Source organism: Rosa chinensis, chromosome 3, assembly GCF_002994745.2.
Source record: "Rosa chinensis cultivar Old Blush chromosome 3, RchiOBHm-V2, whole genome shotgun sequence".
NCBI classification, from domain to species: Eukaryota; Viridiplantae; Streptophyta; class Magnoliopsida; order Rosales; family Rosaceae; genus Rosa; species Rosa chinensis.
Window position 1 is genome coordinate 49336056 of NC_037090.1, and position 72089 is coordinate 49408144.

General features: G+C 37.0%; 4 protein-coding genes and 2 long non-coding RNA genes across 8 annotated transcripts; 2 read left to right on the forward strand and 4 right to left on the reverse strand.

The window, feature by feature from the left end:
* Positions 1–11326: 11326 nt before the first annotated feature.
* Positions 11327–12437, reverse strand: LOC112192166. The gene is made up of 4 exons (XM_040517075.1): positions 12255–12437; positions 12078–12125; positions 11700–11846; positions 11327–11358 (listed from the first exon to the last, which is right to left on the reverse strand). Exons 1-4 carry the CDS (start codon positions 12424–12426, stop codon positions 11327–11329), a joined length of 399 nt encoding a protein of 132 aa, XP_040373009.1. The 5' UTR covers positions 12427–12437.
* A 3818-nt stretch (positions 12438–16255) lies between these two features.
* Positions 16256–17918, reverse strand: LOC112194918. Of its 2 annotated transcripts, none has more exons than XR_005808757.1 (4): positions 17556–17918; positions 17441–17468; positions 16549–16590; positions 16256–16437 (listed from the first exon to the last, which is right to left on the reverse strand). It is a non-coding gene; the product is annotated as an uncharacterized LOC112194918 (long non-coding RNA). The 2 variants fall into 2 exon arrangements; XR_002934195.2 differs by having other exon boundaries at positions 17383–17468.
* A 9911-nt stretch (positions 17919–27829) lies between these two features.
* Positions 27830–31127, forward strand: LOC112193778. The gene is made up of 6 exons (XR_002934022.2): positions 27830–28116; positions 28649–28712; positions 29766–29919; positions 30131–30250; positions 30550–30639; positions 30971–31127. It is a non-coding gene; the product is annotated as an uncharacterized LOC112193778 (long non-coding RNA).
* A 2572-nt stretch (positions 31128–33699) lies between these two features.
* Positions 33700–36914, forward strand: LOC112193776 (glucan endo-1,3-beta-glucosidase 8). The gene is made up of 3 exons (XM_024334001.2): positions 33700–34249; positions 34359–34718; positions 35667–36914. The coding sequence occupies exons 2-3, from the start codon at positions 34372–34374 to the stop codon at positions 36778–36780; spliced, it is 1461 nt and encodes a 486-aa protein (XP_024189769.1). The 5' UTR covers positions 33700–34249; positions 34359–34371; the 3' UTR covers positions 36781–36914.
* A 1839-nt stretch (positions 36915–38753) lies between these two features.
* Positions 38754–43720, reverse strand: LOC112193777 (TATA-box-binding protein 2). 2 transcript variants are annotated; one of them, XM_024334002.2, is made up of 9 exons: positions 43397–43720; positions 42762–42849; positions 42280–42351; positions 41046–41096; positions 40742–40786; positions 40575–40667; positions 39296–39397; positions 39122–39195; positions 38754–38983 (listed from the first exon to the last, which is right to left on the reverse strand). In XM_024334002.2, coding segments are annotated over exons 1-9 (606 nt in total). In that variant the 5' UTR covers positions 43477–43720; the 3' UTR covers positions 38754–38982. The 2 variants fall into 2 exon arrangements, with proteins under 2 accessions (XP_024189770.1, XP_024189771.1); XM_024334003.2 differs by lacking the exon at positions 40742–40786.
* Positions 43721–49578: 5858 nt separating this feature from the next.
* LOC112193424 (NADPH-dependent aldehyde reductase-like protein, chloroplastic) lies at positions 49579–50677 on the reverse strand. The gene has a single exon (XM_024333572.2). It carries the CDS (start codon positions 50539–50541, stop codon positions 49759–49761), a length of 783 nt encoding a protein of 260 aa, XP_024189340.1. The 5' UTR covers positions 50542–50677; the 3' UTR covers positions 49579–49758.
* Positions 50678–72089: the final 21412 nt, after the last annotated feature.

The window sequence follows — 72089 nt, forward strand, 5'->3', positions numbered from 1 at the left end:
TGGTGAAGCTGCCACCCAACCTTATTCTACGTTACAGCTAATGACTGGGTACAAGCCTGATATCTTGCACTTATGCATCTTTGGGTGTGCCATTTATGTGCCTATTACGCAGCCACAGAATACTAAGATGGTCCCCAGAGACGACTAGGCATATATGTTGGATATGAGGCTCCAACCATCGTCCGCTACTTGGAACCCTTGACAGGCAATCTCTTTACCACTAGATTTACATATTGTCACTTTGATAAGATAGTCTTCCAGGCATTAGGGGGAGACAAGAACACAAATGTTCAGCAGGAACAACAGGAATTGTCGTGGTCTGTCCTTACTATGTCTCATCTCGATCCCCGTACCGCACAGTCCAAACTTGAAGTGCGAAGAATTATCGAGCTTCAGAGCATAGCAAATACTCTGCCTGATACGTTTTCTGATACTACTAAAGTGACAATATCACATATACCTACTGCAAATGTGCCCGCAAGAATTGACATCCCAAATATTGGACATAACGCCGCTCCTGAGGTACCAGGAGATGGCGTCACTGCCAAAATTGATAGTGATGTGGCGTCTACGGTCACAGGTCCCACGAGAAAGAGCAGTAGACCAGTTGGTTTGAAGGATACTCCCCCTAGAAAGAGAGCGAATGAGGCTTAAACAAATCCTTTAATCATCGACACTCAAAATCCATCCCATGAGAATGTTTCAGATTGTGGTTATGTCCAAGAGACATCATTGGGGGACACCTCAATGTTAGAACATATCCCTGAGAACGGCGAGATATCTACGAATTACACTAGTGTATATGGGACGTGAGAAAGAAACTCCATCATCATTGATGATGTATTCGCGTATTCAATAGATAGTGAGATTATTGAGACCGATGACATCGAACCACGTTCAATTGATGAATGTCAACATAGAGCTGATTGGCCAAAGTGGAAAGAAGTGATCCAGGCAGTACTTGATTCTCTAGTAAAAAGAAAGGTATTTAGGCCAGTTGGCCATAAATGGGTATTCGTTAGAAAGCGTAATGAGATAAATGAGATTGTAAGATACAAAACTCACCTTGTGGTGCAAGACTTCTCACAATGCCCTGGAATCAACTACGAAGAGACCTATTTTCCTGTAATGGACGTCATTACATTCAGCTACCTTGTCAGTTTGGTAGTTTCTGAAAAACTAAACATGCTGCTCATGGATGTTATTACTGCATATCTATATGGGGATCTAGATACAGAGATATACATGAAGGTCTCAGATGGACTTCTGTTACCCAAGTCAAGTGGCTCTAAACCACGGAGCTTGTTTGTAATAAAGTTGAAACGCTCACTATATGGATTGAAGCAATTCGGACGGATGTGGTATAACCGTCTAAGTGAATACTTGACTGGGAAGGGATATATTAACAATGAACTATGCCTATGTGTTTTCATAAAGAGAACAACTTTCGGATTTGCTATAGTAGCGGTTTATGTTGATGACATAAATATAACTGGCACCCTTAAAGAGTTAAGAGAAACCACTGAGTACTTGATATCCGAGTTTGATATGAAGGACCTTGAGAAAACACGATTTCGTCTCGGTTTGGAACTTTAGCACCGTGAAGTTGGTATCCTGATTCATCAATCAACTTATACCCAAAAGATGCTTAGGCGTTTCAATACTAACAAAGTTAAGGCTTCAACCACCCCAATGGTCGTTCGTAGTCTTGATCTAAAGAATGATCCATTCCGTCCAAATGATGACTACGAAAATGTGCTAGAGGCATATGTGCCCTACTTAAGTGCAAGAGGCGCATTATTGTACTTAGCTTAATGCACAAAACCAGACATCTCATTTGTCGTGAACTTGTTAGCTAGATATAGCTCTGCACCAACACGACGCCATTGGACCAATGTTAAAGATATCTTTCGATCAAGGTTCTAAAAATAGGGCTAAGCGGCTCCTAGGCTCTAGGCGTGGAGGAGACATTCCGATTTCGGCCAAATCGTTTGCCTTAGGCGCCGGGCTATAGGGAGTCTTCCTAGGCAGTTCCCGACTGGGGTTGGGCGCTAAGCACTGAAGCCCTCCTTTTTTCTTTTTTTTAATCGTCGTTGAATATCAAGACAACCTTCTCGGCTCCTCCTTGACGCCAGCGGGCCAGTGGCACAATGGCACTCCTCCTCAGCATTGATGGGCGACGGCAGCGGCATGGTCTCTCTATCTCCCTCACTCAGAGTCTCACTCTCTTGTTCCCTCGGTCCTTTCCAATCTCTGCTCAACATCTCTGCTTGTAATTTCAAACTTGTAAGTCTCCCAATCTAAAATTTGATCTGTTTCAAAATTAAGTAACTCAAAACTTTGATTAGTTTCACACTTTCACTGTTCAAGATCTGAATTTGGGTGTTTTTTTTTTTTTGTAGCAAAGGCTCGAACTTGAAATTGCTATGTTTGGAGTTCCTCTGAGCCTCTTTCTGCTTCAATTTGCTGGGTTGCAGCAAAGTCTCAGCTTCAATTGGTTTTGACACGAATTGCATCTGTTAATTTAATAATTGTTGAATTGTATTTAACTATTTGTCTATTTGACTTTGCTTGCTTAGTTAATTGGTTCTCAGTAATTTAGTTCTTTAACTTCTTAATGATTGTTAATTACTTAATTATTAAAATGTACGATTGTTAACTAGAAAAATTGCCCGCACGTTGCTGCGGGACTTACTATTATTACAAATAAATCCGCTTGTATAGACAAATAACTGCATTTAAGAGCGTATAACAATCATCAATTTCTGTCATTTTAAGTGATCTAACAACTAAAAATAATCAAATGAAGTTTTCAGTTTCAAACAAATCTTTCACGTTCATTTAACCTTCGTGTTTTGTATAATGGAAGTTCCGTCCCTCTAGCCATGGAGTATGCAAGATTTGAAGAATGTTTGAAGCTTATATATCAAGTTTCCCTTCCCAATTTCCTCAGTTGTCCAAGAACTCAGCACTTCTGCTAGCAGCAGGAAAAAAAAAGGACTCTTTTAGTAACAACCTTGTATTCATCAATGATGCAGCATATCTTGAAAATAATTTCATATTTAATCATGTGTGTTTTTACCTTATAGTGTGAGAAGTCATCAGTGCAACCAAGTTTCATGAACTTCATGACTGATTCCTTTGTTTAGAAGTTATCAGCAAACCAAGACCTGGAATCACAGATGATTCATTTATGCATCCTTCCCCATCCAGATTTGAAGTTGATGTGCACTTCCTCAGTTGTTATGCACTGTAAAAGAAAGATTTGCTCACATATGTATACAATGACACAATTGCAGTCATTGGTATTGTGAAGCAGATGATTTCCAGCATATATAACTGGCCAGTCTATGAAGCATATATCAGCTGACACGTGTTCCATGGATCAACCAAGGAAAGAGAGTTGATTGGGCATACCTAAACAAACTCTGATAGAAGCAAATCTTCCCATTGCTTGTTAATATGGAGGATGAAGCAATATGAGAATCTAGATGAAGTGCAAGCCGATCAAGTTTGACACACTGGAAAACATATGGGGAAATATATCATGAATTTCTACATAGTATGGATGCAGGGATCAATATATTGAAGAAGATAAGGTATTCATAAAGACGCTGCAGAAATCATGCAATTGCCAATAGCGAATGCAATTCGATAACAGTATCAAGTCCCCTGCTTGTGATCAGATTACCATCAATTACTACTTTGGTGTTGTTCACCAACTCATTTCTTTTGATAGATGAGTAACAACATAAGAAACTAAAGTTAGTAACAACGGAAACTATACCAGCGTAGTATTCAGATAAGCTTTTGGATAAAGTTCACTTTACTGTGGACATGATATCAACATTTTCACGTAGCGAGTTGGTCTCTATTTTTTCTGAAATATTTTCATGATTAACTGAATGTATTTTACCCTCTCTGATTTATAATGTGTTGCATTATTTGGTACCTTTCCCAAAAAAAACTGAAGTGCTGCCACTTACATACAGGATTGCAGATAAATGAGCTCAATTTGAGAAAATATATTACCTTAACAACAGAAGCTCCTGTAACAAACTTCTTCCTAACTTCTCTGAAGCATTATTAAGCTTGACACCTGAAATGTAATCTACAAAAAGTCTGAGTAAGATCAATCTTTCTGTTTGGTGCCTAACAATTAAATATATATATATAGTAAGATCTATAAAAAGTCTGATAGTTGTATCATTCATTTCTGCTAAAAAGAAGTTTTATTTCTATTACAAACAAACTTCAGAATTGTCGGAAATTAGTAAATTGGAGTATTTCATAAGTATTTCAGGTTTGGCATAGAGGAGGTACCAGATTACCTTCCTTACTTTTACTCTGGTATGAAAGGAGGTCCAAGTTCAATTGCTTGAGATTCCCAAACGTTGGCAAAGTTAGGAATGTTTTCTGCACATAAAGATTTAATTATGAAAGTTAAAAGGCATCAAAACATCAATTTTGCGCATTGGTATCTTAAGTCGAAATATCAATAACCAAAAGATCAATTACTCTGAAACCATTAAGTCCAAAGTTCATTAGAAAACAGAGAATATAACGTATTGGGATAGAAATGATATGATTAGTATAATCGATAGTTTGTTGAGCAAGATTATCAGAAATTCTGCAGCATAAATAATTTCTATTTGCTAATCCTCATTTTCCAAGTATTTGATGATGAAGTGTTTTGATGTGGGAATTTCTTTCTTGGTTCATTTGCGCAGCACATCTCTACTTGAAATCCATAGAGTTAAGTTATTTCCTCATGCATATTAAAAAACCAAAAAAGCTAATCCTGTATAAAAAATTTATTGTACCTTTTACACTGCGTGGCTTATTTTCATGTCTACATGCAATGAAGACGGAAGCAGCTGCAACTCAGTCTGGGGTCCTAAATTTGAGAGGTTTCTGATCAGTCATCTTCTTATATATGTCATTCGTTGGATCATAGTGAAATAAATCCGTGAGTGAGATAACATATTCCTTATATACAAACATGATGATAAGTTTGTAATCTGCGGAACTGATTACAGACATGCAAAATCAGAACCAATTAAATTCCAATCGAACGAACACACCTACATTTTCTCAATCCTGAATATCTACTTTTTCTCTCTTTTCTCTGCCTCTCTCTGTTTCTCTCTTTGCAGAGAATATGGTAATCCAAATCATCACTTTCACTTGCAACGTCAAATGGCTAGAAATACACTAACCTTGGAACAAAGTGCTTCAAGTCTAAAATTTCTATGTTTACTATATACAACTTTTCAGTCTGAACTATATTAAAAAAAAACAATAATCTCCATTTTCATTAGCAGAGTCTAACCTTTGAGGATTAAAACGCAGCATACCAAAAATATGAGATTAAACTTTCAATGATAAACCAAATACAATCAATAAGCTATATACTTGTTTATAACTATCTTATTTCTCAAAACTCAGGATACCAAAAATATAAAACTATACTTCCAATGATAAATCACATACAATAAGAACGAAAGCTCATACCTGATCACCTTCACGGTAGAGACAACAGTACCGAATCAACAAAGCAACAACAGCTAAATATTCCAGTCAACAATATTGAGAATTGGGGAAGACTCAAAACTGATAGTTTTGGAGCTGTTTAACAATGAAAATATCAAAGGTTAGGCTCGAATGCAATAATATAGTATCAGTTAAGATCGATGATTTGATAGAAGAAATTGGTTTAGATGAAACCCGAATCTTACCAAGCCTTTTCCGATCTTGATTGTGACGGAGGAGGTTGATGTCGGCTGAAGATAGGTCTCGATATTGACAGAGGCTTCTCGAATGATAATGGCGGTGGAGATATCTCTTATATATTGAATAGTTCAGGGCAAAAATCTAATCCTAGATTCCATTCCCTTAGAGTACTGTTTGTCTGATTGTAAACTCTAGAATCCTTCCCAACCTTCAAGCTCTTTCAACTGTATGGGCTTATTGCCAGATTTTCTTCTAGGCTCAACTATTTGTTTAGCAGACATTCTGGTAGGTTTCAAATAATGCTTTCTCTCACTTGTGAATCATGATTTCATGCTGGGCTGTTTATTTTGCTTGTTTTTATTTCACGTATGAATGGTGAATAATGAGCCAAAAGATGATTTGAAGGTGACAGTATTTATTTTAGTACAGAAACATTAATATGTACGCAAATGTATAATGTGACATATTATTGCATTTACAAATGTTGTAATACGTCTTTATAAACTATATTCTTAGTGTATTTATTTGGTATCTCATTATTGTTATTTATTACAATTTTTAATCCATTTTTTGATGTAACTCGTGAAAGCGCTACATATAATTGTCCATGTGTAAAAATAGGTTCTGGTAAATATATCCCAACTTGATTTAGTGATTGACCTTGACTTTTATTGATAGTCATAGCATAACATGGTCTTATTGGAAATTGTTGCCTTTTAAAAATAAACGGCCATTTGTTTTCAGATGTAGTAAGAACAATTCTAGGTATAAAAAAATTTTGGCCTACGTTGTTTCCTGTTAATATTTTTGCTTCTATTAATCGATCAAATAATTTTGTAATTATCAATCTTGTACCATTGCATAAACCACTTGTTTGATTTAAATTTCTTAATAGCATAATAGGCATTCCAATTTTTAAAATTAATTCATGTCATGGTAATCCATTAAATTCTAGTTTATTTAAAAATTCTATTGGATATAAAAGATTTATGTTTTCATTATTTCCAGAATTTAATAAGATGTTATCAGCGCTTAAATAAGTTGTTTTATCGCCTGGTAATAAATTAATAGCATAGTTATTTATATCATGAACTGTAACATTTCGAGGTGTAATAATTGCACGCTCTTTTAGGTAGTTAAAATTGTTGTAATTACTACAAAAATTTGGATAAGTTGCAAGAAAAATTGCTTCTATTGGATTTCTATACGTATGAATAAGTATATCATTTGGAATTTCAACCCAGGATGCATCTTGATCATATGGATCTTTTATCGAAGATATACAACCATCTCCTATCTGTAATAGTCAGTTTGCAAAACTTGAAATATTCATTTTTTCTTCATCACTTAAATTCTTTTTTGATAATCTCATATTTTCTGTTAAATGAAATATTTTAAATGACGACCAAAGGTATGAACTATTTAATGAAGCTTCAATTATTTGCTCTTTAGTTCCTCCTATAACAACAGGTAAAATTTGTCTAAAATCCCCGCCTAATAATATTTTTACCACCAAATGGTTTGTTAGCTTGTATATCATTTGGATCACATAGAATATCACGTAAAGATTTGTCTAATGCTTCAAAACAATATTTATTAGACATTGGAGCTTCATCCCAAATAATTAAATCTGTTTTACTAATTAATTTTGCAAGATGAGTGCCCTTATTTATTGGACATATTGATAGATTATTGATTGTCAAAGGTATTTTAAATCGAGAATGAGCAGTTCGACCATTTGGAAGTAATAATGAGGCAATTCCTGATGAAGCAACAGCTAAAACAATTTTTCCTTCAGATCTTAATTTACTTATTATTGTATGCCATAAAAATGTTTTACCAGTTCCTCCATGACCATGAACAAAAAATGCATTACATGTTTTTTCTTCAATTCCTTTAATAACTTCATCATAAACAATTTTTTGACATGTATTTAATTGAGTTACTAAATTTGTATGTTCACGTTTTAATTGAAGACAATCATAATTTAATTCTTCTGTTAACAATCTATTATTCAAATCTAACATTTTATTTATATCAGGCATTGGTAGCCGATGATCTTTTAATGAACTTGATAATTTGTTAAATATTTGTTCTAGTTCATATAATAATCTGTTTTTCAACTCTGATTCAGATAAAATCAAGTTTGGATTTTGAAGTTCGATTCTAGCATTATGTAAAATATCATCAGACATATTTAACCAATATGAATCTAATAATTGTTTGGGATTTGCAACATCACAAAATAGAATTATTGTAGTAAAAAGTTGTCGAATTTCAGAAGCCGTTCCAGTGTATAATGAATCGCTTAATGCTTCAATCCATTCTTTGCCATCACCTAATAAACCTAAAACTTGGCAAGCTTCTTGATAAGTATCATATGTAATACCATTAACGGTTTTTATTGAATCATAATCACGACAACCTTTTTGAATATTTAGTAACATTCTCATATAATATAATTCACCTAATACAGGTTGTACATTTGCTATTCGACCAACAGTTTGATATTGTTTTCGTGGTGTCCAACATTTGTTTCGATTATCCCAAACAAATTTAGTTAGAAATTCTGAGTAAGTTAATTCAGCTGCTTCTGGAAAAGTTGAATTTGCTTTGAACCAACTAGTAAGCGTAGTATCTTCTGCACTTTTTTCTTTGATTATTGATTCAGTGGATTGAAATTCATTAAAAATGACATTTTGTTCTAAAGGCATATGAATATGTAAATGTTGAACAGCAGGATGTCAAGAGTGAATTGAATATTCAAATAGTCTCCAAACAGACTCATGAGGAGTTAAATATCGGCAATTAAGATAAGTTGTAATTTCATCATTCATATCTTCATACAATAAAACTAGAGCTCGATCTGGACCTTTATTAATATATTTAAATAAATCTTTAATTAACATTGATTGAGAACATGATTCAACATTAATATAAGCATTATATCGTAATAATAAGTTTGGATTATAAGGAACAACAAAATTATTTCCAATATGTACATTATTTTTTATTACGAATTTTGTATCATCATTACGACGTTTATATATTGAAGGTGTATTTGTTTCAAATATAGTATTTAGGCAGTATGCTTTTGGAAAAAATTTGGAACATTTTCCATTCCGCATGCAAGGAGATTTTGAATTTAATTGTCCGCAAGGTCCATGAATCATAAACTCACTAACAATTTTAAAAACTCTGAATCAATATTTTTATTTGGTAATTCTACTGAAATGATAGAATCTATATCAGCTGCTGTATAACATTTGTAATTTTTTTTTAACCAAAATAGCATATGAGCGTGAGGAAGGCCTCTTTTTTGAAATTCTATTGTATGAACATATGCATCAATTTCTCCGAATGGTTCTCCAGATTTAATATAATTAATCATATCTTGTAATTTTATTTTAAACATTCTTGAGATTATGTCAGGTCTATCTTCAGCTCTATATTTAGGTTTTTGGTTTAGATATCTCTCTATTTCTGGCCATTTGACGTTGCAAGTGAAAGTGATGAATAAATCTGGATTACCATATTGTCTGCAAATTGCCATCGCATCTTGATAATTATTAATCATATCTCTAGGACTTCCTGTATGAGAACTGGGTAATATAATTTTTTTTCCTAAATCATGACTATTATTAATTCCAGCTGAAGCTGCAGTATAAAGCTCTTTTAAAATTTCACTTCGAATATTTTTTTGATTCCTTCTAATCCAATCTAATCGACTTTCTTCAACAGTTGCATAAGCATCAACTAAAAATTGTTGAAATAGTCGTCCACCTTTCAATAAAGTATTTCTTTCATTATTTCTATCTTGAATTTGATATGTAATGTAAGCTCGCATCGATATGTTTTGACTTCTTTCTGTAGAATTTCCTTTGATTCGCTGCATTGGTAAATTTATTTTATATCCATCTTTACCATAAGGAAAAAGTATTGGGTATTGTAATGCCATATATTTTGGATGTATTTTAGAAACACGTTGTAAATTTCCACTATTTGATTCAATAATTATATCTCTATTGGAATTATGTTCTCCAATATCACCACCTATTAAACCACCAATTTCTTCACTTATTGGTGCTTCATATTGTTTACTATCAGTAGGTTCACGATTAAGTATTGTCATATTTAACGAAGGTAAAGAACGATTTTCAAATTTATCTCTAATTGTTCGAAATTCTTTTAGCAATTCATTAATTTCGTCAAACATTTTTATAAGTCCTTCAACAATATCTAATTTGATATTTGTATTCGTATGAGTAGGATCAATAGCATTAAGACGACTTAAAACTTCATTTTTTGTATCATATATGTATAATTGAGCGTACTTAGGACTTTCCCCATCAGAAGGTAATAAAGAACCCATTAAATGATGTACTTGACCGTTAATTTTAAAAACATAAGGACCTGATCCAGTATTTATTTTTTGATCAATTGTTGCTCCCATTGATGTAAAAGAAAACATCGAGTTGTAAATCCTGATATTCTCTCTAAAAAGTCTTGTTTCAGAACTACAATTCGGATCCAATAATCTTTCAAGAAATTCTGGTGTTGATTTTGAGGGTTCAAGCTTGATTTGACCTTTTTTGCAACAATTTGTATAGATTAGAGGCGCACTTGAGGACGATTGTTTATTCGCTTCTCCAAACCAGAAACATGTGTTGCAATAATTACATGTGTGGATATCATCTCCTGAATCCTCATATTTGATTGTAGATCCTGCAATCACAGTTGCACAATTTTGTCAATAATTTATTCAACTGTTGTTCGGAGAAAAGAACAAATGAAATCACACAAAAACAACCTGCTCTACTTCTTTGGTATGAAGCTTGACCAAATAGATGTAAACCTTCACCTGAATATAAAGTTTTGTAAACATCAGTGACATTGTAAACAAAAATGTGTTGCATTATCTAACTTTTGATCAATGAATAAATGCAAAAATCAAACCTCTAATTTCATCAGTTTCTACAAATTCAGAATTGCTGGAGCTTTGTAAAACTTGTGATGTTCCTGCACATAAAAATCAAAATAAATGTATCAAAACCGTTTACATATTATCTGCCATCTTTGATACTAAACTAATTCTCAAAATTGCATACGGTACCTAAATTCTCCAGATTTGAGATTCTATTAGCTGACAAACTTGAATTAGCAATTGCACCTGAGCTTTGTTCCCTAGTTCTGAATCGCTTGGGAGTATGGTTAAATTTGGTAGTGCTATAACTTTTGGAATTCTGCTGATGTTTTAAACATTGATTCTCTTTTGACATCACCAACTGAATGCCTACGAATGGAATTTGACTGATATCAATAACATTGCACTCACACAAAAAACATAAAGTTTCTGCTAAAACCATGCACTCAAATGAACATTTGAAACTTGCTAATGCATACTTACCACGGCTTGATCTGCTAAAATGAACTTTATGTTCTTCACTGCTATCACAAACAGGAATTCCTTGCATTTCTATTTCATCATTATCGTTTTGACAATGACTGTCTTCTAACAATGTTTTTGTTCTTGTCCATTTTGTCTTCGAATATGTGCTTGCATGCAAACAATCAGATTTTGTCTCTAAGTTTCTCAGATTTTATCAAAAAGGCTTCCTTCATTTTCTGTTTTTTGAGAATCAGAGAGAGAATTACAAATACAAAAACCAAAAGTACAACAACAAATAGGGATGTCTACATATTATATTTTTATGCAAAGATAAGAATGATAAAATATAATATACAACACACAGGAAAACCATTTATTTAATGATTACAAAAACATAGTTATCACCTGTTAGCTTATTCCAAGTCTAAACTGGTATCCACATTTATAATAAGCAAAGTGAAGAAACCATATAAAACTGTACAAAAATCTAAATCAAATATAACTGAACTTGAGCAAATAGATAAAAATGATCAAAATGGTTGAGAAAAATATCCGAAACTTGCTAATGCTCACTCACCACGGCTTGATCCGGTAAAAGGACTTTCCTGCTCTTCAGCAGTATCAGAAATAGGAATTGCTTGCATTTCCCTTTCATTATTACGATTTTGACAATAACTGTCTTCTAACAGTCTTTTTGTTCTTGTCCATTTCTTCGGACCCATACCTGTATACAAACAATTATACTTTATAATTCTCCAACGTATGTGTAAACTCAAAGCATTTTATTTCTTAACATTTACTAAAACAGGGTTGTACGTCTCACAGCACTGAAGAACATGAAACAAATCAAAACACATGCATACTTCATTTCCAAATCCAAGCACAAAATCTTGATTACCAAATAGGATCCGCAAAATGTGACAAAAATAATAAACATAAAATTACAGACTCATACCTGAATTCAAACCAGTTAAAAGACTTGACAGGCTATTGTTCCTAAGATCTGTAGAGCAAAGGAAAACCACTTGAACAGGTTGATAATCACATAGATATACAAATCTCTGTATATGATAGCCAAACTGCAAAAACAATTAAAATCAAATTCTTACTGTAAATAATAAAAAGAACAAACCTGATGAGGAACACGACACCAAAATATTAACAAATGATATCCACAGGAACAGTGCCAGCAAACTTGTATGGAAATTTTTTTGCATAAAATCTAAAAAACACAAACAAAACAACACCAAAATTGTAAAGTCAATCAATAGACAATAAAAAATGACTTTAACATAAGCTCTCATAAACAGAATCAGAACGGAAATTGTTCTTACTTTAATAAATTAGTAGATGCCTATTCAGCAAATGAAAAGTATAAAGCAGCAAACAATACAAACATTAAGTTGTTTTTTTTCTTATTGAAAACAGAAAGTAATTACAACCATGAGCGCAAGTATTAAACTGCACCAAATTTACTTGTCTCTATACATATGCATGAAGGAAAACAAAAAACAAAAAAGCTACCGTAAGCAATTCATTTCAATAAATTTGTTCGCATGACATAGTATTCACCTGAGAAATAGAAAAGACCTTTACCAACTAAAATTCCAGAGCTGGTTTCTCTTTAGTATACATACACAATGCTAACCTTGGAACAAACTGCTTCAAGTCTAAAACTTCGATGTTTAGAAGTTTAAAAAAACTGGTGTTGCCAACTTCCTGACTATATACAACTTTTCAGTCTGAACTACATAAAAACAACCCCAAAAAAAAAAACAGTAAAAAACAATAATCTCTACTTTCATTAGCAGAGTCTAACCTTTGAGGATTAAAACGCAGCATACCAAAAACATAAGTTTATACTTTCAATGATAAACCAAATACTTGTTTGTAACTATCTTAATTCTCAAAATCCAAGATACCAAAAATATAAAACCATACTTCCACATACAATAAGAACGAAAGCTCATACCTGATCACCTTCACGGTAGAGACAACAGTACCGAATCAACAAAGCAACAACAGCCAAATATTCCAATCAACAATATTGAGAATTGCAGAAAACAATGAAACAATAGATGAAACCGAAAACCCATAATAACACATTGTGTTTGACCTATCAATTATCATAACAACTTCTCAAAGATATGAACAATCAAACAAACTGCCTCTAGAAGCAGAGAGGGGGAAAAAGAGGGAGAGAAAAAAAAAACACACACACACACACACATTCTATATTTTCTAGATAATATAATAATCGTTATGGAAACCGAGCAAAAACAACTTCCTACATCCTATATTTGAAACAAAAACAACTTCCTACATCCTATATTTGAAATAAGAAGCATTCTGATCCATTCTTCAGTCGTATTCATACATCAGTTGCTAACTATATAGCATATACAACTTATGATGAATCTTTCGCGTCAACACAAACTCACAATGCTATAAACGATAACAAAGATGAGAAAGATTAAAAACAAAACCTGTTCTATTTCTTTTTAACCCAATCCTTTTCCCTTAGAATCTTAAAAAAAGATTGGATCTTGGAACCGATTAAATGTTAAAACCCAGACTACCAAACAAAGCCAAATCGCATACACTAATCTGATCAAAAATCATAAAACAAATCCATGAAATCAAGGAAGCCACCGTTTAATATCAGATAAAATTCAGACACAAATAACACAACGAAAACCACAATATGATATAACCGAAGAACATCCAAATCCTGCCAAGAAAAGAAACCCAACTCTTCTGTTGCTTTTGCTGAAAAGAAAACCACAAAATCCAAACCCAGGTTAATTGAAAACTATTTAGATTGGTTCTTGAACAGGAAAAACCCAAAACGGTGATGTATGATGATGGAAAAGCTAAGAGACCAACAAAAAAGTAAATCAAACAAATTCGAACCCATCGTAGAATACCTGGGATGATCAGTTCACTCAATTTCTGTTCGAATGGAGTATCAACTTCTTCCCGTCTCCCTCTTCTTCAATCTCAAACTCTCTCTCTATCCCTAGGTAGATAGAACGCAGCCTGAAGCTCTCTGTCTCCCTCTCTCTCTCTCTCTCTCTCTCTCTCTCTCTCTCTCTCTCTCTCTCTCTCTCTCTCTCTCTCTCTCTCTCTCTCTCTCTCTCTCTCTCTCACGCTATTTCTCTCTCAAACTGAAGCTCTCTCTTTTTCTCTCTCGCTATCTCTCGATCATTCTAAAGTAATCCCACACACACCACAAAAAAAAAAATGATAAATAAAAAATTCATAGTCGGTGACTCGGTATATTTGGCAGCAATTGTTGTTTCAATAAGCCCAATTGAAGTCCAAATACCAAATAAAAAAACCACCTAGTCCCCGCCTAGCTCTGGACTTCTGGCCGCCTAGCGCCCAACGTTTTTTAGAACCTTGCTTTCGATACCTAAGTGGTACGATTGATATGGGCTTCTTCTATCCCTACAGAGCGATGATAGATTCGGATCCATCATGTATGAGGGACACCAACAATAGTGGTTTGCGTTCCCTCTCCCCATCCCAAAAAGACATTAGTGTTTTGGAAGGTTTTGCTGATGCTGGGTACCTCTCTAACCCACACAAAGATCGTTCCCAAACTGGTTATGTATTCACCATGGGTAAGACCGCGATATCTTGGAGGTCTACAAAACAAACCCTTGTCACTACCTCTTCGAACCATGCATAGATTATTGCTCTTCACGAAGCGGTTCGGGAATGTATATGGCTTGGATCCATAATCAAGCATGTTCGAAGCAATTGTGATTTGAAATCTACCACGGATGAGCCTACCAACATTTATGAGGATAATGCTGCTTGTATCGAACAAATGAAGTAAGGCTATATCAAAGGCGACAACACCAAGCATATATTGCCCAAGTCCTTCTATAATCAGCAACAATAGAAGCTCCTCGAGATCAAAGTGAACCTGGTTCGATCTGAGGACAATGTAGCAGACTTGTTTATTAAGTCACTACCGAAATCCAAGTTCGAGAAACATGTTGTAAGCATTGGTTTGCTAAAGTTATCCGAACTCCTATTATCGTAGTCATTAGGGGGAGACGCAGACATCAAGGAGAGATGCATACATGTTTGATCTCAAAATGTGAAGGGTGTGTTATACTTTTTTTCTCCTTCGATCAAGGTTATTTTTATCCCACAGAGTTTTTGTTACTCAATAAGGTTTTTGACGAGGCAACGAGAGGAGCACCGTGTTTGGGTGACACAAGGGAGAGTGTTCAAGTATATCTGAATTGTGTGTCTGGCCCAAATTCTAGTTACTTGTCTAAGTTGTAATAGGTTAGTCTTACAGATATTCTCGGAGATATCCAATTAATTGTATGATTACGTTTCCTTGTAAGACTCTGATTCTATGCTTGTAATCATCTATATAAAGAGACCCCTATTATCAACGAAAGATAGCAATTTCTCTCCCAATTTCTTAAACAAGACGGTGTTGAAACAAAAAAAAAAAGGAATAAAAAATAAAAGAAGTAAGCAAAAAAAAGAAGACAGAAAGTCTATGAAAGCCAAAGGCCCACGTCATATTTGCTCACAAGCTTATCAAATACTAGAGTTTGAGTGCAACCCGTACACGGGGAACTTCCATGATAAAGATTACAGCCATCTTTTGGTGTTTCAATGCATATCAAATACAAGAGTCTCTCTAAAACTCAATCATACCATCAGTGCATTATATAAAAAGCCAAGAGGGCTGTGCCGAAAAAAAAGAAAACAGAAGCAGAAGGAGAAGGAAAGCAAAGGAGACAGAAGAAGCTGCAGCGTGTTCCATAGGAATCAAAGGTGGAGGATCCGTCTGCATCTCTTTATGGTTTTACCACTTTCAAAGCTCCAGTGGCGGTTCCTTTCGGTGCCAATACTGTTTCAGAGCTTCATTCGGCGTGCCTTAGGGTGCCGAAACTGCTTTCAAAGCTCCGGTGGCGGTGCCTTATGGTGCCAATACTGTTTCAGAACTTTGATACGGCGTACCTTAGGGTGCCGATATTATCCTCAAGTTTTGGCTGTTTAATACACCGAACTGTCAGAGGGCCCTTTTTGAATCACCATAGGGTTGTGGTTCAATATAAAAATGATAACAGGAACTCTGTCAATTCCACTTAAACACCACATATAATTCCTCCCTGCATCTTTTCAAAACTCCATAGCCAAAAAGAGCCAGTCCCAACCTCCGTTCCGAAGTACCTATTCTAAACAAATCAATGGGTAAACAAAAAGAAAGCCTCACCCTTGAGTTTGAATCCCGGAGTTCTGATACTTGGCTGCACTATAGTTGCTCTTCTCGCATCCACCTGCAAAAACATGGAGATAGGCTATCAAAATAAATACAATTCTGCAGCAGACTTTAAATTTAATGTCTGCAAATAAGTTGAAACAGCTGATACTCTAAAGAAGAAACTCACCTTTAGAATGCTGTGACTACTATCACCTGGTCCGACTTGAGCCTGCACAGGAAACAAACTTGTTAAAGTTAAATACAAGCTTTGAAGCATTTAATTCCAAGAACAAAGCTAAAATAGCCAAAGAGACAGTCCGAGGCTTTTAACATTGAAAGATGACAAACAAGAAAGAAAGCTGGGTAGTGGGATTGCAAGGCAGGTCACAAGTTGTCAAAACTAATCACACTCTTTGTGGCAGCCAATTCCAAGACAAGTCTGATGGACAGGTTCTTATATTTGCAAATGGTCAAGACAACCAAATGAGACAGACCAAGACTTGATCTCAAGGGTTGACAAGTATGTGTTCGTGGGTGCAGTGTGTCAAGAGAAGAAAGAAAGATAAGAATTTGCAAACTTCAAAGCCATTTATGTGCACAAGTTTGGAAGCATTCGTCGTCCCAAAAGTTTCGAAGCGGTGTCAACAAAAAAAAGTAATGAAAGTCTCTAGGTGGACTGACAAGAACCAACTTGAAGGTTTAATTGGAGACAATTTGGCTCATTGTTCATCAAAATGTGTTGAAAGTGCACTATCATTCAGGGCATATTCCAAAGCCAAATTAAATCTATTCAAGGAGAGGGCAATAAGTCCTGAACCAACATTATTGCAAGAAATATCCAAGAGGTGCCGACATGAGAAAGTAGAAGAAGAAATATCTTGGTTTGTGATCTTACAACCAAGTATGAATGTTTAATTAATCATGCATTCTCTCTGTGCAAAGTGTGCTGTGTGCAGTACCACCACAAAGAAGAAAAGACAAAAAGAAGCAAAATTAATAATAAAAAGGAGCTAGTCTCTACTTCCAAACCAGACGCACCAAAACGAAAGCAATATTGGGAGTCCAAAGGCTTTGATTACCTGACCACGATGAGATGTAAAGTTTCCCCTGTAACGCCAAGAAAAAAAGGTTAATCGCAGGGACTTATCAGTGGGAGCAAGGATTCCCTCTTCAAAATTATGCTCATAAACGCACCTGAAAAGTCAAAGGCAGGAGTATTGCTTTCACAGCCCAAAGTGTACCTTTGCCTTGTTGGACCTCACAACACCAGAAAACAATATTCAATTCCCCGAGTCGCCGATGAGAAGGACCGAGAAGAAAATTTCAGTTTGTTGTACACAAATCAAACAAAGGAGTGAAATGAAGGATGAAATCCTCACCCAGTTTGTGTGCAGAAATCTCAATTGCAGGCTCTGAAATCCTCCTTGGGCAAGAATGTAGTTGCGACTCTATCCTCAATCCCATCTTCAAGTTGATTTCGGTCTTCAAATCCATCTTTGATTCGACTCAGCAAGAATGGCATTCCAAGCTCGTATTCTCTGGGTTTGGGGACGGTGGAAATTGAAACGGAGCAGTTGTGAGGAAAGAAAAAAATTAAAAAAATAAGTGAAGGAAAAATAGCAGTTGGGCCTCTGAGAGCCTTTGGGCCTTTTGGAAGTGTTTCTGATGCCCACAATAAAAGTACAATATACATCTCCGAATTCTACACAAGAAAAATTGAGACTCGGAGTCTGCTCGGTAGACTGAAGGTGCCGGTATGAAATTTGGGGCCGAGAAAGCTTCATGGATCGAGAAACATGACTCACGAGGATACAAAAGAAGCCAATGTCCAAACTTGGGCCCATTTGAAGAATTCGGCAAAGAATGACGCTATGGGTTTCCATTTCCAAATACCCGGGCTTTGGTTTCGTTAAAAATACCTCGGAACCTAAAAATATCCTTTTGGTACAAAACCAAGAAAAATCACAAATTCCCAAAATTTTCAGAACTACAATGGTTTGATCCCTTCACAGGGTATGTAGGCAATCTAGCGACCCACTAGATGCAACCACAAATTCAAATCGAATCCCTGACTCCACCAGTCAAATTCACCCAAACGCCAGAAAAATAAAATCATTCCCAAATTATCCAAAAGCAAATGCAAGGGCTCTAAACCCTCACAAATATCTCAAACACAAATCAAAAAATAAATGGGTCATCTACCCATTTAAATCCCAAATGCTGGAACTACATGTGGTTTGATCCCGCAAGGGTATGTAGGCAATCTGGAATCAAATAATCTAGATGCAACCGCATCCTAAACACTTTTCCTATTCCAAAATCCAAGCCTTCCAATGGGTCGTTCACCTATTGGAACTCTTGAACTACGAGTGGATTGATCCCTTCCCAGGTACGTAGGCAACCCATTCCAAAATTTGGGTGCAGCCGCAAAAACAAACAAACACACATTGGTTTCTTTATAAATGGAATCAAAGGGTGTTCTCTTATAACAAGAGATTGTAATTAAGAGACACATTCTGTCTTGAATGGGTCGAATCCGAAATAATTAAAACTCTGTTCTGTTAATGAATACGAGTGAAATTACGTTGGGTGACATTTTACACTTTGTGCAATTTTTGCTCAACAGACGGTTAATTTTTCTTGAGGTATTTTAATCAAGGTCCAATTTGCTACACCAATTTTCATCGTCGTCCGGCCAATTTTTTATTTTTAATTGCGGTCCAACCACTTTTTTTGTTGTCCATTTTGCCCCTCAAGGTAAATAAAGGAAACAAATCAAGATCTCATAATTTAGGGACTTTGTTTTCAGTTTAAATATTAAAATTTTGAATTTCAAATTCCTAAAATATACTCAAGGAAATTATAATAAATAATATGGCAGCTAAATTTATGTAAACATATCATGTATACCTACATGAAACATCAATAAATTCTCAAACAATGTAGTGTATCTATATCCTAGAGTCAAAAAGAAAAAAATAAGACAAACTAAGTAACATCGTTGACACAACAATACTTAGAGATATAATAGACTAGTCCATGGTCGAGTTTTAATATTGTTCCTACTTAATAGGTAGGGAAAAAGAAACCAACACTACTTCTACCTTTGTAATAGGTAATGAAAAAGGAAAAACATGGTTCCTAATAAAAATGTAGAAAAAAACAAAAAAATATTTTCAGCTTGCCTTTCCCCTTAAGAAATTACCTTTGTACTAGGTATCAAAATTGCAAACATATCTATGCACAAGGTGATGAAAAAAGAGCAACTTAGTTTTAACATTGTTCCTAATCAAAAGGTATGAAAAAAAAAAGAGCAAGGTAGTTTAAACATGGTTCCTAATAAAAAGGTAGAACAAAAAAAAATCATTTCAGCTTGTCTTTCCTCTTAAGGAATTACTTTTGTACTAGATATCAAAATTGGAAATATATCTATGCACAAGGTAATGAAAAAAAAACAACTTAGTTTTAACATTGTTCCTAATCAAAAGGTACGGGGAAAAAAAAAAGGAACCATAGCAACTTCCCTTTCCCTTAAGATATGAAAATGCATCTTCCTTTCCAGAATATCTCTCCTTTGTACGATTTATCTTAAGGTGCAAAAGTAGATATGCACAATGTAGAGTATTACCTCTTTAGATGGATCAAAACATTCTTACAAATACCCATCTGAAATATCTATTTGATTGTATAATGAAGTTGAACAACATGATAATTCTATAATGAAGGTGTAAAAAGAAGAAGAAAGTGTTGAGAATAAAGAAGAAGAAAAGAGACAAGATATATACAGGGTGTAGAAAAATGATGGTAAGGTACAATCATTTTATTTAAGTTATAATTTTTTTTTAATGACGATGCATCAATTAAGGGGTTTTGTTGTGCTGATGACATATTATAATTGGTATGGTTTTTATGAATGCCAAATTAAATGAAAAACAACATTAACTCTCAATTAATTGATCCATCTAAAGAGCAACTTAGTTACTCTACATTAACTTCTACTTAGAAAAGTAAGCTAATGTGGATGCCTAGTCACTAGGTCGCAATTAACAAAAAATTTCTTCTGAATTACATTCAAAATAGGTCATGGTTTTTTGACTTAAAACTAATTTAACTATGTTTTTTCTTTGGTAATTAATGGGCTCAGATGACCGTCAAATTTACTATATACCAAAGGTCAGTTACTGTTCATAAGCACTGTTCCTAAGGCCCCCGATTTAAAGTGACGCTTTTGCCCTCTATGTTTTCTTAAATTACCTGTTTGACACAGTAAATTCTTCTCTCTCAACTTGACAGTAGTGCTGAACTGCTGATGTTTAGCGCATCGAAGAAGAAAGGGAACTCGGGACTTCCGAGAGAGAGAGAGAGAGAGAGGAGAACAGAACGAAAAGCAAAAAAAGTTTGGGCTTGCTGAGACAACAACGAAGAAGAAGAACCAGAGTTTGTTCTCATAATCTCATCATCATCAAGTTCGATCCCCTCTGATTCAGTAGAAGAAGTAGTCGAAGCAGTTTCTTCCTGTTTTTTTTTTTTTGTCTGTTGAGCTGGGAGAAGTCAAAAGATTCAGAATTTTGATTCTGTTTGATATTAGCATACGGAACTGGAGTCTGTGAGATTCAGATCGGTAGAGAGAAGAGCGTTTCGTATCGATTGGATTTTTTATGTCTGGGTTCAGCTCAGTTCGTTTCTTTGGGAGAATAAAGAAGATTTGGGGGAGAAATTAGAGATGTCATGGATTCGATAAACTAGAATCGACTCAAAGGTTCGATATTTTTCAATTTCTCAAAATTTCTTCCTATGTTTAATACTGAAATCTTTGGAAAACAGAAAAGAATTGGTAAGAAGAAAATGGGTCAGATAAGCCTCCAAGAGTTATCTGAACATTTGGTTCTTTGGTTTTTCCTTTTTTTGGGAAATTTTTGCAGGTAGATAGAGTTATTTTAACTTACTGTCTCCCTAATTTGTGCAAGTTTTTTTTTTGTAATTCAAAGAGGAAATAATTGAGCATGCAATTTCTGAAAAATTCCCAGGATTGACAAAACAGAAAATTGATATTGAAAGACTCCCGAGACTTCCAAATGGACAGGAAGAGACTCCAAGGAGGTAAAAGATGCAATGGGACCAAAGGGTGTCAAGGTTGGCCTCTTTATCCGTCTCTCCGACCCATTTCTATAATGTTCTATTTCTTGGAGTTTTGTGCAGAGATGATCATGGAGATATGGTATAGGTTGTAACTAGGCCACATGCAACCTCCATTGCATATGAAACTTAATCATCTCAATGAGTGAATCCTTAACTTTTTGTTTCTGGGTATTGCATTAGTATGAAGCTTAAGGAAATAAATTTGAAATAAATAGTAGAGTTTTCTTTCATGAATGTCTTGCATTTTTAGACTATGAAATAAATTTGGTGATTATTCAATATTTGGAGGGCTAACGTATCCATGTTTTATTACTGATTTAGAGATCAATGTGTATCTAATCTAGATATCAATTTGCTGTCTTTGTTTTCTATTTGATAGTTAATCTTAATTCATAACCGATTGAGATGTGTACTGGTTTTCAAGAGGAAACGTTAGATAAATGCTTTTCAGATTCATTATCAGCTTTTCCTATAATTCTTTTTGTTTGTTTGTTTTTTACTATATTTTTTTATTTTATTTTTTATTTTTTTATGTTAGTAGGGTATTGTTTGGAACAGCACACCAGATGATCACAGGATGATTGTTACAGATGTTTGAATTATCTCCTGAACAGAAAATGAAGTATGATGGTAGAGTTTGTATGAGTTCAGATACGATAAGTAAAATACAGACAGAACTTGAAGCTGAACTTGAGAGGTTGGGACTAAACAGGAATACTTTTACTTTGGAGGGAAGATTAACTGATCTTGATGAGGTACAAAGTCTATGCTTATCATTGCAATTTTAAGTTTAAGCAGCACAAGTTTATCTTTTAGTAATTACACATCTAGCTCTTTTCCTACTACTGAGGTAATTTTGTGTACTGAAATTTTGTGGGTGAATCCAATTCACTTGAAACATGGATACTGAAGAAACCCTCATTTTCGTTCCGTTTTACTTGGTATGTTTATCTTCTGTTTTTTCCTCAATTCCAATAGCTATCTTCTGTAACATTTCATATGATTATAAGCTTTCATAATTTTCTTCAAGCGTAGTGGGTTTTGCTTCAAGTAATTGTGTTCATCATGAACTGATTGAATTTGTTACAGGTTGATTGTCAAAAGAGCTAGGGTAAAAGCGTTGGTGAAGGATAAGCAAGCTGCACTTGAAACATTTGGAACTTATGTTGAGGTAGATGGGAATTAAGTTGATATAAATTTACCCCTTTTGAGAGGGAAAGGATGTTCTGTTAGTCTTTTTGGTTGTTTTATTCATATTTCTTTGTCATTGTTTTTCAAACATTCATTACATGGTTGTGGTTTTTGTTTACGAAGTCATTGACTAGAGATTCAAGGGACAAGCCATTCCTAAGGAAAGCTCTGAGAGGAGTTTCCACAGTAATATGCCAAAATGTATGCAATATCTACACCTGGAACTTACTGACTTAATTTTGTCCTCCTATATTATCACGTCAAGCATGCTCTATATATTATAGATAGATCCCAATTTGCCAACTTTATATCACTCTTATCTTTCATATTCTTAGATTGTAATTTTGCTATGAGCGTGATGTTGTAATCTATATCTGTAAGATTTTGTGAACTATCAATCTCGATTAGGTATGCAATAACTTGCTCCTCTACTTGCAGAAAAAGTAATCGGACAGAGTTGTGCTATTCATAGCAGATAGTGTCTGTGGGGAGACCTTGCACGTGGGTTTGAAACAGACAGTATAAGAGAACTTTCTCCTCCAGTTTTAGTCATCTTCACAAGTCTCAGGGTGAAAACATTTCAAGGTATACTGACATCTCCTATCTCCTTCTTGCATGCCAACACTATTAATTCGGTTTGCGTTAAATTTCTATCCTGATTTAACACTAAGAAAATATTTGTACTGATGAAAACCTGCTGATCTGAGTCTGTATTTGAGACTAAGATGTGGAATTGAATGAATCTGTACAAACTTTAAATCAGAAATCTACTGAAAAACACTAAAAAACATTGCTTTTCTTTTCTTTTTTTTTAGTTTCTTATCAAATTCAAAGGACATAAATATTTGTTTCATGTAAAGTTAAAAAGCATTGAAGTAACCAGCCAGCAAAATTTATCTTCTGTATATTTCTCTTCTGTATTGTATATATTTGTGTCTATCTTTTCTATGCTCATAACTGAGGAATAAATGAAATAAGTATTGTGTTTGTTTGTAAATTAACTATTTGAAATTTGAAATAAAAAATCATGATGAAACAACAATGAGCATGCAAGCTAGGGCTCTTATGTTCTGAGGCAAATATTATGAACTCTGTTCTCAGGCAAAGGTTACTGTTGTTAATGGTGAGGTACCAATGGCTGAGCAGGTTTCTGTGTTTTTCCCGGTGAATTTGTCTTAATTGAACATAAATTATTTATTTTAGACATATAATCATCAACACCTAATATATATTCTCAAGCTTTTGTTGTTCTTCCAAAATATGTAGAGAACTATATGCAAAAGACTCAACAGAGGATTGAGCACAGTGTTAGCTCACTCTCGGATAAAGGTGAATATCTCTTTTCCCAATCTTACAATCTGAAAACAAATTCATATCAAATTGCACATAAACTGTACTTCTCTTAAGATATGATCGTGTCTCAAGTAGATTAACTTCACACTAAACTTTTACACACCGAATCAAACTGCTTTAATCTCTTGCTGTACTACCTCACCATCTTAACATTTCAGCTAAGAATCATACATGAACTATTTTATAACATTTTTCCTGCTTATAACATTTCATACTGTATAACATCTTTGATAAAACTTCTATATCATCACAGCCAAAACAACCACTTTGGAGTGACTGGAAGCTAATATCAAGACCAGAGGCTAACTTATATCCAGCAAAAAGATGTGCAACACGAAGCCACTAAAGTCTTACACAAAAGAAGTCTCAATGTGCTTTTTCATTGGCTCAATCTGTTCAGGCCAACTTCCATCAAAGAGTTCTGACACACCAAGTTTCATTTCAACTTATTGATTGGGGTCAAGAAATTTGGGTAATGTGTACTTGACCTCAAACGGTAGTTGGTAAGTTGTACATGACCTCAAAGTGTGTGTGAAGACAGCTTACTCCAATTTCTCCCCCGTAATCAATAATTTTAAATTAGTTTGCACAAAGTTTCTACAAATTAATGTTATGAGATCAACAATATTATTGTCTATACAAGCAATTACTCAGCCAAACAATTTTCACCACTGACATTAGCTGAATATAATTTGATTATCCGAATGATACATAATAATGTAATTGTAATAATAATAAGTCCCGCAGCAAAGCGCGGGCACATTTTCTAGTTTACTATATACTAGCCTTCCTGCACGCGCGATGCGCATGCGGAAGGGCCGCGCTCGCGCGTGCGTATTGTTCTCCCTCTCTTGCTATGCATGTTTGAAATATTACTCATGAGTGCAATATAATCTCTGTGTTGCATATTACCTGACTCATATCCCATACAGATATTATAAAATATTGTATATGTGTTTATCAATCCATTAGTAAAATCCTTAAAACTTTGTACAAAAATTCGCACTGGTATATACAAATATATCTAACTTGAATGGTTGGAACCCAGTAGCAATATAGGTCATCCCGCCTTTAAGTCTACTTATTATTGGAATTGGTTAACTACCACAAAATAAAAACATATTTAAAAGAAAAGAAACAGAGCTTAAGAGTACATACTGTGCATGCTTAATTTTGTTCCACTCTTTAAAAATAAGCTCACTGAGATAAACAGTGTTCATTTTTACTGATTTTCTCATGCACTAACCACATGATATGATTCATTGATTTATATTACCTTGCAATACTGATGAAACTAATCATATCTAAATAGGTTGCAATAAAAATGTCTTTCTCAAATTCATGCTTTCTTGCGGCGAATGAAATAATAAATCATTCTGAACAACATAACCCTGTCCCTATTTAGATATATGATTACTTTACCTATGCCCAAAGACAGAGTACTGGTCCATTGTCATCAACACCTTATTTGCTTTCAAACAATTAAATGATCATGTAGTAACAGTGTGTTACGGTAACAGCGTAGCAGAACTTATTGGAAGTAGTGCATGCTTTAACCTGGCTATAGTTCCTCTTATATTTTTATGGTAGTTTCAGTATTAGCCCAGTACGTACTTGAAGCATCCATAGTCTGGGTTGCCCCTGATTCGTCTCTGTGGACCTGAATCGGTCTAGTATGTGAATCTGACTCAGACATAGTGGTATGTGAACCCAACCGGACTTGAGTTGACCGTCGAGTTGCCCAGTCTTTTGGTGTACTATCAAAGTATCAATATAATCCGGTCGATGCAGAAGGATTTTCTGCTGCACGAAAAGGCATACACTATAAATCAACACACGACAAAAAAATCAATGTCGAGCATGCATCAATAGGCTCAGCCAAATACTATAGTCCACACTTTCCACAACCTCTAACTACCGCAGCTGAAAAAATCAAGAAATGTATAAACCTCAAACCAAAAGAAATGGGCACACACCCTTCAAGCACTTAACTCAGTTATAGCATCATCGAAGAATTTATCCATCTACAGAAACTAAAGTATGGAAAGCAACTCATGATTCATAGTCAATGTAAAAAGACACACAATTTCCTACACTAAAGCTTTCGAGGCAATTTGCAGCAGTAAAATTGGACAGGATTTATATGTATATACACACAATCAATACTGAAATGCGACACAGAACCTTCTTAAACCCCCAATGCAGTAATCCACTAACCCAAAAGAGTGGATCCAAGCTTTGGGGATAACATAACTAAAGCACAATTCAGAATTCAAACATAAATATTCCGTAAAAGAGTGCAAAAGTGGCTTCGCCTAATACTTCTGCAAAACAAAACCCAAAGATAAAAGAATTAGTTCATTTAAATTGACTATAAACAAAAGAACCAAAATTGTAAATATACCTAAGGATCACAAAAAACTTCTCCATTACCCAAGGATGACAGCAAACTTCTTAGCATAGTCTTTAAAAAAAACGGAAAGAAAAAAAACCAAGTGATCGACAATGATTACCATTGAATAAAGATGAACTAAACTAACCCTTCAAGTATTAAACGTCCAATGTCAGGCTTCACCCATGCCAACATACATACTTTGATATACAGACTTTGATATTATAACTGAACCCCATGGATTGGATTAGAAAACCCGGGTGTGTTTATATATATTTCTGTATAATATCTCTATTGCTTGGCAGGCCCACCTCCTCTTGAAGCAATTTACTCAGTAAATCTTTATTAATTAAGCCAAAACACCAATATCTCTTGATATAATCAGTCAATGAGTTCCTAAACCACATATAACCATCGTACATTAGTATGACAGGAAAGAAACAATAAAGACCATTTTGTTGGAGTAAAACTGACGAATTTCTTTTGCCTGATTACATAACACATACTGACATGTATAGCACTGGACATTAGATAACAGAAACTGAAGCACTACTTGAGCAAAACAAAACCGAAAGATTAACAACACGGAGTGCTAATGTTCCATAAAACAATTAATTCATTTGAAAAAGCGAATGAAACCGAAATAACTAAAATTCTGAACAATTCAACACTTTTGATATAAAATCAATCACCCAAGGATAAAATCAATGCACTTAACGGTTTGATATAAAATAAAAGACCGAAGGATCACACCGGACTTCTTAGCATATCACTGAAAAATTCAAACACCAAAGAAAAGCTTAAACCAACTGAATCTGAAATTCAATGGAAAACAAAATTTGAAACTTACCCAATGATAATTATCAAGTCTGACCTAAGCCGATTTGATAAGAATTTTCTCCTCCTTTTTGGTTTGATTCTGCGCTGCTCTTCTTTCTTTATTTGTTTCCTATTTTCGTGTGAACTGGGAATTGGAAGACGATGAGTGTTGATGTATACATTTGAATTCCCACGTCGTCCTGAGTCTCTGCCTCCATGAGATCGTGGGCGACGGCGACCGTTTTTCTTCTTCTTTTCTTGTATTTTTTCTTTTCTTTTCATCTCTGCCGCGGACTTGTTTTTGTTTTGCCTTTTATTTTGAAAATTACCATCATATTCCTCGTATAGCATTTTTTTATATGTAGAGTTTTAATAAACCGTGGGCATTATAGACACTTCAAAAATTTAACCATTCTATCAGGAATTGGCTTAATTAATAAAGATAAAACGTCCGTTTGACTGTTCATAAGCCGTTTACTGTTTGTGAGCTGTTTTGGTGTGTCGGCTGGAGCCGAGCCGATTTATATATACACCGAGTCACCGACCTATCTACAAATCTGGAAGCCTCTAGAAATCTCCTTCACTCAGACGACTACATCTTCAACTGCGGCTCTTCCTCCAACGCCACCTTCTTCATCGGAGACTTCAATTCGGGGTCGGGTTTTGTCTCCACAGGCCGCAGAGCTAATAGTTATTGACTGTCTTTGTAGGACTGCACGTCATGTGCTCAAAAGGGATTAACCTTAGTTTAGGATCAAAGTCTCTCCTGCCTTTTGATTTCCAGAAGCCTCCATCAACATCACTCTTTCCTCTTGGCCGACATCGAAATCGCCCATCAACATCAACATCGCTAAAAGCTTGGTAAGATTTTACATTTACTAGATTCAAATTCTTTGATTCAAGTCTTTTAACTCTTTTTTTGCTGGATTGTTACAGTATTCAATTAGTTTTACCACATCATTAATCTGTGCTTTTAGTTTGTTTCGTATGGGTGAAGATTCGAGGTTTCAAACTCTTTCTCTTCTATCGTTTTTGTTACTTTTTGATTGGGTTTTTTTGTTGTTGTTGATTTCGAATTGATATGGGGTTTTATCTTTCACAAATTTTGTTTCTTTTCCACTTTGAAATCTGACTGATTAATTGGAAAGATTTGAACCTATAAAACTGCAAGTAGTTTCACAGTTGTTGACAATCATTATCCACTCTTCGGATTCTGGCTCTTTCCAATCATTGTTTGCTTCTTATATCAAATTTCTATTTGTATTACATTTGTAACATCTGTTCTCAATCACGTTTGAATCTTTGCTTTGTTTTTCTGAGATACACTAAAGCTACACATATTTTGTTATTGTCGATTTGTGGTTTAATTGATAAGTTCTTTTCACATGTTCAGAATTGTCGTGTATCAATTTGCCAACCACAGTTTCAAATTGGATTGAAGCTTGAGCTTCAACCAGGTAATTAAAACATTCAATATTACTTCATTTGGTTTGTACTTAAATTTATATGCCATTGAATAATAACTCAAATCAGTTTGATGACATTACATATATATTACTAGAGTCTGCATCCTTATATCACGAAACAGAATTCCTGAAATACTACTTTGTAACTTTGTTTACTATTTGTTTTCTCTTCAATCAGTTGCGATAAAGAAATTGGGAAACTCAGCTGTAAGGTTTGGAAATTGATTTATCAGTATTATTCCAATACTTCCACTGATATAATAGAACAGCTTATAGTCACATTATGATTCTTTGTATACCTGTTAACAATAAAGAGGATAATGTCTGTATTTCGCAGTGCAAAAGCAAACACAAGTTCTGTTTCTCTTGGAATGAGTTAACAAATCCAACTAGGCTATACCATATCTCTTGCTTTAGAATTGATCTGCTGGCAGTTTTATTCCGCAGGAGAACAAAAAAATAACAAAAGCAGGTGCTTAAACCTCTTGAAGGGTTTTCTTTATGGTCTGAATGATAAGGGAATAATACCTATTTATGTGCCATGGTTGGGTTTTTTAAGTCTAAATTTTGGAACATTATGTCAAACCTATGGGTTTGCACGGACCCAACATTAATTTATGCAGTTAATAATAGATGAACTCATTAGATGAACCATTAATGTCAGCACATAGAAGATGATTTGAGTAAGCCACCTATCACCATCCAACATTAAGTTCATGTAGTTCTAAGTTAATTGGTTTCTGAGTTCTTAATTAGAATAAAAATTTCCTAAAATATATAAACCAGATTCTGGAGTCAAAACCTAACCATCAGTATTATCTTTGGTTGAGTCCTTGACTGGGACAACAAAGTGTAATCCGGTGCAAATAGATAATCAGGATATTAACCAAACAGCAAAAAATCTTAACTTCCAAACTTTCCATCATTCATTCCATTTATGTCTCCCTTAGTGAGTTTCCTCAAACTATTATGTTTCTATGATTAATAAAAGTTAACCTCTAATGTAATAATGCAATTCTTTCTAATTCTTTAAATGTTTTGCAGGACTGCACACATGACTCCATGCACTCCAAATAAAGAAAGTCGGTTAACTGCTCTTCGTCTTTGTTTACACTCTATCCTCATTCCCTCACGGTCTAAGCTTACCAGTTTTATACACAGGCCCACCCGCATCCATTCACCTCTCTTTGCTTGCTTGGTATGCATTTCAAACGCACAATCAGTATGCATTTCTTCTGGTCCGATGTTTCCTTGCCTTGCTTACTTCAACTTGAACATTTGTTAGAGTTTAGTTCTATATAGTTACACAATTTTCCTATTCTTTTCTATACATATTGAAAAGTGTTTATGATATTTTCTGTTCTGAAGCTGACTAATTAATGTATTTGTTATAATTATCATATGCGCAGGAAAAATGACAGTCAGCCCAATGGAAACGCTGGATCGAAGTCCCCCTTTGAAACAACAACACATTGTTTCCCTCTCAGGTCATAATAATTCACCCAGGACTGGCTTGACAGTATGAAAAGGTATGTTATATGGATAGACTTAATTCCCCTACTGATTCCATTCAACACATTCATTACTAGACATTGACATCTTAATGCATCGTTCGTTAGTTTGATACATTTATTTCTATTACGTAGTTTGATTGTATAAATATTATAATCTACAGATGGAGAAGTACAAAGCAAACAAGAATTAATATATATCATTCAGGTCAAAGAATTTCAGAAGAGACATAAAGAAAATCTTGCTATAATGACTAAATCTGTTTTAGTTTAGTTACTCTTGATCTCTTATTCCTTCCTTTGATCTTGATCTGCAGGTGTGGTCCTTGGAACATCATATATAGCTCCAAAATATGTAGAATTGTCAAGCTTGGAACACCATAGCATCATAGCTCCAAAATCTGCAGGTGTGCTATTTGTCTGCTACATTCTACTAAACAATCTCATATTCTTGAATTAGTTAATTTAGTTTATTCCTTTCAATTCCTTTCAAGCTTCATTCTTTTCTCACTGTATATACTCGATTCACTACACTTTTTTTTTTTTTTTTGCCTTTGAATTCAAGCACTGAACTTGAAAAATGAACCATCTTTCGCGTATCAAAATTCATTATTGTATTTGCTATCTATAATCATATTATGTTCAACTTTATTCTCATTTTACATGAACCTCTAATGATAACAGTACTAATGCCTTCTCCAGTTTCATTGATTCAGTTAATTTTCTGTCAAATTACAGTGAAATTGTTTTTCTGGACAAACAGTTGAACTGTGTTCAAGCCACATCTAGCAATCGAGTTAAAGTTGTTTCTGAAGGAACAATTACTTTTTCATCAGCTACCTGTATTCAAGCCAACATCCATCAAAAACTTCTCACACACCAAGCCAAATTTCTCCCCCAGAGTCAAAAAGTTCAAATCAAACCACATATGTACATTTTGACGAAAACAATTAGTCTTCAACGATATTCTTATGTATAAAAACAATTACTAGATGAATAAACTTCAGTTATTCCAATCATATGTAATAATTTTTATTTCCCATTACATACTTCTAATTCATTACTCATTGATAACGTTATAAAAACAATTACTAGATGAATAAACTTCAGTTATTCCAATCATATGTAATAATATCTATTTCCCATTACATACTTCTAATTCATTACTCATTGGTAACGGTGAATCCCGCAGCAAAGCGCGGACAAAATTTCTAGTTTACTATATATAAAACGTCAGTTAACTGTTTTTAAGCTATTTTACTGTTCATAAGCCGTTTACTGTTTTAAGCTGTTTTTGGTGTGTCAGTTGGAGCCGAGCTGATTCTTATATACACCGACCTATCTAGAAATCTCAGAGCCTCTAATTACACCGACCTACTTACACCGATAAAAGCGTCTATCTACAAATCTGGAAGCCTCTATATATACCGAAATTCGCTGTCCCTGGTTATCGGGTTTGGTTGTCGATCAAAGCTTTCATAGAGTTTGATAACGTTGACTCTTCCAGATTATCAGGTTTGGTGATTGATCAAAGCTTGATACATTTTGGGTTCTTGATACCGTTACCTCTTCAAGATTATCAGGTATGGTTATCGATCAAAACTTGATAGAGTTTGGGTCTCTTTTGATGAAGTTTGGGTTTCTATTTCCCATTAGACCTGATAAAATCGTTCTCCTTTTGGGATTTTGTTGTTCGTTGAGCACACAGATAAAGAGAGGGAGAAGAGAACGAGGGAAGAAGAAGAAGAGAGATTAGAAACTCTTGCTTGCTTGAAGAGAAAACAAGTAGACGGTATTTTTTTGATCTCAAATTTTCTGATTGAAGCTATTTATGGGTTTTGTATTTAATGAGTCAAGAATTGGATGCTTCAAAATGGAATATATGCTGTTTTTGATATTGGGTTGTGATTGATTTTGCTTGCAGGTTTTGTTTCTTATTACTGTTTCTAATTCAAGTGATTACTGTTCAGAAGATTTGTGTTTCAGGTGTGGGTTATGTGCTTTCTTGCATGTTTATGGGTTTTGTATTTAATGTCTGAAAGAAGTAAATTGAGGAAACCTACTTAAATGTTGAGAAAGAGAGGGAGAAAAAAAGGGGGAAAGAAGGAAAAGAAGAAGGAGAGAGAGATCAGAAGTACCAGTCTCAAATGGGGAAGTTTTGGTTACTTTTGGAATGTGTCAATCCAAGCCATTAATTGGAAATTACAATAGGTTACTTTACCTGTTTGGATAGAAGACACATAAGTATAATTAGTTCACCCAGGAAAAGAAGTTTGTCAGAAGCAGATGGGTTTTGACTGAGATGATTCTTTAGATTTTTTTATTTTATTTTATCTGGTGAGATGATTCTTTAGATGATTTTGTATTATGAGTATTCTAATAGAAAGCACAAACTTATTTGCAGTGTTTGTTTTTCAGGAAAGCCTTGAAGGAGCTTAATCATATGATTCAGCACCAAATTACTCCATTTTACTGGAGCTCAGGGAGTCAGGGCTGAGAAGAGAAGGGTCTGTTTTTGACCACAGAACTATTAAATATGTTCTTGCAATTTTAGAGAACAGAGTATGAAATGGGAGGAAAACATCAGTCAATTATCTTTCTCATGCAATGTGCTCAATGAGAAGATGAGAAAACACTAAAATAAGATGTAGTTTAATTCCTTCAGCACAAAACTGTCGGTGTGTATATATTTTGGATATAGGCATGCATGATCAAAACTTTCCTTGATATCTTATTACAAATTCATTCTCTGTCATCTTCTCTGTCTTATAGCAAAGTGAGTGTTCATCTACCTTCATTCACACTACACAGAAATTTTGTTTCAAAATAGTTCAAGTGCAGGATATGTTTAACATTAAGTTCTCCAGTTCTCCAAATACCATGTACAAGATAAGAATGTGGTATGCATACCAAGGAAGTGACAAAATTAACAATCTCTTTTAGCGTCAAAACCAAACTGGTGACTTAATTTATTGCTGTGGATAAAGATATCATTAAACTAATAGCTAATTAAAGAAGATTAACAATTACGCATTAACAAGTTTCAATGTTCCTAGATGGAGTAGTCGGGCAACCCATGGTGTGTCTTGCTAGATTTGTTGTTCATGATGGTAGTATCTCTAAAGCAATATAGGTCTGCTCTTCTTGAATGTTTTCGTTTCTTAGCATGAAGCTGCAACTTATAAATGAGATGTTTTATAGTTGTTAATATAATGATCAGGTTAACTATATTTTATAGGCTTTTGAATTTAGTCCTTAAGAAATATCGTTGTAGTTCCAAAACCCGCAGCAAAGCGCGGATACAATTTCTAGTTTTAGATGAAAAGATGAGTTTAAAAGTGAGGGAAAACCAATTCGGGTCCAATTAGGGCAGCCCAATGGGTGAAAGAGTAAGAGAAGAAGAGGCCCGAAGCGAGAACGTGTGATGTCGGTAAGTTGGTTGCCGCGTGGCTACGCCTTTTCAAAAAGTGGGGGAATGTGGATGTGTTTGCGGGCGAGTGGGCCACGTCACCACCGACCTCTAATCTCTAATTCTAATCTATTCGATTCACATTCTTTAGATTTTGGAACCACACCACACAGTTTTAATTAATGATTTATTTTGGGAATCAATGTCGAAAAAGAAAAAAAGAGAATTATTATTTGAAAATTCGATTCCACAATAAACGTAGAGAAAGAGAAAAGGGTCTTCCTCTCCTCTCTCTCGTCTCTTGAGAAAGCAACCTAGCTTACTGTGGAGACGAGAATCTAATCAATCCATCGAAAAACAAAAGCTGCCTATTTATTTTGAAAATTACAGCAAACAAACGCCTCTGCCTCGTTTCAAAAGTAGCCGTTAGACCAACCACGTACTGCCTCGAATCCCCTTGCTCCATCCCAGTTGCTGTCTTTGCTTAATTATATATCGATTCCATCGATCTCCAACCAGCTCTCCTCCTCCATCACTTTGCCTCGTTTATTTCCCAATTGATTTTGATAGCTGGGGATCAGGTCGGCCTCCTCCTCCCTCAACTGAAGGTGAGTTATATTCTTTCTTTCGTGTTTTATTTGATTCGTGGGAGAAATTCTCGGACCGATTATTTTGAGATCCATAACTCAAAAGCCTAGCCTCTTGTTTGTTTCCCAGAACGGACTCGGAAATGGAAAGGGGATATTTGATGATGTTGGCAACAGTGACAGTGACAGTGGTGGCTGTGTTGGGTTGTTGTGGTGGTGTTGAAGGGCTTGGTGTGAACTGGGGAACCATGGCTACGCATAAGATGCCTCCGGACACCGTTGTCCAGATGCTCAAGGACAATGGCATTCAGAAGGTGAAGCTCTTCGACGCCGAACAGTCGACCATGAGTGCTTTGGCTGGGACTAACATCGAGGTCATGGTTGCCATTCCCAATGATCAACTTGAGGCTATGACCAACTATGCCCGTGCCAAGGAATGGGTCCGGAGGAACGTGACCCGCTACAATTTCAATGGAGGAGTTCACGTCAAGTAAACATCTCTCTCCTTTCTCTTTCACTTTTGTATTTACATCACTTCTCTAAGTAAAAGGTTTTTTTTTTTCCTGCTTATTTCATAGCTTCCTGCAATTCCTGCTTTTATTTTCATCACCTTATTTGTCCTTCGAAACCTTCTTTATACAACCCCTATTGGTAAATGCTTTGTTTCGGTCCACTCTTCTTGTTCTTATTCTTTTTTCTTTTTTTTGTTGCTGCCCCCTTTGTACAGACAGATCTCGTTGTTTTTGTTTTTGTATTTGGACCACCACTTCGATTCTTATCTTTCTGTTTCTTCTTTTTAGGAAGAGTTAAAAAGGAATTGCCATTTAGTTTCAGAAAGAGTTAATGTTAATTAAACTATGCTCTTTATCGGAGTAATTTTATTTCATCTTTTATGGGGAACATATATTTCTCCAACATAATACATCAAAGAATTCTGACACTAAGAGCAAGTCCATCGGTTGAGGTTGGCAGGTCAAGACTATTCACTGCTTTTTGCCTTTCATTTTCACCATTTTTCTTGATACTGTTCACAAAAAGTCACTCTGGGTCAATTTCTTGACCTGCCAACTGACATTCGGTGACTTTTTGTGAACAGTATTTGACTGGTCAAGAAAAAGGATGGAAATGAAAGGCAAAAAGCAGTGAATAGTCTTGACCGGCCAACCTCAACGGGTGAACTTGCTCTAACAAGTCAAAAATATGGAAACTTATGTTTTTTCCTGTTCTTTTGTTCAAGTTTTCTCTTCTTTTCTACATTGGAAGATGTTGTTAGCAATGCTACTTTTGTTCTCAGCTTCAAGCACACAAGTTGTTTTATATCTGCCGTCTCCTGATTTTTGTGTCCATGGCTTTAATTTAAGATTGTGGTGATTTTGTTCAAACCAATGTCCTGCAATAAGCTGCTGTTTATTCTTATTGTCTTTCTGTCTTTGCAAAGGTATGTAGCTGTTGGGAATGAGCCTTTTCTCACATCGTACAATGGTTCATTCCTGAATGTCACCTTCCCGGCACTTCAGAACATTCAAAACGCCCTTAATGAAGCTGGGGTTGGAGATTCCATAAAGGCTACTGTGCCCTTGAATGCTGATGTCTACAACTCACCAGAGTCCAATTCCGTCCCATCTGCAGGAAGGTTCCGGAGTGATATCAGTCAACTGATGACTGACATTGTCCAGTTCCTTGCCAAAAACAAGGCGCCTTTCACTGTAAATATTTACCCTTTCCTAAGTCTATATGGAAATGATGGCTTCCCTTTTAACTTTGCCTTCTTTGATGGGGATGCAAATGCCCTTGTCGACACCGCCACTGGGATTCAATATACCAATGTTTTCGATGCTAATTTTGATACCTTGGTTTCTTCCTTGAAAGCAATCGGATTTGGGGATATGACCATTATAGTAGGGGAGGTGGGATGGCCAACAGACGGAGACAAGAATGCCAATGCTGGTAATGCTTACAGATTTTATAACGGGCTTTTTACAAAACTTGGAGCCAATAGAGGCACCCCTCTGCGGCCTGGATATATAGAAGTCTACTTGTTTGGACTTATTGATGAGGATGCAAAGAGCATTGCCCCTGGAAGTTTTGAGCGTCATTGGGGAATTTTCGGTTATGATGGGCAGCCAAAGTTTGCAGTTGACGTTACTGGTCAGGGTCAAAACAAGTTCCTAATGGGCGCAAAGAATGTGCAATATCTTGAAAAGAAATGGTGTGCGTTCAATCCAAACGCCAAAGATCTGAGCAAACTTGCAGATAACATAAACTATGCTTGTACCTATGCAGATTGCACAGCACTGGAATACGGGTCTACTTGCAACAATTTAGATGCTAATGGGAATGCTTCATATGCGTTTAATATGTACTATCAGGTTCAGAATCAGGATGATCTATCCTGCAACTTTCAGGGTATGGCGGCCGTGACAACACAGAACATCTCACAAGGGACTTGCAATTTCATTATTCAGATAGCTTCTTCATCTACATTTTCTTTAAGACCCTCTCTACTGGTAGGCACAGTATTCATAGTACTTTTCTCGATACTGTTGCTATAGATTTTTGTAGATAGCTCAGGTCAGCTGCCTTTAGTAGAATCCTTTTTCTTGTTTTCTTGGCCTCTGGGAGAATTTTAGTTTTTTTTTTTTTCTGATTTATTCAATAAAGCTTAACAGGATTTATTATTGTTATATGTTAAAAGTCTTTGTATGGGGGAGTATATTTTTGGAACGGTTAGCATATATGGCTTGGGACCTTGGGTTCTAGTTTGAAGCTATTTTGAAATGTATGATTGGTCGCGGATTCCCAGAATCAAAACTTCCTCTACATACACTCATCCTTTGTTTCCCTTCTACAATTTTATTTGGGAAAATTTTGCAAACCGTACATCAAATAAAGGCTACTAATAATTTCTATACATCAAATAAAGGCTACTAATAATTTCTATACATAAAGTTTCAAACCGAGTATTTTGGTACACGAAATCTGAAGCTTGACCCACTATCCGTATATGACGTTAGCCGTGATATATGTCAATTAAGATTGATTGGTGATTAACATAATATAATTAGCGATTGATTGATTTGTAATCAGACGAGTGATTGGTGTAATCATTAAATAGTTACCTTTTGAATACTTGAGGTAGTCCTATAAAAACCTCATGGTGAGATGAATAGAAATACTCTACTCTCTGCATCTAAACTGTCTCTCTCTCTCTCTCTCAAATTCTTTTACTATCATTTTACAACACGTTATCACGCAACACTAATTGCTATTACATGAATAGCCACATTAATATTTACAACATAATCGTTATTATACTTCAGTTTTTGTTATTATTTAGCAATCATTATCATTTGTTAAAGTCCAAGATTTTTGTTTTGAAGGAAACCTTTTTTCTTTCTTTTTTTTGTGTTAAAAACAAGTAGGAGTGATTCCGCTTGTTTTAATAACCGTTGGGTGAAGTTGTGCTATGTTGAACGCTAGTTTATTTTTATTTCAAGGCTTAGAACATGTTTTCTTAAGAAAAAGTCATTTTTGAACCTTGCTTACGTCAGCATAAGATATAAATGTCACTATCTTAAAAATAAATGTAATTTTTAGTCTTTTCTTAAGAAAATTGTGTAAGTGGGAACAATACGGACCAAGTGGCCTTACGGGGCAAAAAAGGGGAAAATACTGGGCAAATGGGCAAGACCCCTATAAAGAAACCTCAACTTCAGTTGAGAACTTCCGTACGGCAGCTGTGCCATGTGTGACTAACTAATCAATACACATGCATGAAGTGTTTTGAGTATTTCACCTTAATAAAGTAGGGGTAAAATTAAAAAATTTCAGATTTTGATTAAACTGTACCAACCACGTGGCATGGCTGCCGTATTCAAGACTGACACTTCCGTTACTAGTGCAAGTATGACTCTTGATCTACAAGAAGTAGCCCAAGAAATTGAGGTTAATCCGAACCCTAACCACCACAACATAAGCCGCATGCTAAGCCTATCCATGCTAACGACAGTGCCTAGACTAGCACCAATAACTCTTCCAACCCTCTCGGACTTTAAAGGGGAAATGCTTCAACTTGACCTAAAACCATTTAGGTTTGCAGCAGGACCAGAGCCAAGTTCGAAAGTACATCATACGGAGCTATGAGAAACCATCGGGGACTGTCGGGAAGGAACCCTTCATAAGCAGTAAGCGAGTAAAGCAAAGCATAAATCAAAATGGATATGGCTTTTTCATCTGAACACCATAAAGCCCCAAAGACCATGGTATCCTAAAGAACCTTCGCCTTGGACCAGTCGGCAAGACAGCAATCAACAATTGGTTCGGTAAATATCATTATGGTAATTAACTAAATAGCAAATCACTCGCGGCCAATAAATAGATCAACAATGGAGAAGTTGTATAACGCTGCAATTGGCATGCACATCTTTCTTTGCCATAATGTACCAATAAAATGAACAATTTCCACAACTTAATATGGATGTTCATGAATGCATCTTTTCTGTCAAAATTGGCAAAGTATATATCATTGAACGCTGAAAAGATTCCCCACTATCAAAATTGGAAGTTTTTATTTATAAAGTCCTCAAAGGATCAGACACCAATCAATTGTAGCTTATCTGCCATACTGACAACAAATCCTGTTATATTATGTATTCACAACTAAATCTACTGCCTTCAACACCATGCAAGAAAGAAGCAAAAATGTTGTAGCAGGCATTGCCCACAGCAGCCCTTGAGCTACGTTGAGATGTGCGTCTGCCACCAACAGAAGATACATGTAAGTATGATCTAACAGACGCAATATGGATATAAAATCAATAAAAAATAAGACAAAAGAAATGAGCAACGATTTGGGATTTTCAGGATGAGAAAAGAAAAAGGGGAGGCTCATACCATTGCTGGACCTTCCTGAACTCTGTAAGGACAGGATATATCAGCTCAAAAGCCTTGTACGTGTCGTCTCTCACCTACGACATTAAATTAGATAAATTAAGAAATGCCCCATCTGCTAAAGCAGGAGAAAAGATATGGAAGAAGAGGAAATGCACAAGAAAAGCATCAAATCACCTTTGCACCCGTTATAACAATTTTCCCCGACACAAATATGAGAAGAACAATCTTGGGCTGCTTCATGCGATATATTAGTCCAGGAAAAAGTTCTGGCTCATACTGCATAAACATAAGACAATGTAAGTGTTACTGTTCTTGCCAAAAGATGACTATGGAAAATACAACCAGCAAAATAATTCTCAAAGTGTTTATGCCGAGGAAGTATTGCACAAACAAGATTACATCTTTATTAATTAAACAAAAGCATCAAAACTACCAAATTACTTTCATATCCAAACCATATCATAATTCAACATAACTATACATCAAGTTTAAGAATTTGAACTTCAGGAATCAGTTTGTCCTTGTGAATGGAGGAATACTGGAAGCGCCTTTTAAATTTCACCTCAGACATCGAAAGGTGTGTTTCAAGACCACAGCCCAAACAAATTTGGTTTTAAGTTTCAGCATATATTGTACTTGGGATGTTGCATAATTAAATATGATCACGTTCAATCACTAATGAGCAGTGGGCTTTACCTTAACTGCAGTAGCGAAGAGTCATTTATGTCTAGGGTCATTTACTGGGTAAATACATAGCAAACTGATGATGTGGGATTTTTTTTTTTTTTAGAATGAGGAGTCATGAAATTACAGTATTTCCAGCAAACTTTTCCTTATCTAGATGAATGTGCGATGCAAACTAAGGTGTGATACATAAGATCTCTAGCAGTAATCCCCATAGTCCTACAGATAAGAAATATCTCTAGTCCTTTTCATTTTAAATTTCTCCTCTCATCTCATCCTTGGAGTTCTCTATTGGTCTTTACTTAATAACCATTTACAGCATCACAAATTGAAATTCCCACAAATCTCTTCTGAACCTCATCAAAATTATTATCTTCCTTTAACATAATGTACAATAAGTCCACACACACTGATTGAAATATAAACCAAAAACATGCACTTAAAATGGCAACCAATTACATACCGAAAAACACACTCACAATCAAGTATATACACCTAAAATGCATCAGGCCAACACACAAAATGGTTGATCTCATTAATTATACGCACATAAGATGCTAAATGGCAAAATACATAGATACTAATCTCCTATTATCAGAAAAAATGCCAATACTATCTAGGTAGACCCAAGGAGTAGAACATCATGAAATCATGAAAGAACCTAGACAAAGTTGTTAAACATAAAGGAAAAAAAAAAATGAAAAGAGCTCAACATCACATTTAAAAATTAGAAACACATGAGTATAAAAAAATCCCAGTTCTCACTTACACTTGAAAAGGCACCATGGGAGTATGCAAGACCTTCAAGTCTGATTGGGAATTTAACATCACATGAGGCAACAATGTTTTGAATCTTAAAATCCTGAAAATCATAAAAGCAAGTATTAAAAGAAAGTATGTGTATATATATATATATAGAGAGAGAGAGAGAGAGACCTTAAACTTAGCGGGAAAACCAAGCTTCTGGATAATTCGAGCATACTGGGAACAAAAAGTATTAAATCAGAGAAAATAACTCCAGAAGTATATCCCCGCAACCTGCTTAATATTAGTTCTTCTCTAAACAAAACAATAATTATGACAGGGAGAAGAAAGAATTATTTGGATCCACATGCCATAAGGCCAAAACAAGGCTTAAAGTTCACACAATCACACTACTATTGCCGCACAATGCAATTATGTCAAACACATGAAACCTCCCATATAAAGAACAACCAATACGTAAGCATGCAACTTCTACCTTCCTTGCTGCCAGCTTTGATTGCTGTTCACTTTTGGCACCTGTGCATACCTGAAGAGCAGAAATATTAGGAAATAAAGACATGATAAGCGCATACCTCAACTTTAAAAATATGAGCAGGGTGTCATATATCAAGGTCCAAGCATCCGAAAACAATGCAGTACTTTATGGATTGTGGTATAAGTCACAATTTGGAAGCCAAAGTTCTAAAAATGCCAGGTGCAAAACATGATTTTTAAACTGGTTAACAAACCACTTAGCACCCATGATTAAAGGTATTGCCAGTAAAACGTAGAGACTATCTTCATCCAAGTGGATATTCTACCTCTCCTTGAGTTTTATTTTTCATTCTTTTACAAATAAAATTTGAAGGTGATCCCTAAAATCACAAACCTAGCCTTCAATTCCCGAATGTTTCACATTTCCTCTTTGGTTTGTATTATTTCCTCTCTCTTCTACTTAAAAACCAACAGATGTTTTGTTTATTGAACACCATTTCAGATAATTCAAGTTCCATATCTGCTTCCAAATATCTGTTTAGCCCCCAAAACGATAGTCAAGCTTATTGCCCTCTCTCGTATACAATTAATAAGTTGAAATCGCTTGACTTTATTAAAATACCACTGTGTTGCGATTCCAAATATCTGCTCACCCTCAAAATAGTTGAAATTGCTCTCATGTACAATCAAATAGTTGAAATTGCTTCATTTTATAAAATAAAATATAAAAAAACACCAAGCTCCACCCCTCCTCCTCCTCTCCCCCAAACCAACCCCACGCACACGCACACTATATTCCTGAATCCTGGCTAGGCCACTACATACATATGATTTCAAAATCAGGCAAGTAACACAATGCCAATGGAAGTACACACACTAGCAATTCCCCATCAATAAAATAGAACTCCTACAAAAATCACACCATCTCAAAATTGATCTTGAGCATCAAAATTTGTGAATTTAAGATTCAGATTATGCATGCTCCACAGAACTCAAACTGGACATGAAATTTCACATGTTTGTGTGTGGGGGATTCCAAATATATATCCAAAAAGACATATTCATGTTTGAATTGCACCCAATAACTGATTTCAACCGATGATATATGAGTATGGTATGAAAAATTTCACAGTATTTCCAAAAATGTTACTAAAACAACAATTAAAAAGAAAATCAGGGATGAAATCATATAGTTTTCAGCAAGTAGGATATCAGAAACTTTTAGGAGAGCTCACCATCTTCCCAGAGGCAAAAATCAAAGCTGTAGTTTTTGGTTCCCTTATTCTCATTATGACAGCAGCAAAACGCTGCAAGGCCATCCAATGAAAAGAAGTAAGTATTAAATCCCATAAATAACTCGATCACCATAAGAATTAATGGTCTGCTAAGATAGATCCATGTGTTTGTTCCAGAATGCAAAGTGAATTAATTTATAAGATCTTCTGAACTTGCCAAATGCCTTTTCCATTCATTTAATAACTTAGTTTTCAGTTTCACAAAAAAAATTAGTTTTCAATTTTTTTTATGAGTGCTAGACTCAGCTACAAAGACTGACTTTACTTAATAAACAAAGACCAATACAAGCATCCCATCCTAGATAACCACAATATCAAGAGCCCTTGATAAATATCTTCTTAGAGTGCATTGGCACCACTAAAATACCAAAACAATGCTGACATGAACTATGCAGCAAGGTTTTTCCCAAACTCCTGCGTACCTTGGGATTGTATTCTGCATTTCGAGCTTGCAACGCAATTTGCTTAAGATCCAACTTGCAATCCAAATTAACTGTCGATACAATATTCCTACAAACACAATCAAGGGAGATGCAAGGACTAAGCTTCAGCATTCAGCATAATCAACAAGAATATATTGCTCAAAGTGAAAGAGAAATGAATACTTATAAAATCACTTTGAACGAGAAGAGAATGACAAATAAGCTGTTGTTGGCAGTTCCGTGTTTTATATACCCAAATAACTTGACATGACCGTGACTAGCCATATTTCCACATTACTAACAAAAATTATAATATCAGGGGCTAATGCGCACAATTCCTAAGTTGCAGATTGAGCACAACTCCGTTGTGATGTGATTTTCAGCAGCAAATTCCACCATTACATTTGGTATGAGAGCAAATTACAGGGTTGAAGCCCCACTTAAAAGTTATATATAAGAGTAGTAGTAAGGCTGGTGAGTAATTGCAAAAAAAAAAAAAAACAAGATATGCATCGATAGAGGGAGGAAACAACATAGCTCCATCACAATTCAAAGTAAAGCACAAATTTGAAGGTTTGTGTAAGGGAAGATCCGAGAAAGGAATGGGATCTTGTGAAAAAGAGAGAGAGACTTACTGAAGAGTGGGAACAATGCCAGATGGGTGCTTGGAAAGATCGACGGGTTGGCTCTCTTCCAATCCACCTTGTTCCCCCATTCCCAATTTCTGGTCTTTGATCAGATCCCTCGTCTCCAACCTCGGGATAATCTAGGGTTTCAAAATTAAACAAAACCGGACAAAAACGTTTCGTTTCGCTTCGTTTCGTTGGAATTGGAGGAGGGAAATTTTCAAATCAGAATTTTTTATATATGGGTTTGGCTCTGATGGAAGAAATTCCGATCTTTCGATTGCAGCTTTTGTTGGGGCTCTCAGAAGTATATATACCCAGGCAACGAGGACCCTTTTGTTTCTGCTTCCGGGTATATATAATTTCAAGGGTTGACCGACAGATAATTACGCACCCGGTTACCAGTTGCGGGTTACCGGATATTGCCGGTTGTGTTCATAAATACATTTACAGTTTTACACCCCCATTCAAAAAATTAAAATACATTTACACCCTTGCTCAAATCGTCTCTCACGATTACACAAAAATGTTCTCTCCCCAAACCTAAGAGCAAGTTCACCCGTTGGGTCACCGGGTCACCTACTATTCACTACTTTTTAGTGTATATTTTCATTCTCTGGGTCACGAAATACATTGTGCCCGTGACCCAGGGTACGAAATTAACTATGCAGGTCATAATGGTGACCCAAAACACTGTACAGGATGACCCAGGGCACAAAATACACTGTGCTCATGACCTAGAGGGTGAAAGTAACACTAAAAAGTAGTGAATAGTGGCTGACCTGGTGACCCAACGAGTGAACTTGCTCTAATCGATTATCATCATTGCTTGTGCTAAAACAGCTGCCTACTCAGCATATAATTGGGAGTGGTATAGAATACTCCTAGTTTATTAGGGACGGAACCAGAAAATTAAATTGAGGGGGGTTAAATTTTAGATTGTCAAATTCTACCTCAAGTTTTTTTTATTTCATGCTAAACACTTTTATGTCAGAAATATCAATCGACTTTGGAGACCTATATATCTCACCTCAAGAGAGCATAAGCCCTGAAATTTTGTGGGATTGTATTTCTCTATGTCTAGTGTTTTCCTTTAAAAGGATTTTTCATTTGGAATCGTAAAACTTATGGAATATTGATTGGAATACTGGAGAGTGAGAAAAAAAAAATTATTGTAGATTGATTTGGAAGGCTATAGTTCCTAAACCAACTGGAATATGGAGCTTAAAATTTGCGGGAACATAGACCTGAATGTCTCACATATGCCTGAGAAACAGTTTTTAATTTTGTGCCCTTTAACTTACACAATAGCCAACCAAGTACACCAATATCAGAATTAGCTTACAGCAAAATCTGCATAATTGAACGGTGAATTTGCAGGTCTATAGTTTTCTACTCAGATTTAATTGGAGTGTGAAATTTTATGGGAAGAAGGGGAAATGAGTCTAGTTTCTGTTCCAGGTGGTTTCATCCTTTTCAATCTTCTGGATTTGGATAAATAGCAATTTGAGTGATAGGTCTGAAGCAGTTTGTAGAACAGTTTATCAAATTTGACAAGCTACCATTTTCACTTAAGTGGAAATTGGGTGACCTACTTTATATGGATGGAAAGCTCTATGAGTGTACTTTCTAGTTTAAGTGGAATCACTCCATTCGGACTTTTTTTATCTCGGGTTGTGAGCATTTAAAAAAGGAATGGTCAATGCCGAAAATTTCTGATCTCATTATTTCTTGTCTAGTTTGAAATTCTTTTCAAAAAAACACTGGGGTGGGTTGCAGCACAACCTAGCCCCCCTCTAGTTTCGTGCCTGCCTAGTTAGAACAAAAGATAATAATGAGATGTTGTCCTTTGTCATTAGCGTAAAGCGGTTAAGTTAGAGCTTCTGAGCACAATTTGCCACTTCATGGACCTCTGATAGCTCGACTTCTTAACCTCTAAGCTAGTATGGCAGTGCTGTTGTTAAGGATTTTGAGAAGAGTGATGAAGATTACAAAATTACTCTAGGCATCACACCTCCACACCTCCAAAAATATATATTTTCCTCTGCATGTCAATAATAAGCTAGAATTTGGAATGACATTGTAACTTGTCATTTGGGGGTAAAAGGGTTAATTCTTCCAATGCTCTCATATTAATGTTCAATGCTAATTTGTCATTCTCTTCTATGATTCAGCTTAGTAAATCTTAATTGATAGGGTTTTGTAAAACAGATAGTATTTTTGAATTCAAGTGCACAATTAAGAAATAGGTTATTTACATGGTATACATCATATAATATCTAGTTCAGTGGGAGATTGTGAGATCATACCTATTGCATAGCAATAGATATGAACTAACTATTACATTATGTATGCATCAGTTAATGTAAATAAACTATTTTGAATTCAAATATAAATACATTAACCAATATATATAAGGGGTTTTGTCCATTTACCCCATTTCTAGGGATTTTTTTTCCACTTACCCCATTAAGTTTTTTTAATTCCCTCTTACCCAATACACTCTAAGGGAGTCTTCCCTAATACCCCATTAAGATTTTTTTTTTTTAATTTTTTTTAATACCATTTTACCCCTCACCCCTTTGTTACTTAAAGAGAGAGAGAGAGAGAGAGAAAATGGAAGAGAGAGAAACCATAGGAGACTTTGTCGGAGCCCGTCGCCGGCCGCCTGAATCCGGTTAACTTTCGTCGGATTCCGGTCACCGGCTGCGGCCTACCGGAATTTGCTGAAAATCTCACCGGAAAGTTTTTTTGTCCCCAATAGACGTCTATTGCCCCTAATAGACGTCTATTGCCCCTAATAGACGTCTATTGGGGGGCCAATAGACGACTATCAGCCATGTATTGCGCCCCAATAGGACTTTCAGTTGCCAGAATGGGAACTAATTTCCATAAATTTAGACAAATAAAATTTTGATTACAGAAAAAAATAAGGAGATTACATCAATTATTGCCCCCTAATAGCCGTCTATTGCCCCCCAATAAAACTTTCGATAGTCATAATGGGAACTAATCTTCCTAAAATTAGATAAATAAAACTTTGATTAAGCAAAAAAACGAGTAAATTACATCAATTCAAATGTCTATTGCTCCCCAATAGACATATATTGCCCCCCAATAGACGTCTATTGGGGGGCAATATATGTCTATTGGGGAGCAATAAAATATTATTTTTCCTGTTTTCTTTCCTTTCGGGCCTTCTGTTGCAAAACAGAAGTAGCACCATTTTGATTTGCCCCCAATACAACTTTTTTTTCTTTTTTTTTTCCCCTTTCCTTCTCGGATTTCTTCCCACAGTTTACAAAAGCGAGAAAGTGCTTTTTTGAAAAGCAAAAGTAAATAAGCAGTTTGGGGAAGAAGAGAGGAGAAAAAGAAAACAACCCCAAAACCAGTGGCCGGAGCAACAATCCCAGTCGCAAACTCCAAAATCCAACTCCACCACTCTTCTTCTTCTTCTTCCCGATGCAACAATCTCAATCACTGCTTCACTCAGTGTTATACACACATGTCAATCCACACAGCTCCGGTGAGCCACTGACTCACACAGCCAAGTCGAGCACGCAAATCGTGAAATCAAAACGCAGCGAATCGGAGGTCTACATCTCGATCTCAGATCGACTCTGGCGAAGGTGAGTGAATTGGAGCTAGGCCGGAAAAGCTCGTGCAGCGAATATGGTTGCAACAACGGAAGGCAAAGATGAGATCGGGGCCGAATGAGAATTGGCCAGTGTAGAAGCTCGATCTTGACCGCGAGGGCGAGGTGTTCGATTTGCAACACGGTGTTCGACAGATTCAGCGAGAAGATAGAGCTTGGGTGTCCTGAGCAATTGCTTGGGTGTGAAGAGCAGTCTGCTCTTCGTCGCGAATTGCCGGAGTTCGTCATGTCGTCTGCGATCGACGTTGTGCTGGAGGTGGATACCGGAGGGAGAGGGAGGGAGAGAGAAAGAGAGAGAGAGAGAGAGAGAGAGACCGGAGGTGGAGATCCAGGGGAGAGAGAGAGAGATGAAAGAGTGGCAGAAGCATGTAATTCTTTAATTAAGTTATGGGCAAAATAGTCATTTTTCCTAAAATTGGGTTAGTGGGAATGAAAAACTGTTGCTGGGGTAAGTGGGAAAAGTTTGGCTCATTTTGGTGCTTTTGGGCAAGGACCCTATATATAAACTTATTAAGTAATCGAATTTAGTTTATATATTAGAATATCTGTTAAAGAATTTGAAATTCAAATGTGTGGTTATCCAGACAAATCTATTAGGATAGGAAGTTATTTTGACAGTTCCTTGATGGAAGGAACTACCATGTAACTGCTGTGTTCAACAGCTTTATATATAGAATGGTATTTGTATTTGATCCCTACTAGAACATAAAACGGTCTCATTGAGTTTGTCCCATCAAACAATAAAGAGAGATACGGTGTGTATCTAGGAGAAGATCAGATAGATAACGGCAGCAGATCACCAAATGGATAACGACAGCAATCCACCAAGTTAGTTTTATGATTTTATTTCATAACATTGATTTAACATTTGAGATGGTATACTTGAGTTATAAGTTTATGTTTCATATTGAATCTAACACTTCAATATTAACGTAATGTTTTATATGAAATATTATAAGTTATGGACTTTTCCTAACTTAGGAGATTAAAAAGAAGAATTAAAGTGGTACTCCATCTCTTCAGACTTGTACTTTGAATTCATTTCTGATATTTAGTGTTGACACGATTTTAGGTTGTATAGATTGAAACAATTTATTGCATATTGACATGGAATGAAAATTCTGATTTGAGTATGAAGAAGTCGATCATTGTAGATAATTTTATTGGTTTTGTTTTTATTTTAAGTAGATTAGGAACCAAATTTCAAAACCCCCCATTTTATTATTTTATTTAATTGACCTTTTTGTGTAGGTGTACCCTACAATCCATGGACTGAACGATCTCTGCTTATCCTATACTGACAACTATATTTTACAGGGTTAAATTGTGAGACTATTTCAGCCGCATCATTGTGATTGACCATAAAACCATAATAGCACCGCCAGCAAATTCCCCTTCGACAACATTAGACCAAGCAGAGGCAACACGCCAACAACGAACTGCTACCAGCCCAGAGGACATCGTGGCGGGTCCAGTGACCTATCAACTGGGATGAAAAAGCCCAATCCAAACCGGCTTGGATCGGATCAGTTTCCGAGTCATATATCATTATTTTGAGTCAATCACCACATGCTCTTAAAATTGCAGTAAACGGTATACCTATATTAAACACAATACCATGTATTTCTTAATTAATTCACTGAGCAATTGTTTCCTTGTTGATCGAAGCTTCACTCAAGTCTTCTTCTTTATAATAATGCATCAGCTGGGCATATATTGCATACGTGATCGATCTGGTTTTGGATCATCTTCAATATTAGCATCGTCAAATCAAAGTCTGGGTACTAATTAAGCTGTAGATGGATTCATTAATGGAAGGAGTAACCTACAAGGTTGCAACCATTACGCCCTTGGCTGCTGGGTTCCTTACATTTGTTGCTGTGGAGTGCTTTGTTGATCAATTGGTTGCTCCAATCAAACCCACTGTTGGGCAGTACTTGGCCAAGTACCTTCTTGCCTGCAGTGGACCTGTGGTCACCAAATACCTTAACATCTACGTTGCTTACATTCTCAGCTACAAGACCAACATCGAGAATCTGTTGAAACAAGTAAAGAAGCTCAAGGCCGCAAGAGACATGGTGCGCCAAGCTGTCGAAGACGCCAAACAGAGGGGGCAGGTGGCAGTCAGAGCTGAAGTCGAGAAATGGCTGACCAGCGTGGACAGGCTCACCGAAGAGGTGACCAAATTCTTCGAGTACAAAGGTGATGCCAATGACGGCTGGTTTCGTTGGTTGTATGGCTTGTTGATGTCGCGATACCAATTGAGCAAGAAGGCAAGCAAGATGATAGAGCATCTTGTTCAACTCCAAGCTGATGGAGCCTTTCTAATTAATTAGTTCTAGTATGTGTTTTTTGTTTGGGCTTGTTTCTTCAGCATGTGTTTTGTTTTAACTGAATGGTGTTTATGAAATAATTTGCGCACGGATTGATTGAAGATGTGATCAATGACAGTGTGAAAAATGAGTCCAGATTGATGTTCTTAAATGGAAGTTGAGAATTGCCAAGCTCTCAGCAAGCTAGCTAGGACCAAAACTGATGATGAATCTGTAAGTTGGAGTAGTCTAGACATGTACATCAGGATATATAGGTGCTCCTTTCAGATTGCAGAAAAGCAAGTGATGGAGAATTAATAGGCATATTTTTGAATCCATCAAACCAGTTTGATTGGAACAAGATATAATAATACAACAGATGGAATTGGAACCAGAAATATATATCAGATGACAAATCCACCATTAACCCTAATGACCTGACCGTTGATCCACTCCCCTGCATCGCCGGCTAAAAATCCGACAACCTGGGACACATCGTGGGGCTGACCAAGGCGGCCAAGAGGGCAAGCATCCTTGATCCTGTTGATGGTCTCCTCACTTTTACCGGCGAAGAAGAGGTCGGTGGCAACAGGGCCGGGAGCAACACAGTTGGCAGTGATGCCGGTGCCCTTGAGCTCCTTGGCGACAATTTTGGTCATGGTCTCCACGGCCGCCTTGGAGGCAGTATAGGCGGCGTATCCCGGCATCAGTCCCCCAACAAGGGAGGTGGTAATCATGATAATTCTTCCGCCGGCGCCGCGTGGGAGTCTGTTGGCGGCCTCTCTGCAAGCCAAGAAGGCCCCTTTGGTGTTGACATTGAATATGTTATCCCAATCCTGGACACAGGTGTCGGCCAGAGACGGGTACTTGGGATCCAAGACGCCGGCGCAGTTGACCAGGATGTGGACCTGGGCACCCAATTCTTGCTCAGCTTTGTCGAAGAGGAGCTTCATCTGATCTGGATCTGAAACATCTGCTTTTACCGCAATGGCCGCCAACTGTGAGCTCTTGTTGTTGTTGTTGTTGAGGTGAGAGGCCAATTCGTCTGCCTGATTGGAACTGGAAGCGTAGTTGATGACAAGTCTTGCGCCCAGGGAGTGGAGGTGGACAGCAATTTCACGGCCGATGCCACGAGAACCGCCGGTGACAATTGCCACCCGCCCATTCAGATTCTGAGCAGCCATCATCCACGACTCAACCTCGATCTACAGATACTCATGGATGATTATTATCTAGCTGGTTACTCGAGACATGCGTCACCGCTTACATAGCCCATCACACATTACTTTTGGTCCTCTTCATCACCCACGACGACTTATTACACCAAATAATTTATTGTTTTTTTTTTTAAAGGCACCAAATAGCATTTTATCACTTGGAGGTTTGGTCCTGGCCTCCTGGCATCCTCATTAATCCAAACTGCAATATGTCTCATGTTAGATTAAGAATTGCCTTTGGTCTCTTGGGGCCAAGTGCAAACTGCAATACGTGGCTTCTTCAATTGTTGTCGGAATTTTGTGATCAAAGACTGGGCCATGGGCCTTGGGTCTCGGGCCTAAGCACTTGAGCATATTTATTTAGGTTTTTGTCCATTTACACTATTTTTAGGGGTTTTTTTTTCTCACTTACCCCTTTAAGTTTTTTTAATTCTCTCTTACACAAACACTCTAAAGAGGTATTCCTTAATACCTCATTAAGGTTTTTTTTTAATACCATTTTACCCTCACCCCATTGTTACTTAGCGAGAGAGAGAGAGAATGGAAGAGATAGAAACCATAGGAGACTTCGCGCGGAGCCGGTCACCGGCTGCCGGATTCCGGTCATCGGTCGCCGCTCACCGGACTTTTCTGAAAACCTCGCTGGAGGTCCCCAAAGAGGTCATCCAAGATCTCATAGGTCGCCGGAAAAGTTTATTACCCCCAAATAGACGTCTATTGCCCCCGAATAGATGGGCAATAAATCTCTATTGCCCTCCAATAGACGTCTATTGGGGGGAAATAGAATGAAACCTTGCCGGAAGTCTCTAAAGAGGTTGTTGTAGATCTCATATGAGGTCGGAGAGATTTATTGCCCCCTGAATAAACCTGTATTGCCCCCAATAGACGTCTATTGCCCCCTAATACCCCTTTATTTCTTAAAATTAGACAAATAAAATTTTGATTAAAGAAAAAAAATAAGAAGATTACATCAATTCAAAATGTCTACTGCCCCCCAATAGACGTCTATCGCCCCCCAATAATTTTTTTTCTTTGTTCTTTCCTTATGGGCCTTCCGCCCCCACTTTACCAAAAAAAAAAAATTAATAAATTAAATTCTGCACTCATTTTACAAAAAAAAAAAAAAAAAAAACGATTTGGGCACCCAAGTCAAAAGCCGGATGCGTTTCTCGCCGGTGTTCGGAGCTCTGACTCCAAAGTAGTTGCATCAGGTCGAGCTGGTCCAAAGTAGATCATTCAATCAATCACAACCTTAGAGATGAAGACGCCGGTCATGCCGAAGATGACGACGACGAAGTCAGTGTTGGAAAACAACGGGGAAGAAGGCCGACGGAGGGATTAGTGCGGGGAAGAAGGTTCGGATCGGACTCGGTGCTTTTGTAATTAAGATCCTCGTCGTCGTCATTGACGACGTCCTTGCACAGAGAGAGAGAGAGAGAGAGAGAGAGAGAGAGAGAGATAAATCCTCGTCGTCGGCATTGGGGTCCTCCTCCTTGTAGAGAGAGAGATGGATCCTCGAGTCGTCGTCGACGTCCTTGCAGAGAAAGTGTGAGCCCCGGAAAAATATGTCGAGCCTAGCGGAGATCGTACGAGAAATTATTCAACGATCTCAATAAAGGTCAAGATGCTCGAGAAAATTTTCAGAAATTTTCATAAAGTGAAATCCTCGATGTAAGGATTGGATAATAAAGTGCACGACACGATGAGTTCGTTGGACTTTTCGGGGAATTTTTCGGATACCCGACCTATTTGTTATGATTTTCCGAAGTTTTGAGATTTTGGAAATCATTTAAGAAAATAGAAAATGTCGTGGACCCATCTAGGCCGTCTGTTGACTCCACCGCTTGATCTCCACCATTGGAATTGATATGTTTGGATTATAAATTCCGTGGAAGGGACCAGATTGCATCAGAAACATCGAGAGAGATCGACCCATCCTTGAGACTCGGCGACCCGATCATGAAACCCGACCAAAGTGGTGTCGTCCGGCCACCGATCGACGACTGACGACCACCATCTTCTTCGTCTCGCCATCGCCAATAGCCTCCTATCCTTGGATCGTCCGTGCAACGATCGTGAACGGCGAGTCAAAGGCAAGAAGCAGCGTCTGCTCCACCGGTTCTGTGGTGGTTTCCGGCCACCGTCTGGGCCGCCTCCGGTATGGAAACTCACCTCCTCGTCATGCTCAACACCCTAGTAAAATTAGTTTTTCAATTTAATCAAGTTTTGACGATTTTGCGTTTCTGGGTAGCCACGGCTCCGCCGTGTTCTTCGACACCGGTGACCTTCCCGGTCATTCTGGGCTTGGTTTTCACCTTGGCTACACTTGTGGACCAGAAATCAAGAGTCTTGCTAGGTTATTGGCGTCAAAATCCTCAACTCATCAACATTCCAGTTCAAGGGGTTCTGTAAACCCGAGCTTGATCAACGTAGACTTTCGAAGGTATAATTCCAAACCTTGGATTCAAAGGTTGCTCTTGTGATGAATTCGAAACTTGTGGACTGAAGAGCTTTTGAATTAATTATGTCCTGGAGATTTGGTTGAATCATGGTGTTATGCATAGTTTGATCGAGTTGTGTAGTTTGGTGGTTTGAGGATCTCTTTGCAGATTGTAGTACTGGAGGTAATATCGAGATTTTGATGGAAATGTTTCGGTTTGTTGGCTGGAGAATCGATTGAGTTATGGATTGAGAAATTGGTGTATTGTTAATCGGAGATTGTGAGTGTGTGTGTGAGGTTTCTGTGAAATTGATTACTGGTTATGAATGAGTAAATGATATCGTGTTGTTATGTTTGATCTGTGGCTATTGTTATTTGAGGGGTAACAACACAGAAATTATGATTTGGTTGTGATGTTGAATGCTTGAGAGTGAATTTAAAGGGTGCTAAGGGATGGTTTAAGTTATGTGGGTGTCCATAGTAATTCAATGGAATTTACTATGCGACAAAATGTGAAATGGAAATAAAAGACCAAGTATTGGGTGAATTGGGATAAATCGTTTACGAAATTGGAAACATGATCTTTGCTTGTGTATATGTTAAATTGATAGTGAATGAAAGGAATTATTATATATGTATAATGGGTGGCCTTAGTAGTTGGGTGCACTCAATGCATATTTGGTCAATACTTTAAAACTTCATGTAAATGTTCGGTAATTTGGGGTTTAATTATCGAACTTGTCGCAAATGGTCAAATGTGGTCAACCCTTGGTCAACTCCTGGTCAAACCAGGAAAAGTTGGGGATGGGCGATATATTAATCGTTGAGATTTCGTTTAACTGTTCAAAAGGTATTAACTATCGAAATGTCTGAATCTAGGACTCCAGTTACTCGAGGAACAGAAGGTTCGCGACTCTCGGAGTACGTGAGAGAACGCATCGGAGTCCAGGTAGGGATTCAGGACTCTCCTCGGTTGGTGATTTTCTTATATATTGTTATTAAATGATGCATGTTAGTTGGTATGGTTTGGTTATGTTCAAATGCAATGCATACTAACCAAATCATGTGAGAAATGTGATGGCTTGAGAGCGAAGGGTGGCTCTGACTTCCTTGGGTTTGATCCCCTTAACCTCCGGAGGGTTAGTTACACCGGTCGGACGGTGAGCGATCGCAATGACGACCCAATCCGTGTGTGTAGCTAGGTAGCGGACGCTCTCGCTACGCTTACCTGGTGATAAATTAATTTGAGGTAAGGTCGTGTAGTGGGTCTATGGGACCGGCCATCAGGTAATACTTGGTTTTGGCGCCGTTTTTATTTAAGCATCATGCATCGGTTTTCAAGTGGAAAATCATTAAAGTTTGTCGTTCTTTTAAATATTTGGTTTAAATATGTTTTCATACTGGGCAGCCCAAATATTTGTTTATTGGTTTTGAGTCTATTTGAGGTAGAGTCCCTGTTGAGCAGCGAGGACGATAGCTCACCCCCTACAACAGTATGGATGCAGGTACTGTGCACTGGTGACGGGACAATAGCGGAAGGAGCTGGGTGTGCGGAAACAAGTTCGGTAAATCATCGTTTGTACCTTATTCTAAATTCTATTTCTCGAACTCCGTGTTTCGGAACTTGTGGTTATTTAGCATCGTGTCAAATTTAGTTGAATTCTCTTTCATTGAAATTCATACCTCGTGTGATCCTTATCCAAGTACTGGATGAGTGAAATAGATTTCAGCAACTCAAGTTTTTCACCTCAAAAATATTGGTAGCTTCCGTTGTGTTTTGCAAAAAGTTTTCTAACAAAATGCCTAGCGGTCCTCTAGAATGTGAATCGAGCTTTCGGTTTATATTTTAGAGCCCCGCGGCACTGTGACGTGCCCAAGCTGGTGAGGTGCGGTTTGGGGCGTTACAGAAAGAGATCGGTGATGAGAGAGCAAGTGAGAGAGAGAGTCGTCGACGTCTTCCTTATAGAGAGAGAGAGAGAGATCGGTGATGAGAGGGAGTTGTCGACGGCGTCCTTGCAGAGAGAGAGAGAGAGTCGACGTCGTCCTTGCAAAGAGAGATCGATGATGAGAGAGAGTCAGCGAAAGAGATAAGAGTGGCGACCTGTAATTTTTTTATTTTTTGGAGCCCAAAATCGTCATTTAGCTATCAAGTGGGGTTAGTGGGAACAAAATTTTGTTGGTGGTGTAAGTGGGGGCTAATTTTAGTCTATTTTGGTGCTATGGGTCAAAGACCCTCTTTATTTTGTTTTGAAAGAACAGACGTCTTTCTTTTGTTTCAGATAAATATGACAGCAGTTACAAAGAACACATCTGTTCGTTTTGAAATTCAAATCAAACAGTTGTAACTCTTCATACGACGGTTCAATTTGAACCCTATAAAAGACGCACAAAGGCCAATTCCCAAATACATCAGTTCTGAGACTCACATATCTTCCATAAAATCTTTTGAGATAAAACACAAATTGACGTTCATAATAGTATCCAAAGCAACACTGCAAACCTTGAATTGAGAGTTGTATCCTCCAGGGCTAACGTTCACGAAAATCTACAGCAAATGTGTAGGGACATATTTTTGTCTTAGGACATTGCACCAAAGAAAGCCTCTCTCAGAGATTCAAGTTAGTGAATTTGATTCCTCCTTCATGATATTCTTTCATTTGTTCTTTACGTATTGTTATCATTCTTTTTATTTTTAGGATTGCAACATCACTGCAATCCTTTGTCATATTTCAATATGCTTTTATTTTATTTTTTTATTTTTAGGATTGCTAACTACTTGCAATCCTACTCGTAAATATATATGTATGTATATATATATATATATATATATATATATATATATATTTGGATGCAAACAGCGTTCTGTTTTTTGAGAATTGATCTGTTACTTACAATACCTATTTCTAACAATTATGAAATATCTTCTAGTAAAAATTGACTGAAATGAATGACTATTACTTTGTCTAGCTAGTTTGTTCTCATTCCTAATCTCTCAATCAACACAAAAATACAATATAGATCACTTGATGATTATGATTAATTATTCTCATCAATTTTGTTTTTGTCAATTAACATATATCATAATAATATTGGTCAATGCCTTGATCTATAATCAATAAATTGAAATTCAATACTTCAAGCTTTCTTTGAACCATAATATAAATTCAAACGGATGAGAATAATCAATGATACAAAATCCAGTTATTCATAGAAACACTATTCAAGGTTTTATGGGTAGACCACAATATTTGGGTTTTAAGGTTTCATAAATCATTTTTATTGCTATTAGGGTTCCAAGTATCACAATTGAAAAACAAAAAATCACATTCAACAACTACAATGAACATGATGGGTATCAAAAAAGGTTGATATCATAAAAGATTAGAGAAAAGACAAAAAAACTAAGAAAGAGAGATGATAGAGGACCAACCTCTTCGCGTGCAGAGAGAAGAACTTTGATAGACTTTTTTTTTTTTATTATTATTTTTATACTTCTAGATTTTGGTGGAATTCACGAAGTCTTTAAAAATCCTAATCAAATACCCCAAGACTTTCATGGACTGCTAAAAGTCTATATTGAACACACCCAGACTTTTGAACTCCATCGATTTCTTTAAAAGTTCAACTAATTCCAGATACAATACACCCCCTCAATATATTTTGAAAAGATTTTGAGATATTTGATCATGTGAGAATTTGGAATGATTTTGAGATCGCGTATTTTAAATGAGATGCTCGAATTTTAAATGAGTTGATTTACAATATGTTTTATGATATAAGTATCAGAGACTGGCTAAAAGTATTTTCACGTACTACATGCTTTGCTTTTATTTGAGAATAAAATTGGGAAAACATTATTTATTTATTTTCCTTGAAATCATTTATTTTTCATCCACTCACTCTAACAGTTTTTAAATGTTTTTCCCTTGGCTTTTCAGTTTTTTCGTACCCAGTCTGCAGATTATTTTTGGTCGAGCGTGCGTAGGTGTAGAGTCATAGTGTCTACCCCTTTATCTTTGTTGTAAGTTACATGTTTAACCTACTTGTATCTTGTTTTAGTTCCTGGTCTAGACTGCTCTGATTGTCAAATGTCTGTAATATTGATATATTAAGATTCGAGATTTGCATTTAAGATTTTCTTTATATTACATTGTGGGAGTTGAATGCTAAGGAGAGCATGGAAGCTCGTTGGATTTGGAATGATGATTGGAATTTTTTTTTTTTTTTTTTGAAAAGGGTTTGGAACCCAGCCTAGCTGGGAGGCTCAGCCCCACGCCCGGTTCCATTTATTGAATTAAAATTTTGCATCGGGGGGGACATATAACCTGAACCCCGAGCTACACAAGAAAGATTACAAAGATCCTCATAGAGAACGTCCTGAATAATAACAGGAGTCTCTTCTAAAGAAAACGCATCTAAATTACCACATCTAGCAAGGTGGGCTAATCTATCGGCCACACCATTTGCTTCGCGACATATATGTTGAAAATGAAATAAAGTAAAAGCATTAGGTATTTCTACAATCATCCAAGATCCTTCCAATGCTCGAAAAATCATCATCAGTTGCACGTAATGCACTCACCAAGTTCACGCAGTCACTTTCAACAATAATTTCCTTCCAATCCTGTTGAATTGCAATTAACAACCCCGCCCTAAGAGCTTCGGCCTCCATATGAATGGCTGACTGTTCAAAGTGAAAAGGTCGCGCAAAAGTAGCCATGCACGTTCCTTCAAAGTTTCTAACCACAACCCCCACACCTCCACCACCAGTTTCTGTGCAAAAACTTCCATCTATATTAATTTTCAACCTTCCTCTTGGTGGACAAGTCCACTTGATAAGTGATCTCTTGGCCTTCCCTCCTTGACGTTTATGTAATTGCTTATATTCATTAAGAAATGACTTAGCCCATGCATGCATGTTAGTGGGGTTGGAAACTGATGCTTTCCAAACTATATTATTTCGCTCCATCCAAACCACCCAAAGGGCCATCAAGAAGTACTCCAGCTTCTCACCATTAAGTGCATCAACCATATCCCAAAACCAAACGTCAAGAACAGTAGAGGGGTGCTTACCAGGTTGTAACTCGAGTGAACTATGCATCCAGAAAGCTCTTAAGGCATCATAGTTTTTGAACAAGTGTAGGCTATCTTCCACACCATTAGAACAGTACACACATCTCACGTCTGAGAGCTGGACCCTCTTAGCTAGGGCAGCTCGAGTGGGTAACGTTCCCTTGACCAGACGCCATGCATGCATACGTACCTTAGGAGGTACGTTAACTTTCCATAGTTTTCCCCATAACCTTGCACGATCTGCCCCGAAGCTGGAGCCGGATGCCGTCCTCTCCAAATTGTCCGTAACACGAGCCACATGATATCCATTTTTCACACTATACCTCCCTTTCTTATCAAAATGCCACACAAGCTTATCAATCCCTCCACTTAGACTCAGAGGGATTTTCATAATATTAACAACTTCCATAGGTGTAAATAGCTCATGTAATAACCATTCCTGCCAATCCCCAGTCTCCTCATCAATGAGATCTACAACTCTAAAATCCTCCGCACCCTGCATAGGGATGGAAAAGGGTTTGAAACGATAGGGTAGAGGCACCCATGGATCGTTCCAAATCGAAATATCCTCCCCATTGCCCACCTGAATCCTCAACCCCTTTTTCAACAAATCCCTCCCTTTCATAATACTCCTCCACGAAAAGGACGCACCCTTATGCAAAACAGCATGCATGGAATCAGTATTAGGAAAATAACGTGCCTTAAATATCTGAGCAAGCAAAGAGTCCGGCCTGCAGATTAACCTCCATCCTCGCTTAGCAAGCAAGGTAGTGTTAAACAAGTTCATGTCCCTGAACCCCTCCTTCTTTGGTGCACAAAGCTTGTCCCATGCCACCCAATGGATCTTCCTCTCCTCTCCAAATTCTCCCCACCAAAACTGAGCCATCAGTCGATGCATCTCATCACATAAGTGTCTAGGTAATTTGAAGCAACTCATCACATATGTTGGAATAGACTGTACCACAGCTTTTATTAACACCTCTTTCCCTGCCGTGCTTAGAGTTTTGTTTCTCCAATCCTGCGTCCTCGTCCTCACTCTATCAACCAAGTACCTGAAGTCCTCATCTTTAGAGTAACTGAGTTCTGTAGGTAAACCTAGATATTTATCGTGCTTGTCCACCCTTTTCACGCCCAACACACGAGCCAAATCATCCTGCTTCCATCTCGGAACATTCTTGCTAAACGATATGCAACTCTTCTCATAATTAATCTGTTGCCCAGACATCTGCTCATACTTCTGGAAAATATCTCTCATGCACAAAATATCAGTGGTCTCTGCTTTAGAAAAAATGAACGAGTCATCTGCAAAGAAAAGATGGCTAATAGCAGGTGCTTGTTGACAAACTTTAACTCCATGCATAAGGTCATTACGCTCAGCCTCCTTGATCATTCTTGATAGCACCTCAGCACATAGAAGAAATAGATACGGTGATATTGCATCACCTTGTCTAAGTCCTCGAGAAGGGGAAATATTGCCACACGGATCACCATTCACTAAAAACGAGTAGCTCACTGTACGAACACAAGCCATAGTCCATCTAATCCAGGTAGCTCCAAAACCCAATTTATCCAAGACTACTTCCAAAAAATCCCATTCAACCCTATCATACGCCTTACTCATATCCAATTTAAGAGCACAAAAACCCACATTACCTCTTCTACGATGCTTGAGACAGTGAGAAATCTCAAACGCAAGCAACGAATTATCCGAAATTAATCTTCCGGGAACAAAGGCACTCTGTTGTTGTGAGATGATATCATCCAAGTAGGGCTTCAATCTATTTGCTAAAACTTTAGACCCAATCTTATATATAACATTACACAAACTGATAGGTCGAAGCTGATGGACAAACTCTGGAGTCTTCACTTTTGGAATTAGGGTTACCCAAGTACAGTTGATCTGTTTGAGAAGGTCTTCGGAATTCAAGAATTGTCTCACTGCCTCCACCACATCCGATCCCACAACGTCCCAAAACTGTTGGTAGAACGCCAGGGAAAAGCCATCCGGCCCCGGAGCTTTTGAGGGGTGCATCTGTTTCAAAGCCATATAAACTTCCTCCTCCGTGATCTCACTATTCAACCTGATATTCTCCTCATCAGAGAGTATATTTGTCACAAAGCTCAAGTCACCCTCACCCAGTGTAGGCACTGATGAAGTAAACAACTTCTCATAATAACGTAGAATAATCTCTTCCATTTCTTTTTCTTCGCTACACCACACTCCTTCCTCATTGAAAAGTCCCTTCAAAGTATTCTTTTTTTTCCGATTGCTAGGCTTCTGATGATAATATTTTGTGTTTAAGTCACCTTCGGCTAGCCAAAATACACGAGACCTCTGTTGCCAAAAAATTTGTTCCTTTTGCAAAAGCTCCTGCAGTTCTTTTTCAAGGGCAACCCGTTCCTCCAAACAAGGAGAGGACAACGTGCTATCATAAAAAACAGCCAATTTCTCTCTAACCATTTGTATCTCTTCTCATAGCTTACCAAACCGAGTCCTACTCCAACTTAACAACATTTCCCTTGTAGTTGAAATTTTGTTACAAACTTTTGTAAAAGGGCACGACCCTGTAGCACTTTCCCATCCCGCTTCAACCACATCTTTACAATCATTCTCTCGAAGCCAAAAGTCTTCGAAACGAAACTTCTTTTGCCGCTTTTTTCTTCTGGTTCTCTTGCATCGAACTTGAACTAAGATGGGAAGATGATCTGATTCATTGGGATTCAAGTGTACCACTCTTGCTGCCGGGAACATTTGTAACCAGCTTGGATTTGCAACAAAGCGATCAAGCCGAATTTTAATTTCCTCACCATTTCTATTCCCCCTCCAAGTGAACTGCGGCCCCGAGAAAAACAAATCCTTCAAACCACAAACCTCCAGAGCTTCACAAAAGCCATCCATCTGTCTTTGAGTCTTTCCCCTCTCAACGGGTCACCTTCTTTTTCCATTGAAGAAAGTATCTCATTAAAATCCCCACCGAGAAGCCACGGATAGTTACCTTGGCCTCCAAGATTCTTTATCAAATTCCATGTAAGGTGCCTGTTTTCCACCTTGGGTTGCCCATAAATACCTGTGAATCTCCAAACCTGGTGCCCTGACATCTCATTAACAATAACATCAATGTGACTGTCACTATAAGACTTTAAAGACACCGTAATATCATCATTCCATAATAGACAAAGGCCACCAGCTCTACTAATTCTTTTTCCATGTTTTTTCCGAACAAACTGACAGTTAACAGTAAACGCACTTCGCCTTCCAAGCTTCCTACGAACAGAATCCATTTCACGAACAGTACATCTAGTCTCTGATAAAAAAACGAATTTGGGAAAGTGAAGGGTCACCAACCCTTTTAGCCCATCAACTGTCCAAGGGTTCCCAATCCCTTGGCAGTTCCAGCATAAAGCATTCATGGCTCATGATGGGTCGAAGCCGGACCCATCACGGAGGGACGATCAGGAGTACGCCTTGGACTCATCATGTACTTGGTAACCCGACTGCAGCGGTTTCCCATCTATACTCTTTGGTATTGGTGCAATTATCAAGTGTATGAGGTGTGTGTCATTCTGTTATTTCATTAAGTTACTTGACCTTAGGGTTTTCTCAGATATTATGCCTCGTGGATGCCGACATCGTATTGTTAGGAATCCTTCACCCATTGAGGGGAATGGTGATGACTGTGTACCTTGGGATATGTTAGGTACCATTGAACGTGTGTTTGAGCGTTTTACGGTAGCGCTTCCAAAACTGAATACAGATTTTAGTGTAGAGCTAGCGTGCTAGACGCCACAGGCATCCGCTGCAGGATTGGAATACTAGGGTGGAGAGAGTGTTTGATTCATTGGGTTGTCATGCTGTCAAGAAAGTTCTCTTAGCAGTTGATTTTCTGGATGGTGATGCATATTTGTGGTGCTACACTATGAAGGCGAGAGGTTTCACTTACACACGATGACTTGGGATCAGTTCAAGACTCATTTCTTTAAGCAATAATTTAATCAAGCTATATGAGATCGTCTGCACAGTGTGTTCATGAGGTTCGAACAGGAGAAAAATATGACTGTTATGTAGTATGAGGAACGTTTGTTGCTCTATCCCATCATGCTCCTAAGTTGGTAGCTACTGAGAGAATGAAGGGCCCAGAGATTTATTGAGGGGCTACGAAAGCAATATCAGGATTGGTTAACACCTAATGATTACCCAAAGTTCAGATGTGAGGCCAAGATTCTATCTTGCTCATGACCTTTTGAAGTTGGTGGTCCTAGTCGGTCCACCTAAGAGGGCTGCTTCTACTTCTGGATAAGAGTTTGAAAGCGGTAGTAGACCTAGCAGTTTTAGTTCTAGACCTAGACCAAGTTTTGGTGGACGTGGCGCGAGATATGATCAGATGGATGAGTGGCACTTTAAGGACAAAATTGATGACTTTAGTGATCCTTACGATACTTACGTGAGTCAGAGTTACTTTCCGCAGTGTCAAACTTGTGGTAGATACAGTGAGGGTCAGTGCCGAGCAGGTAGTAGAAAGTGTTATCAATGTGGCCAGCAGGATCATTAAATGAGGGATTCCTAAAGTTGATTCAAAGGCATACTACAAGATTTGGTCAAGACTCCAGTCAAGCATCGGAAGGTGCATCAGTTGGAGCATCTGGTAATGCATTTGGTCGTATAGCAGGCAAATCAAACACTAGACGAGGTAGAGGTTAGGGTGGACGTTCAACAGCTCAAACCAAACTTCAGGCTATGCTTCACCAGGAGAGTCATCTTTCATCTGAGGTTGGTACTGGTTTATCATTCAATTTCAATCAAATTGTTTTACCTTGCTTAAACTAAAAGTGATACTTCCATTTTATCATTAGTAGACTTGCATTTCTCATCATCACCCCATCGTCATCTCTTTTGTAAGATCGATTGTTTCTTCTTCTTCAATAAATATGCTCAGCAGAACGTGTATCCCTGATCCCTGGTTTATTGTCACATGACCTTGGTGGCCCGGTGCAGTGTGGTGATAGTGTAACGTTCATGTGGTAGTTCTGCATATTCCTGCTGGTATATATACTCCGACTAACCATCTCATGCTATCTGGAGAGTATTGCTGACAAGATGACGCATCAGAGGGCACTACTGATCGAAATATATTTTGGAGGGTACGGCTGACCATAATGTTGTCTGGAGGAAACTGCCGGCCAGACTATTACCTGGAGGGTACTTGTGGCGACCCGAATGGGTATACCACAACGCCGCAATATTAAGCCAATAGGAGCTCGATACGTCGCAGACATACCGTAGACCTACCAACTTAATACTACAAGGTCTTTTGAAAATACAATTTTTAGAAAATAGGAGACCAAGAAAAACTTTCTTGAAAAAGACTTTAAATCAACAACCCAAAACTCAAATGAACAAGTCTGGAAATGCTTAAAAATAAAGTGGGCAAGTGCACTGTGGCGCCTTAGGGCTTACATCATAACTGAAATGAAAGGAGTTCAACAATAACAATAAAACAAAGGGGTGAGGCGCGCTCCCAGGTAGGCGGACCTCACAGAGTTCAACATGGAATGAAAAACGAGTAAATTAATAAAGTACCAAAGGGAAGAACTTCAAGCAACAGGAACAGCAACACACGGACTCGGCCAACGATCCACTTCGAATCGAAATCGTCCGGAATGACCTCGTTGTAACCTGAAATGTAGGGGTGAGCATTTCGTCCTCCCTATCCCAATAGGGGCCGACCCAACCTTAGTTCGGTTTGAAAACTAATAGGAAAAACATAACTATTAGAATATAGATTGGCGCATTTGTAAAATCGAGTAAAATAAATGCAAACAAAAACAATCACAATTGTTTCGTTTCAGGAAATCATATGCAGCATGCTTCACACAACTTGGAACTCCGAGATACTTACCTGCCGGCTAAACTAAAATAAATCGGTGACCGACCTGGTTCGTCATCCTTCGAGAACCGGCCAACTACTCTATAGTCTTTATGGCTACAAGTAGCAAAAGTGTCCATTTCCTGGCTCTGAGTCTCCTATGACTGGTTCACTGTCTGTACTCACCTTTCCTCGACAAACATAGGAGCACAGCCCCCTCCGGAGGTTCACGGTTATCGACACCGTGGGATCCCTAGAAATCTATGCGTCTAGGTCCCATTCACTTTCAGGTCACAAACACAAACATACAAAGGGTACAGTATCTCAACATGCAAGTCTAGCCTCGGTTTTTGCAATCAACAATCATCAGTTATGAAAACATAGGTATCACGAGGCATCAACTAATGAACAACCAAAAACATAGTTGCAGGCAACATAATATTATACTAGAGTATTCGACGTATATCGAAAAGCCTCTAACAAGGAAGGGACAGCTCACCCTACCTGGAAAATGCTGGCGTACTCCACACTTTGATGCTTTTCACTTAAGCTTCCTTAACGATCGTGTTTCCTGAACCATTACTTAGTTTGAAAGCAATTATCCAGGTAAACATTATGATTAACTTTAAGTAATCGCGCATACTAAATCCTTTTTATTTCAATGAGGCCGTTAATTATTTCTTTCAACCTTTACCAATTTGGGAAACTACTTCTTTCTTAAAAAGGAAAACGTCCTTATCGCTCCGCTAAACTTTCGCCAATCCGAGCGACCAAAGTCGAGTCGATCCTCACGTTTTACGAGGTCGATCAACCTCGGTCAACTCTCAGAGTTGACTTTTGACCTTTGACGACTTCTGATTTTTGACCAAATAATCCTTTATTTACTATTATTTCTTATTTATTAAAAATAAATAAGTAAATAATTATAAATAAGGTTTTACTTTTACTTTTACCCATTTACTTCTCCTTTTTTCACCTTTTCACTTTTACCATGACTTTTACCTCCACACTTTCACTTTTACCTTTTACCTCTCTTTTTACCGAATTTACCTTTACTTTCACCTTCTTCACTTTTTACCACTTTACCACAGTAAAAACTCATTTAAACAAACTTTTACCATTTTCTTTATTTTCCTTTTCTTCCAAAAACAAATCAATTTCTTTTCTTCTTCCTTTTCTTTTTCTTTTGGCCAAAACTACACAACAACAATCACCAAATCTTCCACAACAAAAGTCCAACACTTTGAAAATTAGGCTAATAAAATCCTACTAATTAAACCATCCTCAAAGATCTAATTTTCACAATTTTTCCAACAACAACAATAGCTCAACAAAATCAAAATCAAGCAAATAAATTCCAAAAATTCTAGGGTTTGTCCAAAACCCATTCCTTACCCTTTCTTCTTCAAAACTCACGGCCTATACTTCCTCCGTGGCCTTCTTCACCTACAAATCCGTCCAACATCATCATCTCAACCAAAAACCTCTAAAACAAGGTTGCATGGATAGATCCTTACCAAAAATCCTTGCCAAACCCGTAGCCTAGCTTCATGGTTTAAGGAGAAATAGGATTCATGCAAACAAAATCACAAATCAAAATCAAAAACCCGGATTTAGGAAGAAATAGGTGTAGATCAGATGAATAGAGGCTAGATTAGGAGGGATATTACCTTGATTTAAGCTTGGAAAGAAGAAATCACAAAAACCCCCAAATTAGCTTCGGGTTCTAGGGTTTTTGGAGAATTGAATGGCCAAATTTCTTGATTTTGGTTGGAGAAATGGAAAGAGGGGAGGAAGAGGAGAAAATCTGGAAATTTTGGTTGAAATCCGAGTTCCGGCGACGGCGGCGATTTCCGGCGAGAATGAAGAGAGAGAAGCTCTCGGGTAGAGAGAGAGACGAAAGGGAGAAAATGAGAGGGTTGAGGCTAGGGTTTGGAGAATGTGTTCCTTAAATACCTCTCCCAAATTTAATTGTGAAAAGTCGAATCTGCCCCTCCTTTTGGGCCAAATGGGCTTGGGCTGTTCCATTTTCATTTTCCTCTTAATTTTCCTTAAGCCAAACCGAAAATACATCTTCAAACATCCTTATTTCTCCGGTACTTCACCGAATCCTTTCGGGAAAATTTTCCGGGCTTGTCCTAAGCCTCGATACTTTAAGAATCCTTTTCTAGACCCAAATTGGATTTTCTCTAATTTCTTAATCCTTTAAATGACCTCAAAGTCTTAACCTGAGTGTGAATACTTGTGTACCTGACGAATACGTAGTTTCATATGTTATACGACAAATTAAAATAAACAATAAAAAGTACTGGGGTCTACAGTACTGCCGACCAAGTAATGCATGCATACGCTAACATCATCAACTTTCATAATTTACCTCCTCATATACATAATCTGAACTCATTAATTCTCATATAAATTTTTTTTAACTCATCCACTTTCCGAAAGCAATTTCTCAATAACTCAATAATCTATAAAATCTCCACAAACTATCCATACTCAAACATGATTCCTAAAAATCTAAATAACTCATCATTTTTCATAAAGGAAATCTCAATCACTCGAAATTTACTTAACTCGATAATCAATAAATACTTTCGAAAAGGAAACTCAATATTATTCTTCAACCGAACTCAAAATTTATCACCATGACATCAAAAGCATAATTTTATGAAGTTCATATAAATCCTCAATATATTATCGAAAACATAATTCATGAAATCTTGATAACTCAATAATTCAAGGTTGGTAAAAACTCTAAGAATATTCATAACTCAAAATGAACTCAATGCTGATAGATCGTCAATTTATGGAAATCAAATATTAAACCTCAACCATTATCAATTTAACTCAATATGATAACTCATTAATACTCGGAAATAATACTACATGCATAATTAATTTAAAAAGCAAATGTCCACTCATAGAAATTCAACTATGACAGCCGTCTAACGAATTCCTCCTCGACCTGGTCTTCATGTTCTCCTGAACAAAATGATAATCATGAATAACTAATTTCAAGAATTGAAATTAAAATGAAGATAACAAGACTAAAACCCTAAACAAAAATTCGTCGAAAGCTCGAATTACATCAGAACGAGTTTAAACTTCATAAGTCACATTACCTCGATAATTCAAACAATCTATTAAAAAGTGGGGTCGATCTAACGGTCAGATCATCACAAATAATACCCCGAGATCTTGAAGAATCAAAATTTCTGATCGATTACCCAACATTCACCTAATTCAACAAAAATCATATCGACACGTTCATATCAATTAGCTCTATCTAATGGGTGACATTAGAGTACCAAAAGATGCAGCACGCGCCCCCACGTGCCGGCACCTCTGACCATCAAATTGTGGTTCAAGACCTATGCCAAAATCTTCTGTACTACATTTCGAACAACTTTTACAATTACAACAAAGTCCAATTCGAAATGAAATGACCAGAATTTACCTCGGAAGATTTTAGCACTCGAAATCTTCAATTCTTGGATTCCTAGCTCTTCCTCATGTTGAGTCGAGCTACGATACTTGCAGGTTTTGTAGAGGATCTCCATACAGACAAAGCCTAGTTGGTCTTCCCTTCCAATTTTGCCGGAGTTGGCCAGAATTTGAAGAAAACACCAGAAAAGGTTCGGGCCTTCTTTTCTTCGATTCATCATGTATGGTGAATGAGAGGATGCAAAGCTTATATGGTTTGAAGACGGAGAGATTGAGACTGGCTTCAGGGTCTGAGGTTGTCGAACGTGACAGTGGTGAGGCCGAAATTTTTCAGCAGTTTTTTGGGTTCTCTTCTTTGACTTTTCGGAAATGGAAGCTGCGAAAATGGTAGTTTCCACTTCTAGAAACAGTATTTTTAGTTAAAAGTATTTACCAAAATTTATAAAACTACCACTGAGTTTTAACGTCTATAACTTCTTCGTTACAACTCTAATTTTAACGTCCTTCTAGTCCACAAATTTGGTTTAACGTGCTCTATAACTCAGTTTAACTCTAATAACCAACGTCAATCTACTTAATAATATGCATTATTTTTTTAAAATAATTTTTAACTGGCTGTTGTGGTTTTTAACTGGCTAATTTTTGACTGTATAGTACTATCTGTTAGGCCAGATGGCAATATCTGCTATAAGATTGAAGTCGGTTAAACATGAAGGTTATTAATCTGGTAGTATATAAAAAGGGAGATTACTGGTTTTGTACTTTTGTTTCATGTGTGAAAAATAGAGTGAACTTAGTGAAGAAGTGAGAGGTTGTTGTAATTGAGAGATAAAAAAAGAGAGAAAAGAGTGTGATTGTTTGTAATATGATTATATTATGTGTTTATATGATCAAGGATTACTGGAAGTTCTTTCATTGTGTTCTTTAATTTTTTTTTCTTCATACGATGGTATCAGAGCATTCAGGCTCATGCACTTAATTCGATCCTGCTCACCGATCACCGATTGCGACTTCGTCTCACTTCGCTTCCACTCATATCTTAACGAATCACAGATCGATGTCTTTCTTCAGTATTGTTATGTCCAGTTTTCATCACAAATCGGCACCAATTCTATGATTCTCATTTGAGGCTTTGTTTGAATTTCTGAAGAGTTACAAGTTTCAATCTTTACTTGTTTAAATTGTTGTGACTGTTGCAAACATTATTCTTGAAGATGTCTGATAATATGGGGCATAGTTATATCGATTCCTTACTTAACATGGTCACAGTTAGGCTAATTAAGACCAATTATGTTACTTGGACCTTTCAGTTGCAATCTTTACTTGAGGGCAATGATTTGTTTAATTTCTTAGAGGGTACTAATGACACGCTAAAAAGCAAGCGTATAATTTAACCCTGAAAATATCATCGTTAGTATACGGTAAATAGAGATCGTTCTAATCCGGGGATTGAGGGTACACCTGTCATTGTAAAACAAATAAAGAATTAATAAAAGTATAAGGGAAAATTTCGCAAACAATACACCAAGTAAAGGCCACTAATAATTCTTATACACAAAGTTTCAAACCAAACATTTCGGTACACGAAATCTGAAACTCGACCCACTATCAGTACACGACGTCAATTTTTGACACCAAAATGTCCATTATACCCTCAATTCTTTTTTTTTTAATAATTTTTTTTTCCTTCGTTTTTATCTCTTTCTTCTTCCTTCTTCCGGGCTCACTCCCTCACTCGATCTTTCGCTGTCGGGGACAGCTCTGTTCCCGGTAAGGTCTTCGGCTCCGGGACCTCAATCTGGCTGAGCGGGGCCCACGAGCTTCAGTTCAACAACTGCGAGAGAGCCAAAGAGGCCCAAATCCACAGGATCGAGACCTTGATCTGCATCCCAACTTCCAACGGTGTTCTTGAAATGGGTTCCTCCGGTTTGATCAGAGAGAACTGGAGGTTGATGCAAGCCAAGTCGTTGTTCGGGTCGGATCAGCCCGACCCGGAAACAAGACCGCTCGAGTTCATCAACCGGAACTTCTCCATTTTTGACATCGGCATCATTGCCGGCGTGTAGGAAGAGGATCATAGCTCGTACAATGACGACAAGAAACAAGTTTTTGGTTCTAGCAAGAAGAAGAACGGAGCTCTGAACCCAAACCCGGACTTCGCAGATTCCGACTGCCAGATGAAAAGAGCGCCGAAGAAATGGGGCTAGAAACCCGGGCTGGGCTGAGACACGCCACTCAACCACGTGGAGGCGGAGCGGCAGCGGCGGGAGAAGCTCACCTCGCAAGGGCGGGGTTAGAAGCGAGGGAGTGAGCCCGGAAGAAGGAAGAAGAAAGAGATAAAAACGAAGGAAAAAAAAATAACAGAAAAAAAAATTATTAAAAAAAAAAGAATTGAGGGCATAATGGACATTTTGGTGTCAAAAATTGACGTCGTGTACTGATATTGGGTCGAGTTTCATATTTCGTGTACCGAAATGTTTGGTTTGAAACTTTGTGTATAAGAATTATTAGTGGCCTTTACTTGGTGTACTGTTTGCGAAATTTTCCCAAAGTATAAAGTATAATATTTACAAAAATAAAACAAAGGATATATACAAAATAACAAAATAAGGGGGGTTTTAACATTAGGGTTTCCGAAAATTAAAATAAAAAGAAAGAAAATATAAAAAAACACATATACAAGAAGGAAACGTAATAAACAAAGATCAAAACCAATTCTATATAATCAAACTCAATTCAAATCCTACAATTGATCATCTAAGTCATGAGAAAGAAGTTGATCATGTGAAACATTCGAAGCAAATGATTTCCCATATTTTACTTTCCTTTACTAATTAATCTAAATGAAAACACCTAGATCAATCCTATTAAACATGCAATCAAATTTTAGAAAGTTAGCTAATCAAGCATGTTCAACGTAAGAAGCATAGAGAAAGGTTATCAACTTAAGTGCACAACCTAGTATGAATAAGTTCATCTATTTGCAATCCTCTTCAATTGAATTCGACCTTTGTCCAAAGCCTTTACTACTTATGAAATAGGTTCACAAAACTATTAGGTGAATTGTTAACCTAAATCTAGCACCAATTACATGCAAATCCTATAAGTGTCGACCCATATAAGATAAACATATAAAAGATTTCTATCAAGCAAATTCAATCGAACAAACTCACATAAGCAACTTAGAATCACAATTATGGAATTTGAAATCTTTATTCAAACATAAAATTGGGCTTAAACTTTGCCCTAAACATTATTGTTAACTAGAAACAAGTTCCTACGAATCCAAACAAGGAAATCAAAATATTACAAGGAAAAAGAATGAATTACACCGTGAGGGGAGATGGAGATGGAGAGCTTGAACATTGGATCTTGAATCTTGGAAGCAAGTCTTCAAGGTGGATGATGGAGGCTATGTCTTCATGGCTCCTTCTTCTTCTTCCTCTTCCTTGCTTGAAAACGCAGAACTTGCAACTAGAGAATGGAGAGAGGGAGAGAGCTTTCTGATGTTATGGAAGTGTTTTCTGAATGAGAGAATGTGTGGAACGTCAAGCCTAGGGGGGAGTATGAACTTGGTCTCCAAGCTTCATGAATCTTCTTTTATTTTTCCAAAGATTTATTTAATAATTCCACACAGCTTCGACCAATCACGTAGTGCCATGTCAGCTTTGTTGTGTCACCCAACCAATCAAAAGCCTTCAAAATAAGTCCCTAATATATTGTTGCCAAAATATATATGGATTTAATCTGATTTTCTTCTTCATTTTCGGCCAAATATCAAGGAATGAACCTAGACAATGAATTTGGACACATTTTGAACATTTTCTCCCTTAAAACTCTCCATGGCCTTATCTTTAACGTCTCCCCTTGATTTTCTCTTGATTTTCATGACAAAATGCAGATTTTATTCCTTATTTTCGTCCAAAATATATTGAGGGGATTTAGGAACGAATCTGGACTTGTTTTGAGCTTTTTCTTGTTGCACAATCCCTTGAAACTCTCCCTAGAATATCTCCAACGTTTTTCCTTTATTTTTTCTAGATTTTTCATATTATCCTCATGATTTCCCATGGCAAAATCAGATTTAATTCCCAAAAATATCTTCCTTACGTCCAACAACCCAAAATCACTTGGGCTTTTCACCTTTTTGCCGAAATCCATAATTAATCTAGAAGATTCTTGGGCCTCCATGTGTCATCTTCAAGCCATGATGTCTCCTAGTGCCTCCAGGAATCTTCTCCCAACGCCATTTTTCTTCATTATTTCGACCATACTTCCTGGTTGGCTTAGGAGTCTTGCTTTGACAAAGTTTCCTCTTCTGAACAGGATTTCCTGGCTGGAACAGGATTTCCTGGCTGGACCAGGAAAACTTCATATCCTCATGTCAGCTCATTTTTGCAGCCCTTGTGCCTTTTCTCAGCTCTCTCCAACGTTCCCTAGCTTTTCTTTCTCTTTTTGAGCTCATTTCAGCTTTGTTTGCTCCATGGACCTGAAAATAGAAACTATTACTAAAAATAGAAACTTTCTAAAAATAGTAACTTTCCTAAACAAGAAGGATTCATTTAAGGAAATAACTAAGTAAATATGAGGAAATAACAATTAAAACGTCGCATTAAAATGCTCCTATCAACTAAACTATGACCCCCAAAATATATTGTAACTGATGATGGTTTCTAATCGTATTTCTGGAGACT

Bases quoted from the DNA above. Each gene is read 5' to 3' on its own strand.
- LOC112193776 (XM_024334001.2), top strand. From the start codon at position 34,372: ATGGAAAGGGGATATTTGATGATGTTGGCAACAGTGACAGTGACAGTG. The intron at 34,719-35,666 runs GTAAACATCTCT...GTCTTTGCAAAG, and splicing joins AATGGAGGAGTTCACGTCAA to GTATGTAGCTGTTGGGAATG.
- LOC112193424 (XM_024333572.2), bottom strand. From the start codon at position 50,541: ATGATGGCTGCTCAGAATCTGAATGGGCGGGTGGCAATTGTCACCGGC.
- LOC112192166 (XM_040517075.1), bottom strand. From the start codon at position 12,426: ATGAGAGCTTATGTTAAAGTCATTTTTTATTGTCTATTGATTGACTTT. The intron at 12,126-12,254 runs GTTTGTTCTTTT...TTTGCTCTACAG, and splicing joins GGTGTCGTGTTCCTCATCAG to ATCTTAGGAACAATAGCCTG. The intron at 11,847-12,077 runs GTATGAGTCTGT...GTTTGTATACAG, and splicing joins TTTAACTGGTTTGAATTCAG to GTATGGGTCCGAAGAAATGG.
- LOC112193777 (XM_024334002.2), bottom strand. From the start codon at position 43,476: ATGGGGGAACAAGGTGGATTGGAAGAGAGCCAACCCGTCGATCTTTCC. The intron at 42,352-42,761 runs GTACGCAGGAGT...ATGGCCTTGCAG, and splicing joins ATGCAGAATACAATCCCAAG to CGTTTTGCTGCTGTCATAAT. The intron at 39,398-40,574 runs GTAAGTGAGAAC...ATGTTTATGCAG, and splicing joins CCCATGGTGCCTTTTCAAGT to TATGAGCCAGAACTTTTTCC.